We start from the raw sequence: 72089 nt of genomic DNA on the forward strand, positions 1-72089 counted from the left end.
GCCCTCGTCCAGACTAACCCGCGGCATCGGCGGGTTAAAATCGATTGCTCGGGGATCGATATATCGCGTCTAGTCTGGACGCGGTGTATCGATCCCCGAGCGCACTTACATCGATTCCGGAACTCCATCAATCCGAACGGAGTTCCGGAATCGACACGGAGAGCCGCAGACATCGATGCAGCGCCGTCCAGACTGGTGAGTACCTCGATTTTAGAAATTCGACTTCAGCTACGTTATTCTCGTAGCTGAAGTTGCGTATCTAAAATCGATTTTAATTCCTAGTCTGGACGTGGCCTAAGGTGCTTGCGGGACTGAATTGGAATTGTTTTTCTAGCTGACAGAATACACAAACTTGATGTGAAAAACATTCTATTGTGCAGCTTGTGAGCAGACCCGTTTACTCAGAAGCAACCCATTAATCCCCTTATCCGTCAGAGAAACAGGGTTGGAACAAGGGGCATAGTCCCAAGAAAAGAGGGAACAACATGAACATGGGGGTGGAGGGAAAAGGGGAGAGCAATAGGAAATCAAAGGGCTGATCCAAAACCTTCTGGGAGGCCGCAGGTAGAGCACTGAGCTAGGATTCAGGAGACTGAGGTCTGATACTGACTATTTTTTTGTTTTTAAATACTTTGAGCAGGAAAAGCCCTAAGCCTCATTGTTATTAACAGTGTGGCTTAATCCTCAGCTGATGTATTTAGGCAAAGCTCCATTGCTTTCAATTTACTGGCTCACCAAAGACTGTTCAAGAATTGTCAGCACTATCATTATTCACCCACCCTTCTTTTTCATTGCTTGGCCTTCTTAATAACTTTCCGACCATTTTCTGAGAAACCATCATTAATGCTATTGCACTGCAGGAACCTGTAGATAAATCAAAGTACTTAGTTTAGGACTCTTCTCCACTGGCAAGGGGACCAGATCTTCAGCTGCTGTGATATGTCATAGCTGGCTTGACTTCAGTGGTGCTATGTCAATTCACACCTTCTGAGGATCTGACCCATATACACTGCCAGGTATATTAAACATGTCTGTTGTTTTCCTGTGGGACCTATGAGATCAGGTTCGCCAGTCCACTATGAGGGACAAGGCAGGGGGGATCTAGTGGAGATATGCAACCAGGTGCTTTGGACTGATTTTTGCGTAGTTTTAGGGTATGTGCAATAAACAGCCATTTTTGCCTTTTTCTCCTTCTACTTTTTGAGCTGAACTGGGAGCATGTGGTGCTCGAAGCAGGTGTCTTTCAGCTGAATGCATGTGGTTAAGCTAATTTTTATGGCTGACCTCCTCTAATACAGGAGGAATAGATCTGGTTTGAGTGTGAAATGTTCTTTGTGGTGTTTCAGCGCTTACAAATGTGAGAAATCCACATTTTGGGGCAAACCTGTTTAAAGATCTGATGTTTATCGACACAGGGGCACTTGTTTGTAGTACTTCAATAAATAAGGGTTGAGTCAAAGCAGGAACATTTAAAACACCCCCTTCACTGGCCACTTCTAGCTACTGATTTAGGGCTAAATTGTGCCCTATAGGCACAGCCTAAGATATAGGCATAATGCCTCCCAGAGCACACCAGCTGTACTGGGAGGAGAAGGAGTCCCGTTTTCTTCCAAGAATCAGGAGAGAAACAAACAAATAAAAAAACCCTCCATTGTGTTTTCAGAGCATGTTTGAATTAAGCAATTATGGTTCCTTAAGAAGTCTGTAGAATTTAAATGCCACTTTTAGTCCCTTTTCTGGTGCAAGGGACTCATATGTTGACCAGTTACCTACTGGATCTTGCCTAGAGCATTTAGTGAGGGTTAAATATCGACTTTCAGAAGTGCTAACTCACATCCAGCAGTCTGGTTTATAGAGTAGCTATTTAAAATTGCTTTCAAAGGTGCATATGCCTGGGCCAGATTGAAAGGGAGAGTAAAAGCACTATGCTCTCCCCCCTCGCTGCCTTTGGTTGCTGCTCATTAGCAAATGTAAATTACCGGGGTGTGGAAGAAAGAGAGAAGAATGACAAGGTTCAGAAACAGCATCTGCTGAAGAAAAATAAAAGGGGAGGAGGAAAGCAGGAAAAAACAGATGAAACTCTGTAATTGCTTGGCAACAAGTTGCTATTGTAATTTAGAAAATTGGAAGCATCCGTTCTTAAACAGCTATAGCTTTCTTTCTTTCTTGGTTTTTTTTTTTTTTTTAAATTGACTGCAGCCCTTGTTTGCGATCAGCTGTGTCGTCCTATAGGATTACTCTCTTTCCCTCAAACAGGGCAGTAATGGACCCGTGGTGTTTGGTTATGGGCCATCGAAGAAAGTATTTTGCAATTGTTTTGCCGTGCAGTCATTTAACAAGATTAGAGATAATTTGCCCCTTGGAATGCAAAACTGTTTCTACAGGTGCTAAAACTTCCTGGCTTTTGGATTACAGGACGCATTTTGTCTAGTGCCATTGCTTTCAGTGAGATCTCTGAGGACTGTAAATAACAGAACAGCTACCCTCTGCAGCTGTGAAACTCATTTTCAGGGCGGAGCTACAAGACTTGTAGTTTACAAAGCTCAGTGGAGGCAGATAAATATACACATGCTGGTGTATTAAATGTGTTGAATAATAGTTGTGCATAAATGTGGCTGCTCTTGCAGGTTTGGGGGCTTCAGAGACTCAGCTGTGTCCCAGGAGAGAGCTGGCTGCAGGGAGTCAGGCTGAAGCAGTAGCCTCAGATTAACTCTGTGCAACAGAAGGGAAGAAGGCCATTTTGACTCAGCCTGTCAGAAGGCTTCAGACCAGCCGTGATCCTCCTGCTCCACAAAGGAGAGACCAAGCCCCAAGATTCTTCTGCATCCATGAGAACTGAAAACCAGCTGAGCCAACTAGACCCCTCCTGCACTTGGGGATGGCCAGGGGATGGCCAGGGTTCAGGGCCTCCAGGGACTCCACCCAGGGCCGTCCTTAGGATTTATGGGGCCCTACGCAGTATTATTAAACTGGTGCCCCTATGCCGGATGGCAGCCCAAGCTCACAGCCTGGTGGGGGTGGGGGAGGAGGGACTTGACAGCAAAGGATAATGAGATGCCCAACCTGCCTCATGGTGGCGGAGAGTCACAGTTCCCCGCAGAGACTTCCATGCACTCTCCCTCATGCAGAATGGACATGAAGAAAATACCTAATTAAAAGCACTACAATTTGGGAATAAAAAATGTCAGTCACAGGTTTTTTGATATGCCCTGAAGTTTGTCAGAGATTTATTTGCAAAATAGTAAGGGTGAGTCAGCTGTCCTGCTGAATACAACATTACATATAATGGAATACATGATGCAGCTCTTCTCTGTTTTACATTTTCTTCATCAGTATTTCTAAGTTGAATTTATATTTTAAATTTACTCAGATCTTAAACCAGCATTCCAGATTACTAAATATTTAACTCACTGAAACAAATCAGAGAGGTTTAGTGTGTTCATAACAATGTTCATTGTTTTAGAAAAAGGGAACGGTAATTTACTTTGTGTGATCTCCATAACAAGAGACATGGTTATGAAATTTCACCAACTTTAAAAAAATATGTTTCCAAAGATTTTAGGTATAACAAGGATTTTGCCTTACTAAGGTACTGATTTTGCTGGAGGGTTCTTTTAAAACTAGTTTGTCGGATAGTCAGAAGTAAAGAAAGGGAACTCTTTGTCCAGCTATCTGGAAGGGAAGGACTGTTGTCCCTTGAAGGGCTCTCTTCAGTGGGGAGTGGGGGGAGAGGTGGTGAAGGGATGGACAGAAAGGACAGGAAGACTTGGAAGCACTTTTTTTTTTACTATAGTAATTAAAATGTGTATTTTAGATAAGGGAGGTTTTTTGAAGGATTTATTTAAAAAACTATGTGTGAAGATCCACACATTTAAGGCTAAAGATGATTGTGCATCTAAAACTCTATGCAAGCATTTTTTAGAAATGTGATTTTATAATCTTCACCAGCTCACTAATGAAATATTTTTAAAGCAAATTTTAAACTAAGGTCCGGTAGACTGACATGTTCTGTGTAAATATTACATTAATGCACAACTGTTTTTGTCAGTAAAGTCAGAAACTGACAGTATAAAAATTTATTAGGGCATAAGCTTTCATGGACATCTGATGAAATGGGTTCTAGTCCACAAAAGCTTATGCCCAAATAATTTGTTAGTCTTTGAGGTGACACAAGGACTCTTCCTTGTTTTTGTTGATACAGACTAACAGGACTACCACTCTGAAACCTGTCAGTATATACCTTGGGGTTGGCAAATGCCTGTTAAATGGCTTTATTACCCCTTGAATGTCTCTTTAACAGTTTCAATGTTGTGCTAATAGGTCTGGCAGGCTGGAGGTTTTTTCACTTTTAACTACTAGATTCCCTCCCAAGGAAGACTCACCAGGCTAGAGCAGCCAGCTGTGGGAGCCTGCAGGAAGGGTCAGAACAGGGATAGGAAAACAAGAGGCTGGATACTAAGACCCAGTGGTGCCCCAAATTTTCAGGTGCCCTACGCAGCTGCCTATGTTGCCTATGCCTAAGGACGGCCCTGCAGAGACCCCAGCAGCCAATCCCATTCCTCAGACTGTGCTGCATTCGGCTCTCTCTAGGACCCAGCAGCCCTGCTTCTACACTGTCTGGGCTGCCTGCAGAGTGGTGCCCCCAGGCAGAGTGAGGCCCTACGCCGCTGCCTATTCTGCCTATGCCTAAGGACGGCCCTGACTCCACCCAGCTGAACGGGAGAGCTGTCAAGTCTCCCAGCAAGGGAGAGCAGCTCTTCACATCATATTCTAGGCCAGGAGTTCTTAAACTGGGGGTTGGGACCCCTCATGGGGTTGTGAGATTGTTACATGGGGGGGTCATGAGCAGTCAGCCTCCACTCCAAACCCCACTTTGCCTCCAGCATTTATAATGGTGTTAAATATAGAAAAAAGTGGTTTTAATGTATAAGGTGGGGGGATTCGCACTCAGAGGCTTGCTATGTGAAGGGGTCACCAGTACAAAAGTTTGAGAACCACTGCTCTAGGCCCACTACCCAAATATAGGGTTGCCAACTTTCTGATTGCAGAAAACCGAACACCCTTGCTCTGCCCTGCCCCGCCCCTTCTCTGAGGCCCGACCCCCTGCTCACTCCGTCCCCTCTCCCTCCTTCATTCGCGCTCCCTCACCCTTGCTCACTGGCTCACTTTCACTGGGTTAGGACAGGGGTTTGGGGTGCAGGAGAGGCTGAGGTCTCCAGAGTAGAGCTGAGGATGAGGGATTTTGGGTGCAGCACAGAGCCCAGGGGAGGGCAGGGGTTGAGGTACAGGGGAGGGGGAGGGCTCCAGCTGGGAGTGCAGGCTCTGGATGAGAAGTTTAGGGTATAGGAGGGGGCTCAGGGCTGGGGCAAGGCTTGGGGTACAGGAGAGCATTCAGGATATGAGCTCAGGGGGGGAGTTGGGGTGCAGGAGGGGGCTTGGGTGAGAGAGGGTGTTCAGGGTGTGAGGTGGGCTCCAGGTGGCACTTACCTGAGGCGGCTCCTGAAACTGGCGACATCTCTCTCAGGCTCCTAGGTGCAGGCGCAGTCAGGGGGGCTCCACACACTGGTACCCAGCCAATGGGAGCTGCAGAGTCGGCACTCAGAGTGGGGGCAGCACGCAGAGCCTCCTAGCCGCACCTGAGCCTAGGGGCGACAGGGAAATGTCAACCGCTTCTGGGAGCTGTGCAGAGCCAGGGCAGGCAGGGAGCCTGACTTAGCCTTGTTGCATTGCCAACCAGACTTTTAACAGCTCTGTCAGAGGTGCTGATTGGAGCCATCAGGGTCCCTTTTCGACGGGGCATTCCAATTGAAAACTGGATGCCTGACAACCCCTACCCAAATAAGAGCTATTAGGGACTTTGGGAGGGGGGCTTCCTCTTTGTGTTTAATGTGTGGGCTTTTAGTTCTTGTTGCAGGACTGGTTGGAGCCTCATTTATTTAACTAGCTTGAATCTTTTGTCTATTTTCATCCCCCTCTTGCATCTTACCCCCATCCCTTCTGGGAATAAAATGCTGTTTATTACAGCTGGGTTTGAGATAGGGTTACCAACTTTCTAATTTCTGAAAACTGGTCCTGTCCCTGCCCCCAAGTCCCCATCCTTACCCCACCTTTTCCCCAGGCTCAGTCCCTGCTCTGCCTCTTCCCTTGAGGCCCCACTCCTGCTCACTCCTCCCCCCCATTGCTCGTTGCTCTCCCCTTTCCCACCTCCTCGTTGCTCGATCCACTCCACCTCCCTCCCCCTACCCAGCTGGACTCCCTCTGTTCCAGGGCTGGGCTGGGAGCTGCTGCCTGAAATGGAGCCTGCTGCCTGCCAAGAGATGCAGGTAGGAGATGACCCTGGCTGAGCAGGGGCTGGGTGGGTTGATGACTTGGTGCCTTTCTGCTCCCTACCGGTAACTGTACTTTCGGTGTCCAGTCAGTACATCTGACTGGATACTGCCAGGTCCCCTTTTCAACCTGACCTTTTTTTTTGAGAAGGTAATTCCATTTCATGGAAGATTCTGAGGTGTCCAGATCTGGTTTATTTCCAATTCAGAATGAAAACCATACGTTTTGAAATTCTCAGTGAAACAGAATTATTGTTCTCTACCCAGTTCTACCGGGAACTTGGAACCTTAAGAGCCAGGCTGCTGAGGAGCCATGAGCTGGCAGGAAACCTGCTTGATTTCTGGTGGAATTTAGTCAAAACCAAACTGTTTATATCAGTGGTTCCCAAACTTTGTACTGGTGAACCCTTTCACATAGCAAGCATCTGAGTGGCCCCTCCCCCCATAAATTAAAGCACTTTTAAATATCTTTAACACCATTATAAATGCTGGAGGCAAAGCAGGGTTTGGGGTGGAGGCTGTCAGCTCATGACCCCTTATGTAATAACCTCGTGACCCCCCTGAGAGGTCCCGACCACCAGTTTGAGAACCCCTGGTTTATATGAGATGATTCAGTTTTGACACATAGGCAATTCCGATGAAAAAATGTTTTGTCCACAGTTTTTCTTCCAGCTCTATAGTTTAGCTTTACATTGGTCCTTAGAACTGTAATACCCTAAAAGTCATAGGGTTTGTTCCTGGTTTATGCACCCCACCACTAGGTGGAGGAATTGAGCACTAAGAACCCAACCCATTGGTTGGAAGGGGGTCACCGAGTCCTTGTGGGGGCTCCCCACCTGTGGGGATCAGGGGTGCCCCAGAAGGGGTGATGAATAAGAAAGATGCTTTTATTTTATTTAATAGAAAAGCTGTATTGGGTCAATCCATGGCAAGAAGTTCTGCTTTCCATCTGTTTAAATTAAGCTTGAAAACAATCTCCACCAAAGCGTCTGATCTAAAGCCAGCCGAAGTCAATGGGAAGGTAGGTAGTCTTTTCATTGACATCAGTGGACTTTAGATCAAGCCCAAGCAGAATATTTTCACTAGTCCAGTTAATTCAGTTCCAGTTCCCTCGATCTTTGATGTCCACCTTCTTGTAGTGAGGGATTCCGTGAATAAAACCACTAGCAATTGAGGTTGGGTCATATGGAAACTCAACAGATATTATTACCAGAACTCGGCTTATTTTTAAAGTGCCCATCGCCGCAGATCCTGGGCATACATGACAGGGCTTAATTCAATTATTTATTAACATGAGAGAAGTCTGCGACATTTGCATTCAACATTCTTTTTTTCATGGGGAAATTCACATTATGTGGAGAGTTGTACTAGATATCGCAGTGGGAACCGAGGCCATTCAGTACCTCCCGTGTCATGTTCAGCAGAATACAGAATCAAGCCACAAACACCCAGCATCAGGTTCAGATCCAGCCTGCTTGCTGCTTTTATATCGCTCACATGCCATACTCAGACCCTGAAGAATCTCAGCTTTCACTTTACAAAGAACTTTGAAGCCCAGTTGGAAAATCTTCCAGTTGTGAAGAGAGGGTAACCATTACAGTGTCTTCCTGCAACAAAGACGAAGGGGTGTGAATACCCCAGTCTCTCTCTCTCCCCATTCCCGTCACACAGCAGTCAATATGATTTGTTGATAGGTTAAGTGTGGGTTTGTTTTTTGTTTTTAACTCTGTCCTGTTGAAACTGAAAACCAGTTCATTTGTTAAAAACAACCATGTTCCAGGTATCATAGGCTGGAGTCATTTACAGGTTTCTTTTTTTAGGCTGCTGAATAACAAGCAGCTATTAAAATTACATAACAGATAAAGGTAATAGCTCATTCCTTGGTCTATTCAGAATATACTCCTCTAAATCAAGATACTCATTTGGAGAATATGCTTAAGTGGGCATTTCCAAAGGAAATGATTTAGCCTAACAGTGAGTGGCAATGAAAGATGTCATTAGCAAAAATTCTATTTAATAAGGACATACATAGCAAGAGCTAAGTGGTGTTTAACCTGGTGCTAAATAGATCTGAAATTCTACGTTCTAACCTTTCACTGCAGTTCTTTGTCAAATAAAGATTAGAAAGAGAAACAAAGATGAGACTCAGCAGAAGTTCTTTCATTCCTCTTCTACCATTCTTTGCCGTGTTTTATTTCATTTTATGTCTGTTCAGAAGTGTCTGCTTGAGAGGAAGTATGGTCAATGGCTTGGGAACTAGACTAAGATTTAGGCCATGTCTACACTAGAGATCTTACAGCAGCACAGCCAGGGGCGGCACTTCCATTTAGGCGACCCAGGCGGTCGCCTAGGGTGCCAGGATTTGGGAAGGTGGCATTTTGCCGCCCTCGGCAGCAATTCGGCGGCGGGGGGTCCTTCCGCGCTCTGGGTCGTCGTCGGCAATTCTGCAGCGGGTCCTTCACTCGCTCTGGGACCCTCCGCCGAAGTGCCCCGAAGACTGGGAGCGCAGAAGGACCCCCGCCTAGGGCACCAAAAACCCTGGCGCTGCTCCTGAGCACAGCCGTACCAATGCAGCTGTGCCTGGGTAAGATCTCCTGTGTAGCCGCTCTGTGCTGGTGGGAGAGAACTCTCCCCTCAACATAATTAAACCACCCCCAACGAGCAGGGGTAGCTAAGTCCGCGCCAGCACTTCTATTGGTGTTACTTATGTCACTCGGGGGAGAGTGTTTTTTCACACCCCTGAGTGACATAAGTTATACCCACAAAAGTGCTAGTGTAAACATAGCCTTAGGAAATCTGGATTGGACTCCCTGCTCAACCACATGCGCAAGACACGGAAGTAGGGTTATCATATCTCAGATTCCCAAAAAGAGAACACTAGGGGAGGCTGCAGGGGTCGGGGGGGGGGAGAGGAGGAAAGAGGAGAAGGAGGGCTGTTGGGGGGATACAGTTTGGGGTATTGGGTGGGTATTTGGAGGGTGCTGGAGAGCAGTGTGTGCATATTGGGAGGGGTACCTGGGTGGTGAGGGAGGGATGTGTGTACTGGGAGGGGTATTTGAGGGCTGCTGGAGAGGAGACTTGAGGGTGCAAGAGGGGTGTGTGTACTGGGAGGAGTACTTGGGGGTGCTGGAGGGGAAACTTGGAGATGGTGAGAGGGGTGTTTACTGGGAGGGATATTTGGAGGTATCCATTGGAGTAGGGAGGCAATGTCACTCCCTGTGACAGTAGCATGGCAGCTAGTGCAAGCCCAGAATCCAGCGCCAGCCTGTCAACAGTACCTCCCTGCGGGACCCTCTCCCAGGGCTGGGAGCTGGGGCTGCAGGGGAATGGACCAATCAGCTGCAGAAACCAACTGGGAAGTGGACTGATCAGGGCTCTTTCTGAGCTGAAACCTCTGTTCTGCAAAAATCCCAGACTTTGACTCTAATTTAAAAAATCCAGCCAGATGGAGAGCAAACTACCAAAAAAGAGGTTAAATCTGGGAAAACCCATATGTCAGGTAACCCTAAAAAATAGGCTATTGAAATGGGAATTAGGCACCTAATTCCTCTGTGTATCATGGCCTTAGCCTCTCTGGGTAAAATTTTCAAGTGTGCCTAAGTTACTCATGTCTGGTCTACACTGGCGGGCGGAGGGTAGGGGGTGTCGATCTAAGTTACACAACTTCAGCTATGTGAATATCGTAGCTGAAGTCGATGTACTTAGATCTACTCACCGCAGTGTCTTCACTGTGGTGAATCGACTGCTGATGCTCACCTGTCGACTCCACCTGCGCCTCTCTCCCTGGTGGAGTATTGGAGTCGACGGGAGACTAGACGCGATAAATTGACCCCCGCTGGATTGATTACTGCCTGCCAATCCAGCAGGTAATGTAGACAAGCACTTAGCAGCATAATGAGACTTAAGCTTTGTGACAATCTGCATCCAGACACCCCAGGAGGAGAACAGAAGACTTAAATCCTAAAAATGATCTGTGGAGCCAACTGATTGCACGCTGTTACTGTACTATAAAAGTATATTGAGTAAGGTCTTTTATGAAAGCTTATAATGTTCTGAATGTAAGAACGTAAGAATGGCCCTACTGAGTCAGACCAAGGGTCCATCTAGCCTGGTATGCTGTCTTCTGACAGTGGCCAGTGCCAGGTGCCCCAGAGGATAGATCCATCCCCTGTCGCCTATTCCCAGCTTCTGGCAAACAGAGACCAGAGACACCATCCCTGCGCATCCTGGCTAATAGCCATTGAGGGACTTATCCTCCATGAATTTATCTAATTCTTTTTTGAACCCTGTTATAGTCTTGGCCTTCACAACATCCTCTGGCAAGGAGTTCCACAGATTCACTGTGCATTGTGATGGTTGTTATGAGATATATATGCAGATTGATTATGAATATATATAAAAAACTGTGTTCATAACCTGTAATACAACTTCAACTACACCTCCCAAGCTAGGAGTTCACATGAAACCAGTTCCAAGAAACCTTCCATCATCAACCCAGGAAAAGACAATGATCACAGAATCATGGAATCATAGGACTGGAGGGGAGCTGGAGAGATAATCTAGTCCAGTCCCCTGCACTCATGGCAGGACTGAAATATTATTTAGACCATCCCTGGCCACTGTTTGTCTAGCCTGCTCTTAAAAATGTCCAGTGATGGAGATTCCACAACTTCCCTAGCCAATTTGTTCCAGTGCTTAACCACTCTGACAGTTAGGAAGTTTTTCCTAATGTCCATGCTAAACCACCCTTGCTGCAATTTAAGCCCCCTGCTTCTTGCCCTGTCCTCAAAGATTAAGGAGAACAATTTTCATCCATCCTTCCTGTAACAATATTTTATGTACTTGAAAATTGTTATCATGTCCTCCTCCTTATAACAACCTTTTATGTACTTGAAAACTGTAATCATATTCCCTCTCAGTCTTCTCTTCTCCAGACTAAACAAACTCAGTTTTTTCAATTTTCCGTCATAGGTCATGTTTTCTAGACCTTTAATAATTTGTATTGCTCTTCTTTGTACTTTCTCCAATTTGTCCACATCTTCCCTGAAATGTGACACCCAGAACTGGACACAATACTCCAGCTGAGGTCTAATCAATGCCCAGCAGAGCAGAAGATTTACTTCTCATATCTTTCTTACAACACTCCTGCTAATACATCCCAGAATATTTGCTTTTTTTGCAACAGTGTTACACTCTTGACTCATATTTAGCTTGTGATCCGCTATGACCGCCAGATCCCTTTTCGCAGTACTCCTTCCTAGGCAGTCATTTCCCATTTTGTACGTGTGCAACTGATTGTACCTTCCTAAGTGGAATACTTTGCATTTGTCCATATTGAATTTCATTCTATTTACTTCAGATCATTTCTCCAGTTTATTCAGATCATTTTGAATTTTAATCCTATCCTCCAAAGCACTTGCAACCTTTCCCAGATTGGTATTGTCTGCAAACTTTATAAGTGTACTCTCTATGTCATTATCTAAATCACTGATTAAGGGAACAGAACTGAATCCAGAACTGATCCCTGTGGGACCCCTACTTGATATGCCCTTCCAGCTTGACTGTGAGCCACTGATAAGTACTCTCCAGGAATGATTTTCCAACCAGTTATGCAACTAACCTTTAGTAGCTCCACCTAGGCTGTATTTCCCTAGTTTGTTCATGAGACGGTCATGCGAGACAGTATCAAAAGTCTTACTAAAGTCAAGATATAACACATCTACTGCTTCCCCCACATCCACAAAGCTTCTTACCTAATTGTGAACCATTAGAGTTAATGGGAAGACATTGAGACATCCCAGCTATCAAGTCAAAAGTGATTTTTCTCTCTCTCCGAATAACCCTAGGAGAGAGAGAGAGAGCGAGAGGGAGAGAGAAAAGAAGAGGTGGCTTGAAACTCAGGTTTTCATCCAGAAACTGAGGGACAGTTTCTAGGTAGGAATTGTCACAGGCTCCTATATCACTTCTAAAAATGGGACTAAGGCCTGGTCAACATTTAAGACTTAGGTAGCCATAGCTAGGGTGCTCAGGGGCATGAAAAATCCATACCTGAGAACTGTAGTTGAGTCAACCTAATTCCTGTTGTAGAAGTAGCTGAGTCAATAGAAGAATACTTCCATTGACTTAGCTACTGTCGCTCATGTAGGTGGAGTTCTTACAGTGGTGGAAAACCCCCTTCAATCACTGTAGTTTGCATCTACACTGGAGGGCTATAGTAACATACTTATTTCACCATAGCTATGTTGCTGTTGTGCCTGCAGTGTAGACATGGCCCTAGGCTTCTAAGACACTTACAAGCTTTTGAAAAGTTTGCCATCTGTGCCTTGGTTCCCTCCTTGCCTGTAAAATGAAGATTTCACTTCCCTACCACACAAGAGTGTTGTGAGGATAAATACATTGAAGTGTGCGACATGCAAATACCACAGTGTCATAGACATAGAAGTACTGAAGATAGATAGAGGCTGTAAATGCGTATCACTCTTCTCATGAGGGAGGATTGGCATTCTCAGTGACTGAATGTAAGAATGTAAGAATGGCCCTACTGTATCTGAAGAGATACAGCCTGCACACAGCAGCACCTACCCCACCCAGCTGTCTCAATCCTGACCTTCAGGTCCACCATAATGGGGAAGTTCACACTTCCTGCCAATTCAATAGCTGCCTCTTTGCTGAGGGTGCCAACTAGCATCAGTTGTGCTGGCTGGTTTTCTGAAGTACCCATTTCTTCACTAGGCACAGTACGGAGCTCACCAAACCAAGCACATTTCACACAAGCCACCAAACAGTCATCTGGTAGAAATGACTTCCAGTCGCTACCAAGCCAGACAGAAGGAGGGAAGTTGGAGATTTCAAAATAGGTATGTGGACAGCTGTAGCCCAAAACTTTCATGAGAACATCTAGTTGAGACTTTCATTTTTCTGTGTAAAAAAAAAAAAGAAAAGATCACTCCTACAAATGCTCATGGAAAACAAATAGAAAGGGTTCTGGATGCTGCAAATTTACAAACTGTACTTGAACAAATGTTTGTGAATATATTATTACAATATTTATTCAACACTAGTTCACCCAGAGCAGAAAGAACTTTCCAGGAAGAGAACCTATAGTCCCAAGGAAAAAAAATATATATATATAAGGGGGCTGTTGGCCCCTTACTAATACTCAGTGGGAGTGTTTTGGTTGGCTAGCTCCCAGTACCAAAAAGAAGGAGAAGGGTCGATGAGAAATCAGGACCCTGAGACTGACAGTCCCCAGGAACAATGGGGAGAGGCCAATGCTCCAGGTCAGCCTGACTAACAGGGCGGGCAGGCTAATGAGGAAGTCAGGAAGCCAGGGAGTCCCATCCTCCATGTGAGCTGGAATTGCCGAGCTAAGGAGAGAGCAGGGGGGCGAGCTGAGCTGGGGAGCAGAGCCCTGCCAGCCAGAAAGAACCAGAAAAGCAGCCCAGGGAGCAGGACCCTACAGGCTGGGAGCCACTCACACAGGGAGGGCCGGGCGCTGGACTGCCCCGGGTGAGGGGTCAGACCCAGCCATGTGGATGGGTTAGATGGGTTGGTAACAGGCGCCTTCCTGGTGCGGGCCTGGCTCCATGGCACCATTGTAAACATGGTACTAATCCAAACTTCAGTATTAATACTATAATAATGTTAAAAAAAGAAAAAAACAAACACGGAACCAATAAGGTGCATTCATAGATAAACAATGAAATGAGTAATCACCCTTGTTCTTCCTTTCCTTTATCTTTCCTTTGTTTGCTGTTAAAAGGGTAATAGTGTTATCTTAGCCATGTTGGTCCCAGGATATTAGATCTGGGGTGGAGGCAATATCTTTTATTGAACCAGCTTCTGTTGGTGAAAGAGAAAAGCTTTCAAGCTATATTGCGCTCTGTGTAAGCTCAAAAGCTTGTCTCTCTCATCAACAATAATTGGTCCAATGAAAGATATGATCACACTATTTGTATAGTGCCTAGCACAATGGGGTCCTGGTCCAGGACTAGGACTCCTAAATGACACAGTAATACCAATAATAACAAAAAATATTTATAGTGTAACTGTGCAATCTAAATAAGGGCAGATGATCTAGCCGGTGATGGACTGTATAAACCCCACACTAGGACTGAAGAGGTTAAAGAGCAATTCTGAGCCCAGATGACCATGTCCAGTCACACCTGAAGAGCATGCTCCAGATGGAGGTGGAGCTTAAAAGGAAGCCAGGCAGCTCAGAAGGGGGCTAATGAGGCAGAGAGAAGGGTCTACCCTGGGAGCTCCTGAGAAGTGACACTGCAGCAGCACTTCTAGGGCAAGGGGAACCTACTTGCTAGGCCCAGACAGACTAAAGATACAGTTAGTACCTTTTCTTCAGTACCTTTTGCTACAGACTGCAACGCTTGCATAGAGGGTGGGGTAGGAAGTGGCTGAGGGAGGGAAACCGTAAGGCATGCTTGAGTGCCTGGCCTTTGGAATCCTCACGGGGCCCTGGGTTGGAACCAGTGGAGCAGGAGGTCTCAGGATCCCATACAAATCCCCCTCTGTCCTAAGGAGAAACTGACCCCCTAATCATGAGATGACACTTTCATCAAGTGCCCACCATCACATAGCTCTCAATCCCCTTGTGCCTCAATTCCCCATCTGTAAAATGTGGATAATAATAGCTCCTTTCACCAACTGTTTTTCCACCTTGTCTACTGCAAGCTGTTAGAGGTCAGGACTGTCATTATCTATGTGGATGGCATTGCCAGCCTGAAGGGCTTAAAAAAAAGAATTAGTGGCAAAAAAAAAAAAAAAAAAAGACTGACAAAATTCACATTTTTAAAAAAAAAATGTCAACAACTTTGCGGTTCTAGTTAGTTGCCTTCTGGTTTCTGAGCCTTTAGAGATCACATTTTCAAGCTTTCCTCTACAACTATGTGGTCTTGAAACTTACTTATTTTTTACATGAAAGCTGAGCTTTCAATGTATCCACATGACTCCAGAAGCTGGGGCTTTAAGACAAACACTAAATATTGCAAGACTTGTTGAAAAACTCATGAGACTGGCTATACTTTGTGTATGTACAGCATACCTCAGCTATGTGGTACTCCATTAACTTTGCCTGAAGAGGCCCTGGAGATTAGTGTGCACCAATTATTTTTAAAAAGAGTGAATTTCTGATTGTATTAAATGAGCAACACTTCTCTTAAGAGCTGACTCTTCTGGAGGGTGAAAAGAAGGTAGTTGCAAGCCTGTTTCATTCTTCTCATTTGTTCATGAGGAAGCCCCAGGGTGCATCTTGGGTCAGTGGCCGCCTTGCATAGCCGGACTGTGAGTTTTCCTACAACTCTCAGCTTTAAAGGCACGTACAAGCGGATTTCATGGCTCAAACTCTGTCAGTAATGACTAACTGGCTGGTTTTCTCTTCTCTGGAGCAACGCGACTTCTTTCAGTGCCATGGAGAGGTTTTTAGGCAGGTTCTTTTCATGGGGATGGTGTGTAGCACCCATTGATCAGGAGGCACGAAGAGCATAAGTGCACATTGTTTGCTCTTTATTGTTCACTCTCTCTCCACTTTTCCCAACTCATTCTTACCTCATCCTTCCCTGGCTGGGCGAGAAGCAGCCCCAAGAGCTGTAAGCTGCTGATTAGCACTTCATTTGACAAACAGGAAATGAGGAAGAAAAGCATCACTTTCAGAATTAGAGCCTCAGAATGAATTGAAGAAAGAAAGAGAAAAAAACTGCACACTTTCCTAATTGCTCGTTAGAACCAATGGCCTTTGTGGTTTATTCTCCTTGTGTCTTCTTTTTAAAAGCATTTGCACAAGACGTTGCCATTGTCTGCCAGACAGCTCCAGGGTAGGACAAAATGAACTAATTGATTTGCAGCTATGTCACAGTGAATAGTGTTAACACACATCTGCGGATTCCTTGTGAGAAGTGATTAATAACTTGTATTCCTGGACCTAGAAAATTGAATACCCTTTTTCATGTAAAACCGGAGCATTTCATTCTTTCAACGTCACAAATATCTCCTCTACATTGTGAGTTACAAGGACAAGGTCAGGGATAGCCTGTTAGAGCAGCAGCATATGCGGTTGTGTTCATACGGGTAAAACTTGGCACATTTGTTTGGAGGCTTTCAGGAAAGATTAGTGGGAATTTGTAAAGTTGACACAACTTACTGTATAATGTGCCCATTACAAATGATTCCAGTGCAGATGGTCCAGTTCCTATGACTGTTGTTGGGAAATTTTGTATTTATTTTAAAAGGGGAGTTCAGACTAAATTTTAAACACAGAACCAAAGTCCTAGAGCCAAAGAATTTAAGGGAGGGTTCTGGATTCAAATGACAGTTTATTTGTGAACTCTGTCTAAAAGAGACCTGACTAAAACCTCTCATCTAATCATCCTTGCATGTTGAGGTGTTTGTAAACTCAATCCACAGGGCACGATTCAGGTCTGACACAAGATGTGGAATAAGACCATATATGTATGGAAAATACCTTAGACTGGCCCATAACAAAATTCTCTGCAAGATCTTCTGCCACCAGTAGTTCCCGATCAATGGTCTCTATTGCTACTCCCATGCGTAAAGCTAAGCATATTTTTTAAATGCTTGGCTGGATTGGGGACTTAGTCGTGCTGTTGTGGATTATGGCCATAGTAGAAATCCACATTGCCTCTTGTAGGGATCCTCAGCCTCTAGATGGTATGGAGTTCTCATTTCTGCACACATCTCATGGTCTCTTCCCCACCTCTGAAGCTCACTCTTGACACATACTGCCATTTGGAAAGCAGTACTCTTTAGTGTCCGCTTGCGGTCCGACCCATTCCCTGCCTTCTAATGAAAGCTCTCAATGCTCTGGAAGATTCATTGATCCCGCCAACTCCTAGTGAAGTGGGATGCTGCCATGGTGCTACTGCAAACCTCAGGCTTCTCAGATCATTAACAACTCTTGGATGAATCGCAAGAGTTGGATATGGGATCTGTTCAGTGGAACCAACAGGACATTTTGACTTGTGATGGTTGGACAGGTTTTGATTTTCCTCTTGAGCCATTATCATCTTGCAGTTGGCTACGTCCCCTACAGCTTATTCCCTTGTTCTATCCATCCTTCAAAAATCCAAGGGGAATAGCTGCATTACACGTGCCAGACGTGTTTGGTGGAGGTGAGTTGGAACCTTCATTATGTTCCTGGTCAGGGGACATCATCCTAGTATTTCTGTCATAAAATGCACATTGTTGTGTTGCATTATGTGATACAATTTAATCCACAACACACAGCAAACAGAGGTGGGTATTCACTGTTCTTAGCTATGTTCATTTAGGGCCTGATTCTGCCATCTCTATGTTGCATAGCACCTTGCTCCACAAGGGGTCCCATTAGCTTCAGCAGTGCTCCTTGTGGGGAAAAGGTAGTGTGAGAGAGGGTGGCAGGATGACCATAGGGACTGACCATTAGGTTTAGAGGAGTATTGAGTGGGGATGTGCCTAACTTGGCTGAAGATTGGGGTGGGTGAGTGAATTCCGCTGGCATGGAAAGAAAAGATGGGTTTGTCCCCTCCCCCCTATCCTAGGAAATAGGAGAGCTATATATTTCTCCCTGGACACAGGAACTGTTGGGATGGAGCTAAACTGGGTTTGAGGCTCATGGTCATTAGACTTCAGGCAGATAAACAATCTGCAGATAAACCTGCTAGCATGGATCTAGGATCTTTACATCTAGGGGTGGCTCCAGGCCCCAGCACGCCAAGAGCGTGCTTGGGGCAGCATGCTGTGAGGGTTGCTCTGCAGGTCACCGGGAGGGCAGCAGACAGGCAGCCTTCCGCCACATGCCTGCGGAGGGTCCGCTGGTCCTGCGGCTCTGGTGGACCTCTCGCAGGCATGCCTGTGGAGGGTCCGCTGGTCCCATGGCTTCGGTGGAGCCGCGGGACCAGCGGACCCTCTGCAGGCATGCCTGCAGGAGGTCCACCGGAGCCATGGGACCGGCAACCTGCAGAGCGCCCCCCGTGGCATGACACCGTGCTTGGGGCAGCGAAATGTCTAGAGCCGCCCCTGTTTACATCTTCAAGGTGCTTTACCAGCATTAGCTCATCCCCCCATGATCCCTAGAAATTAGCTATTCTCTTCATTTCACAGAGGGAGGGATTGAGATGGAGGGATCGAGGGACATGCCAATGGTCCCACAGCATGTGGGTGGTAGAGCAGAGGTTGGAGCTCTCTCAGTACACCAGCTTGCCTTCCTGAGCAACGTATGATAGATGCTGTGAAAATACCCAAGATAGAACATTAGGGCTGTGGTCACAGCCTTGAAAAAAGAGCGATGTATAAGCTGACATACTCCAGGAAAAGCCTCAGGAGGCAGCATGACTCCGCCCCCTTCTGAGGCACAGTTTTCTCCTTAAAAGGATGAGTGGTTTTCTACTGGCCTCAGCAGCAAATTAGAAGAGTTCTCTTTACCAGATCAGCTACACTGGCCAGCAAGTAAGAAGCAAAACCATGTTCCCTTTTCCCCACCTTCTCTCCCAAACAGCAGTACCTATTGACTCCTTTTTGTCCAGACCCAAGGTCTAGGAAGCCCTAGCAGTAATACATACTCCATTGGTAGTCCAGGTCACAATCTATCCATTAGAGCCACAGCCAGTTTACAAACACATAGTTCCCTATATATAGTAGCAATCAGTGTTAAATAATACAGCATTTTAGAAACACATTCACGTAAAATATATATACATAGAAACAAACAGCAAGGTTCTCCCTACCCCCTCCAAAAGCATGGCATTTCCTCATATGTATCAGATTTCCATAGTCATGTTTCCAAAGCCTGGACATTTTCTCAGAGGATGGGGCAAAGCCCCTAGAGAGATAAGAGATGTTGCATGACAACTCATTAGGTAAAAGTAATTACAGAGCAGTAAGTGCTTTGTAAGAATGTCTTTCTGGAATATATTTGATATTGATCTGAATATTATCATGTGAAGAAATGATGATGTAGGGGAATGGGAAATCCTTATTTCAAAGGACTTTATCTCTAGCCTTTTGGGGTCATGTGTCTCACTGCTCATTAAATAGAGTTGGAAATGTATGGCTGCGGGTAGGTATGGAGATTAATGTGGATGAGACTTTAAATGAAAAATTGTCAGCTTTAAAAGAGTGACACCACTTCGAGACTGATGGGCCCAGCATATTTGCAGGCAAAGGGAAAGAGCAATTTGTAGGTTAAGTCTGTATCATTTTTTGGTTTTGTTTTTTATTCAGATGTTGTGGGGCTAGTTGAGTGCTCCCGAAAACTGGGGACAAAAGAACTATCAACAGGTGCAATGCAGACTGGTGTTTAAACTTAGCCATAGCATAATATTTGTATCCCACAGTCCTGTCCAACTGCACAAAATCCCTGCCATTCCACCTCTGAATCACTCTTCACTGTAATATTTAATTCATAAACAACAATACGTCAGTACTGCACTATTGGCTTATAGAATTCATGACCATCGTAAATCATTCATGAAAAGAGCTGAGCTGCGTTCAAAAAAAGAATGAAAATGTATATGACAATAGCTAACTCTCACATAGTGCTTTTCATCAGCAGATCTCAAAGCCCTTTACAAAGGAGGTATGTGTCATTAGACATGGGGAGGCAAAGTGATTTCCCCAAGGTCACTCAGCAGGCCAGTGTCAGGGCTGGGAGTAGAAGGTTTCTTGAGTCCCCGTCCAATTCCTTATTCATTGCTGTGGATAACAAGAATGTTCAGAGTTAGCAAGCTCCCCGCAGACCAAGAAGCACCAACTTGAATTAGCTTCAGACCCTGCCAGAACATCAGATGCAAAACCTGCACATATTTCCACTGCTACGATGATCAATCCCCACCCCCATAACACACCTTTCAAGATCCATGGATCCTTTACCTATATCTATACCATGCCTGTCACAACATGTGGTGTACCTCATCCAGTGCACAAAATGCCCCAACAACAATTATGTGGATGAAACCAGACAACCACTATGCACTTGAATGAACTTACACAGAAAAATGATAAAAGACCAAAACACCCCATATCGGGTGAGTGAACACTTCACACAAAGTGCTCACTTTATGTCTGACCCACTCAGTCCTCATCCTCTAAGGAAACCTGTGCAACACCTTCAAAAGGCAAGTCTGGACATTTAAATTCATTACTCTGATAGACACTAGAAAGCATGGACTTAACAGAGACAGCAGTTTTATGGCTCATTACAACGATTTGTAACACACTCTGCTGCCTGCTAACACTTAATTGCCCACTTCATTTTAAGTGATCTCCTACGACACGTGTGAACCCCTTGTGCTTAAAAATCTGTCCAACCTTGTATTAAGCTTGGACACTCTAGTTACCTTCTCCAGACCTGAGAAAGAGCTCTGTGAAGCTCAAAAGCTTTTCCTTCCCACCACCAGAAGTTGAATGGTAAGAATTCAAAAAATAAGATAAATGAGTTTTAGAAGGGATCTAAACACTCATGCTTCAGGGCATACGCCAACCTTGAACCAATGGGGGTTAAGGAGAAAACTTCTCTGGTGGTAGGTTATCCCATAACTTCCTATTGGAGGGTTCTTGCATCTTCTTAGAAGCAGCAGGTATTGGCCACTGTCAGAGATGAAATACTAGACTAGATGGACCAACGATGAGACCCAACACCACAATTCCTATGTCCTATTTAGGTCGGTGTGCATCCATTGGTCTCTATAGGTAACAACACTGTACTTTTACAGTATGTCACTTTCCATCTTCAAAGTGTGGTACCAATATTTGTCCCTTTAAACCTTATAGCACCCATGTGAACTAAATAACTACAGTTGCTAATCAGAGCCTGACAGTTGTTATGAATTGTGCCAAATGTGTATAAATAAGGCCCCCAAGGAGGTGAGGGTGAAGCTCACCTTTGTAAATGGAGAAGAATTTGTTGAGTGTATAATGGGTAAATGTATTCTGTTGGACTAACTAGCAGCATTTTATCATGAAAATTTCTCAGCAATTTATTTTCAAAGGCAGCCCAGGGAAAGAAATTTAAGATATCTAAGATACTTGTAAAGAATTTTTTTTAAACAAAGTTATAGGTATAATAGGTATCATATTATGCAAACCTTGTGAGATACTGCATATCAGGTTCCCATCAGGTTCCCTCTGTTTGACCCTTTGACCTCCCTCCCATCCCTGTTATCTCATTAGTTGTCCCCCGGAATTATTTGGTTTCTGGGCCCTGTGGATCCTCCCCTTAGGCTGGGGGGAGGTCCTTTAGCAGAGGACAGGCCCGCCCACTTCCCGGTTTAAAAAAAAAGAGATATTGCATGGCAGACAACTCAGTGTAGGTTGCTTCTCAGTTCATAAGCTGGGACTCAGGGGCTGGCACTGGCTTTTGCAGCAGTTCAGTGTAAGGAACATTTAGAGGGGAGAGACAGGTGTCCCATTATCCCACTGTGGCTTCTAATTTTGAAAAGATATTCGAGGCTTTTATTTTCTGCCAGATGGCTTTTCAGAATGAAGCCAGGATGCTCTGAGATACCAGGGAGGGGACTGGAGATGGATAAATTAGTTTGCAGATAAAACAAGAATACATTCTAAGCATCATCACGCACCCCTTCACTGAACCCAAACTGAATATTTCCAAAGGGACAAATCTCACCAATTGAGAATATGATTCCTCCATCTCCTGGGAGAAAGATAGGGGGGACGGAGGAGTCCCAACATGACCTTAAAACCCTCCCACTATTGCCCACCCAGCCTGCACTTCTTAGATGTGATGTTTTTCTCATGGGATGGAAAAGCCTATACTTGCTCCCTCTAGCATTGGAGGGTCTCAGCTTCAGGGAACAAGTGAGCGGTTTGCTTCCTCTCTTCTGCATGTTCAAGGGGTGGCCTAGCATGCCTACTTCCTTTCTTTGAGGACTCTGGGGGGATGAGCTGATTCAGCTATTTTCCATCTCCACACCCAGGTCAGTCAGGCCTTCCTCTCCATTTTAGAATAGTGACACTTGGGAATTCTTTTAATGTTAAAGGTCAGGTCTACACTAGAGACCTATATGGTTATAATTATGTCACTTAGGGTGTGAAAAATCCACTCTGCAGAGTGACATAATTATACCAACCTAATCCCCAACGTAGACAGCACGATGTCAACAGGAGAGCTTCTCCCGTCGGCACAGTCATCACTTCTCAGGGAGGTGGATTAGCTATGCCAATGGGAGAACCTCTCACATTGGTGTAGGAGCGTCTTCACTTAAGCACCACAGTGGCGCAGCTGCACTGATGCAGTGTTTTAAGAGTAGATCATCTAGCCAAAGTGTGACCTAGCAGACAAATCCACCAAAGTGGCGTGAAGAAAGCACAGAAGTGACAGCACGAGACAACAACCAAATAGCAGAGTCAAGTCAGAAAGAGCATATAAGTGAAATGTAATGAACTCAAATATTCACTTTGAAAGAGTCCCAGTCTCCTGAGGGTGGTGTTTGGATACAGATTAGGTTTGGGCTAAGGTTCAGGGTTCATGCTGAATACTGAAGCCTAGCTAGAGTTTAGGGTGGGATTTGATGGCACTGAAATCTCCCAAACTGGCTGTTTGTTAGACAGTTCCACTCAAAATGGCAGAAATCCTACAAAATCAGCTCACGTTGTGAAATTTCTGCCATCGGACCTCGTCACACCCAGTCTTGCTCCACAGCTACTCAAACATGCAGCCTCCCAATGTACCAGGTTAGATTGCGTGGTACAACATGCCTGCAACAGGGCGTAGGCCTTCAGCATTGTAGCACAGAGGGGCAGTCCTGAATCAATAGCTTAGACTTACTATTCACCTTGTTATGGACACTCTGAAAAGCTACAGTGGGTAGGTAAGATACAGCTAATGATCATTGTTCTATCCCAGACAGGTTGCTATGCCTTTATTTCTCTCAGGCTGTGCTGCCTCCATGAATGGTTTGGAATGCAAGTCTTTGTGACAGAAATAACATAGGAAAGAAATAAGGAACCTGGCCTTCTTCCCCCAAAAGGAAGCCATGGCATCACCGGGCACTTGAGACAGACCCTTTAGCAGCATAGTCGAGCTGAACATTGTCCGGGCCTTCCACAGAGGCTGCCTCCTCTGCATTTGTTTACCACACATCCTGTCTTCCTTTCTGTTTGCTTCACACATCACTGCCCTCATTATATTGTCTTCCCCCCTCCTCCTCCCATTCGTGCCTTTGGTTTTTAGGCTCGCACTAGCTAATTCTAATTACCTCAGGCATTAAAATAATAATAATAATAAAAGCTTAAGGAGGTGCACTTCATTCTTCAACTGCCTTTTACAAGCAATTCAGCACTGGCTACCGCGGGAATCTGATTAAACTAATTACCCTGATTGGCTTGTTTAATCAACTGCTTGGTTTAATTGGGCCTTGATAATGTGGCATGGTGAAGTTCATGGTGCGTAATGTGAGAACCAGGAGACCCATAGCACTGCCGGTGACACCACTACAGAAATCTGCCTGGATTCCCAGCCGAACGGCTGAATTTTAATAAATGCCTGCCTCAGCTGAGAGCTAACAGTATTCTCAGGAGCTTGAATGGGCTTGAGGTTTTAGTGATAATTAAAATTGCTAGCGAAAAAAAACAACAACCCTTCTCATTAAAGGAGTTTTCCTCTCTCCCCCAGACCAGGCCCCCAAACTTCAAGCAATATCATGAATCCTGTCTGACTCTTTCAAACAATGCTCCACTGCTTGATTCAGCTGGGCAGAGAATCCATTTTTCCTGTTTTCCTTAGTCTCATATACAGCCTACATCACCCGAAGTAAATACAAAAGTCAACAGGTTACAAATTACCTTGCACTAGGTAAATCCAATCTGAAGGTTTGTGGAATACAAACAGCTTTGGAGTAAGTATCCTGGGAATAATGGGTTATTATTTTTATGGCTCTACTTGCTATAACAATAATAACCTGGAGCAGTTTGCCCTAGCCCTTCCTTATTGTAGCCCAGCAATATGTTTTATCTTTCTCTCCTTCTGCTCTCTCCACTTGTTTTGCAGCGGCGTGCATGAGGGTAACCAGTGCAACATATTTTCCAATTTACATACTCTCCTGGAACAGATCCAAATTTCAACTCACCCAAAATTCCAAAAAATTACAGATTCAGTTTGACTTGAACCTCCCCCCCCCCTTTTTTTTTTTTTGGAATTGCCACCAAACTGAAAAATAAGTTATTCACCCAGCTCTATTGATCAGGCACTCTCTTACAGAGAGTTAGCTAAAGGAGAGGAAGGATCATCCTATGAGTATTGCATTTTGTCTATGAGTCTTGATTCAATTCTTTGCTCTGACCTTGAACAAATCACTTAGTCCCAAATGCAGAAGGGTCTTAATGGCACCTAAGTCTCATTGATTTCAATAGGAACATAACTCCTCATATGCACCTACTTACTTTTAAGGATCTGGGCCCCGGTTCCTCATCTGTAAAATGGGGATAATAGCAGTGCCTTACTTTGCTGGGGTGCTGTAAGGATAAAAACATTAAAGACTGTGAGCATCTCAGATCCCACAATAACAAGGCAATATGAGTACCAAAGAGAGGTATGTGCTTCTAATAACTGCATCTCCTTGCTAGTGATAATAGAGTGCTCTAGTATCTCCTTCTACGAGGAGCCCCATTGAAAGGAACAATCCACTGAAAAGTGTCCTGAAGGTCAGGGCAGTTGCTGCTATCCACAGTTCAGCTCATAGAGTTTACTCTGAATCATCAACAAGGTTTTCCCTTCCCTCATGCAAAGTGGGTAATGAGTGAAGCCACAATACAGCTCCCAAAGTGCAGGGGGAAACCTGCAGAACTTTGGCTATCCAAAAATACCCAAGTCTTCCACAGGGCATTCTAAGTCCTCTTCGCTCCCAGAGCAGCCTGGTTCCCTAGGAAGCAGTGCTCTATGCAATCCTCACTGGCAGCTGCACCCAACCCTCTACACGTGGGGCTTTAAAGTGTGGAAAATGTCACTGTGGTCCTGTATGGGTTTGCAAAGAGGGAGGGTCAATCCCATGAAGAGTGGCCATCCCCAAGTCATTGATCTTTTCTGACCTACAGAGCAGACACAGAGGCACTTCTGAGAAGAAGAGATCATAACAGAGAGCTGCTGTTCCCTCATCAACCCCTCCTCCCCAAATGTAGCCAATTCAGCACCTAAAGGTTCAGGTTAAAAGCTCCCAAGGCACCCAAGTTCCTGCTTCTGGGCATGCAAACTGCAGCCTCACTCTAGATGGCTGCATGCCCATCTCTCGTCTAAGCAGCAGATCAATCCATGAACTAGGGAAAAGGGACATTTGCCTGCTTATCTCTTACATAGGGTTTTTCATTCACAGAGCTCAAAACGCTTTGCAAAGGAGGCATCTACTGGTTCGTTGGGAGTTCTATGAATCACAGTGGAGCCTAAAACTGGATTTAGGTGCTTAAACCCCAGACTTAGAGGCTTAGGTACCTTTGTGCATCTGGGCTCTGTCCCTCAGAATAAACTCCATTTACATTGTCTCCATTGTCAGTCCATGACTTAGAAACAGTGTAGTTTGGGGCTGGCGGTGGATGGACATTGTGCAGGGACAGTGGGGAAAGAAAGGGGGAAGGGATGGGGAAAAGAAGGGGATATGGGAATGGGTGGGGGGAAGCAGGAGCCTGGCATGTGGTGTCAACTCAGCAGCAGTCCCAGCAGGGAGGCAGCCACAGCAGCACCAGAGCTGCAACACTGCTGCTGCAGCCATTGCCAGAATGGCTGCCCGCACAATTTGGGGCTCCCCTGTTAAGCCAATCCATCCCCTCTCCTGCCAGCACTAGCAGCCCAGGTACCATTCCAGGTGGAGGGAGAGAGGCAGTGAGCCAAGGGAACTGGCTTCAGGGTGCACGTGTGTGTGCATGGGGCACATCCTGTCACCTGCTTTGCCCTCTGAAATATAGAGTCAAACTACACCTACAGGTGGACACTGCCTCCTCTGGCCATTTTGTGTGGAGTAAGGCAGGTGCCAAAATCGTTCTCTCAAGGAATTAGTTAGGTGCCTAAGCCACGTGACTCCAGAAGAGCAATACCCTGCCCTGCAGATCGCTAGCAGAGATAGGCATCTCCTGGTAGCTCCACATAGGCACCTATCTCTGTGAGAGGGGCGGGGCTTAAGACACATCCCTGCCATGGAGGTGTGTCTGTCTACTTTGCTGGCTTTTGTGGATCACATTCTAAGGCGCCTATCTCTCCCCATTCATTGTATTGGGAGCCTAGGCACCTAAATCAGGCTTTGAGGATCACAGTGTTCATCCTGTGATTTTCTAGGTACCTAAAAGTTAGGCATTGCAATGACCAGTGTCATAACAACTAAGTCCTTTTCTGGATCCAGGCCAGAGTATTTAGGAAAAGTATTTACCAACTATACATTCCCTGCAAAAAGGTACATATTTACAGAAAAAAATGGTTTAGTGCATAGAGCACTGAACTGCAACTCAGAAGCCAAGTTTTATTTCTGGCCTACTTTGTGACCTTGGGTAAATTACTTTACCGTCCTGTGTCCCTGTTTCTACATCTGTAAAATAGGGATAATGATACTGACTTCCTTTGCAAAGCGCTTTAAGCTCTGTAGATGAAAAACGCTATGTAAGAGCTAGGTATTATTAGTTAGTTAGTTAGTAATGCCAAAATACTGCAGGATAGACTTTTTATATACATGGTTGTGATGTTGCAGTCTATATGGTTTTATAAAAAATATGCTAATGAGTGAATATAATGTAACTGGAATATGCTTCATACAAAAGGTCTCTTATAAGGTATCATTACAAAGCTTATAATCTACTGAATATGATCATCCTATTTGTATAAATGTACCCCTCTTGTATCTGAAACTAGAAATATGAAATATAACTCTGAGGGCCTATTGTAATTATGCAAAGCGTAGACCATTAATGGTGGTTTGGAATCTTGATGACATCCATTAACCAGGACAATTGTCTGCAGATGACTGTGTTTACTTATAAGTCTTCCTGTATACGTGTGTGCTGGCAAGTGGGCAATGAAGTCTTTCAATGACATGTGATCGTGTCACCTGAACTGGAATCCATCTTCAACCTGGTGTCTTTCCATTGAGAAGGAGTGAGTGGGAACTCAGAGAGGGACTAAGGATTCATGCCTTATGAAAAAGCTATATAAAGAGGTGGAACAAAACAAAGAAGAGGAGCCATCATGAAGAATCCCCTAGCGACCACCTGAGCTGGAACAAGAGCTGTACCAGGGGAAAGAATTGTGCCCAGGCCTGGAAGGTGTCCAGTCTGAGGAAAAAACTTACTGAAGCATCTCTGAGGATGAGATTATCTGTATTCAGTTTGATTAGACATAGATTTGTGCATTTTATTTTATTTGGCTTGGTGACTTACTTTGTTCTGTCTGTTACTACTTGGAACCACTTAAATCCTACTTTCTGTATTTAATAAAATCACTTTTACTTATTAATTAACTCAGAGTATGTATTAATACCTGGGGGGAACAAACAACTGTGCATATCTCTCTAGCAGTGTTACAGAGGGTGAAAAAATTATGAGTTTGCCCTGTATAAGCTTTATACAGGGTAAAACAGATTTATTTGGGTTTAGACCCCATTGGGAGTTGGGCATCTGAGTGTTAAAGACAAGAACACTTCTGTGAGCGGCTTTCAGTTAAACCTGAAGCTTTGGGGCAAGTAATTCAGACCCTGCGTGTGTTGGAGCAGACGGGAGTGTCTGGCTCAGCAAGACAGGGTGCTGGGGTCCTGAGCTGGCAGGGGTAGAAGTAGTCTTGGCACGTCAGGTGGCAGCTCCCAAGGGGGGTTCTGTAATCCAACTCATCACAATGGTATAAAAGGCATATGGAACAAACAATACAGAAAAGCACTTTGTTATGACAAGATGGAGGTTTAGGGCCAGATACAAAACCCACTGAAGTTAAGGAAAAGAGCCACACTGTTGCTCCTCAGTGTTGGCCATATTATTCATATAGAGCATTTTCAGCTACAGTCTCAGTGCCCATTGAGATCAATGGAAAGGCTTTAATTGACTTCTGTGAGCTTTGGATCAGACCCCAAGTGCATGAGGCAGGTTTATTTCAAGGTGTAGAGAGATACATATCAGCCTTAAATGCCGTCCGGTACAAAGAGTTTTCCTTCAGATTCACAGCTACCAACATTGTCCATTAATTGAGGCAACCATCTTTGGCTGGCTAGGAGACCCATGAACTGGCCTCTGTTATACATGCCTCTATCATCTCTTGTCAGGACTACACCAATGCAATATACTGGTGCAACTTTTGTGTGTAGACTGGGCCATAAAGCCTAAAATAAGTTGTTTCAGATAATTATGTATTATTAAGAATATAAGAATGGCCATACTGGGTCAAACCTATGGTCCATCTAGCCCAGTATCCTGTCTTCCAGCAGTGGCCAATGCCAGATGCTTCAGAGGGAATGAACAAAATAGGGTGATTCATCCTGCTGTCCACTCAGAGCATGAGGTTGGGTTCCCGACCATCTTGGCTGATAGCTATTGATGGATTTATCCCCCAGGAACTTATCTAATTCTTGTTTTGAACCCCTTTATGATTTTGGCCTTCACAATATCCTCTGGCACTGATTCCCACAGGTTGACTGTGCCTTGTGTGAAGAAGTACTTCCTTTTGTTTGTTTTAAACCTGCTGCCTATCCATTTCATTGAGTGAACCCTGGATCTTGTGTTATGTGAAGGAGTAAATAACACTTATTGATGGAATGAATTACTTGCAAAGAGAAATGCAATCTAATACAATCTTCCAATGCGCGCTTTCATACAGATATCTTAGGAATCAATACACCACAGAAAGAGTGCTCATTTTTCATTCTTCAGCAACCTATGGTTCACCAGTATCCTTTGAGAAAGTAGCTGACTTTAATTCTCCTGCCACGGTCACCTAAATATTCAAATACACAAGTAATGGATTAAACACGTTTTAACGGTTTTTAGATAAAATAAGTTATTCATTCATTTTTCATCATTTGTTTTCAAGTCCAAAGGGCTGTCTATAGCTAAGTACTGTTAGTATTCCAAAGCGGTCATTAAGTTCTCATTCTGTTTTAATGTTGAATGCTTCACACTGGCAGAACTTTTCACTTATACATGTCTAAACATTTCAGAAGCAGTCATCAGTTAAACGTCGTAAGAGTCCTCTGAAGTGGGCGTTTTCATACAGGTTTCACAAATGGTGTGGAAGAAAAAGGAGGTTAAATGACTCGACCAAGTCACATAGCAATGGAAACCAGAAGTTCTGCCTCTGAATCTCTTGCGTTGTCACTAGAAATAAAGCCCCCTCTGTCTTTACCACTTCATTCAGTCCAGATGGTTTCTTTTTCCTGAGATGGCAGTCATTGTTCCATGGTGACACAAAACTCTGGATGATATTCATCTAGCATGTTGCTTCAATGAAGTCTCTCCTGACTAGTTGTACTAGTGGTTTTAAAGTTGCCTCTGGGTCTGTCTTGTGGTTAGGATTACAAATGTCCTCTGGGGTCTTGCTTTCTCTATCAGTCATCATTTCATTTTAATTTGTCTTCCAGATCTGCAGCTATGTACTGCTGGCATCTGCTTGATGCAATCTCTCTGCAATCCCCTCTAGTCCTTTACAAAAAGATCTGCTTCTTCTATAGAAAGAAACAACTTCAGATACAAGACAGTAGATTTTCTGTGAAAATCTAGGAACTGACTGGAGGAAATTATTGATCACACTTGAGGGCCATTGTTCCTCTATGATTAATACTGAATTCTATGGCAATTGTTTTTACATTTGTGAGTGAATTTAAGGCTGATAAAAATAAGGGGTCAATAGTGCAGACTGGAGTCAGGCACAGTATTGACAGGCATTATGCAAACTTCTAGCCAGCCTCAATCCCACTTTGCAATACTCCTGATTAGGGCTGTCGATTAATCACAGTTAATCCACGCGGTTAACTCAAAAAACAATTGAATATCAATTGAAATGTATTAAATATTTTGGCTGCTTTTCTACATTTTCAAACATATTGATTTCAGTTATAACACAGAACACAAAGTGTACATTGCTCACTTTATATTATGAATTTAATTACAAATATTTGCACTGTAAAAATGATAAACAAAAGCAATAGTATTTTTCAATTAATCTCATACAAGTACTGTAGTCAGTAAATCCAATCTCTATATCATAAAAGTGCAACTTACAAATGTAGATTTTTGTTGTTACATAACTTCATTCAAAAACAAAACAATGCAAAACTTTAGAGCCTACAAGTCATAGAATCATAGAAAATTAGGGTTGGAAGGGACCTCAGGAGGTCATCTAGTCCAATCCCCTGCTCAAAGCAGAACCAATTCCTAACTAAATCATCCCAGCCAGGGCTTTGTCAAGCCTGACCTTAAAAACCTCTAAAAGTCCACTCAGTCCTACTTCTCTTATAGCCAATCGCTAGGACAAACAAGTTTGTTTACCTTTATGGGAGATAATGCTGCCCACTTTTTATTTACAATGTCACCAGGAAGTGAAAACAGGTGTTTGCATGGGACTTTTATAGCTGGCATTGCAAGGTAGTTACATGCCAGATATGTTAAACATTCATATGCCCCTTCATGCTTCAGCCACCATTCCAGAGGACATGCTTCTATGCTGATGACACTCATTAAAAAAAAAGTATTAATTAAATTTGTGACTGAACTCCCTGGGGGAGAATTGTATGTCTCTGGCTCTATTTTATCCACATTTTACCATGTATTTAATGCTGTAATAATCTGAGTTGCTGACTTGGCACATGTTGTTCATTTTAAGAACACTTTTGCTGCAGATTTGACACAACACAAAGAAGGTACCAATGTGAGATTTCAAAAGATAGCTACAGCATTCGACCCAAGATTTAAGAATCTGAATTTTGCCTTCTGAAATCTGAGAGGGACGAATTGTAAAGCATGCTTTCAGAAGTCTTAAAAGAGCAACACTCAGATGCAGAAAGTACAGAACCCAAACCACCAAAAAAAGAAAATCAGCCGTCTGCTGGTGGTATCTGACTCAGATGATGAAAATGAACATGTGTTGATCTGCACTACTTTGGATTGTTATCGAGCAGAAATCATCATCAGCATGGATGCATATCCTCTGGAATGGTGGTTGAAGCATGAAGGGACATATGAATCTTTAGCACATCTGGCATATAAGTATCTTGTGATGCTGGCTACAACAGTGCCATGAGAACACTTGTTCTCACTTTCAGGTGACATTGTGAACAAGAAGTGGGCAGCAGTATCTCCTTCAAATGTAAACAAACTTGTTTGAGTGATTGGCTGAACAAGAAACAGGACCGAGTGGACTTATAGGCTCTAAAGTTTACATTGTTTTATTTTTGAATGCAGCTATTTTTTGTACATAATTCTACATTTGTAAGTTCAACTTTCATGATAAAGAGATTGAACTACAGCACTTATATGAGGTGAATTGAAAAATATTTTTTCTTTTGTTTTTTACAGAGCAAATATTTGTAATAAAAAAATATATAAAGTGAGCACTGTAAACTTCGTAGTCTGTGTTATAACTGAAATCAATATATTTGAAAATGTAGAAAACATCCAAAAATATTTAAATAAATTGTATTCTGTCATTAACAGTCCAATTAATCGCACAATGAATCACGACTAATTTTTTTAATCGCCTGACTGCCCTACTCCTGATATCTTGGTCTTTCTTAAGAGAGACCCTCATCTGAGGGATCATTTCAGTGCTCTGCTCTCTAGGCCACATTCAGGTCGGTTACATCAGTGTAAATCCACTGTAGCTCCGGCATGCACAAATTTTGCATGTGGAAAGCTGGAGGTTGTGGCCGAAATCTTAAATTTATGACATTTGTCACTTATTGTTTTGCTTATATTCATTATGACCTGTGTTGTGAAGATATACACCCAGTGCAGCAAATGGAGACAAGGGATGGTACCGGTGGGTAGGGTGCTACCCTGGGATTCAATAGACCTTACTTCAATTCTCTGTTCTTCCACCGATTTCACTTTGTCTGTGCCTCAGTTCCCCACCCGTTAAGTGGAGATACAAGCACTTCCTACCTCACAGGGATATTGTGAGGATAACTACACTGAAGATTGTAAAGTGCACAGATACGGTTATGTAAGTACCATAAACCAGGGTTCTCAGCCAGGGATATGCATACCCTGGAGGTTCTCAGAGGTCTTCCAGGGGGTACATCAACTCATCTAGATATTTGCCTAATTTTACAATAGGCTACATAAAAAGCACTAGCGAAGTTAGTAGAAACTAAAATTTCATACAGACAATTACTTGTTTATATTGCTGCATATACTATACACTGCAATGTGCATACATTATTTATATGTCAATGGATTTATTTTATAATTCTATGGTAACAATGAGAAAGTCAGCAATTGGTCAGTAATAGGGGGCTATGACTCTTGTATTTTTATGTCTGATTTTGTAAACAAGTAGGCTGAGAACCGCTGCTTAAATGCACCACATTGGCCTATGGGAGCATTTACAACATGTTTTTGGAAGCAAACATTATTAACAGCCTTGTCCAAAAATTGGCAGAAAGCAAAGTCACCGGCCGAAACAGAGAAAACCACAATAACTTAAGGGAACTTCATAATATTTCCTCCACAAGTCATGGAGACACAAGGGGCTGAACTGATCAATGGAGTTTATATCATTCTCTTGGTCCAAGGCACTTCCTGTCTGAAATCCTGCTCAGACAGAGGCCTGGCTAACCTGATGGGCCTTGCAATGTCTCTGAAGGGGGCAGACTCTGCAATTGGTTACACCTGTGCAACCCCTCCTGAGGCAAGTGAAGGTTGTATGGCTATAACTGAGGACAGAACATGGCCTTCGCTCAGCAAAGTTGGACTCCAGGGGATCCACAGACAAAACCACAGAGGCTGTGTGAAAATGACTGCAGTTAAACTCATCAAATGTTGTACTTTGCATCTGAGGAGGGATACATTAAACCAATCATCATGCAGCTATTTTTTTTTTAAATCATGTTTCCTGGAGTTAAACAACATCAGAGGCCCCAGAGAATCTGCCCTTTGTATTTCTAAACTGAATTTAGCAGCGTTAAACTGATTTAACCCTGCACCCATCCACACAACGAGGCTCTTTATATCGATATAAAGGGCTCTTTAAACCAATTTCTGTACTCCTCCCCGACGAGAGGAGTAGCGCTGAAATCAGTATTGCCATGTCAGATTAGGGTTAGTGAGGCCGCAAATCGATGGTATTGGCCTCCCAGGCGGTATCCCACGGTGCACCATTGTGACCGCTCTGGAAAGCAATCTGAACTCGGATGCACTGGCCAGGTAGACAGAAAAAGCCCCGCGAACTTTTGAATTTCATTTCCTGTTTGCCCAGCGTGGAGCTGTGATCAGCATGGGTGGCCATGCAGTCACAAATCGAAAAAGAGCTCCAGCATGGACCGTACGGGAGATAATGGATCTGATCGCTGTATAGGGAGACAAATCTGTTCTATCAGAGCTCAGTTACAGAAGACGAAATGACAAAGCATTTGAAAAAAATCTCCAGGCTATGATACAGAGTCCACAGCACAGTGCTGTGTGACAAGCGTAACGGAAAGCCAAAGAATCAAATGGACACTCGTGGAGGGAGGGAGGGGGGACTGAGGACTCCAGCTATCCCACAGTCCCCGCAGTCTCCAAAAAGCATTTGCGTTCTTGGCTGAGCTCCCAATGCCTGTAGGGTCAAAAACATTGTCTGGGGTGGTTCAGGGTATATCTCGTCTATTTACCCCACCCCATCCCCCCGTGAAAGAAAAGGGGAAAAAATAGTTTCTTGCCATTTTTCAATGTCACCGTATGTCTACTGCATGCTGCTGGTAGACGCGGTGCTGCAGCGCTGAACAGCAGCATCCCCTCTGCTTTCTTTCCTGATGGCGGATGGTACAAAATGGTGGAAAACCATCATCATCCCTCCCTCCGTGGCCTCAGTGAGATCAGCCGGGGGCGCCTGGGTAAAAATGGGAATGACTCCCTGTCATTCCCGGCAGATGGTACAGAACGGCTGGTAACCGTCCTCATCATAGCAGCTGGAGCCTGAGCTCCATCAGTCCCCCCCCCCCTTTTGTGTCTAAAGAAAACGTTCTGTACTGCCTGGACTATCATAGCAGCGGGAGGCTGCGCTCCTCTCCCCCTCACCCTTTAATGTCCTGCCTGGACTATCATAGCAGCTGGAGGCTGCCTCCCCCTCATTTTATCTCGCTAAAAAGTCAATGTTCCTTATTCCTGCATTCTTTATTACTTCATCACACAAATGGGGGGACATTGCAACGGTAGCCCAGGAGGGTTGGGGGAGGAGGGAAGCAATGGATGGGATTGTTGCAGGGGCACCCCCTAGAATGGCATGCAGCTCAGCATTTCTGCGGGATCTCTGGGGCTCTGACCCGGAGTGGCCTGTGCTCTCTAGCAGACTTGCCCTATACCCTAGGCAGGACTGACTATTTTTAGACAAAACATAAAGAAGGAAATGACCCGGAGAGTCATTCCCACTTTTGTCCATGCGCCCCCAGCCAACCTTAGCAAGGTCAGCATGACAGCAGTAGACCGTACAAAACGATTAATAACCATCATCGCCAATTTCCAATGGTACAAAATGATTGATAACCATCATCTCATCGCCAATTTACAATGGCAGATGGTGCAATAGGGATGGTAACCACCTCTGCTACCTTGCAAAGGCAAATGAATGCTTCTGTGTAGCACTGCAGTACCGCCTCTGTCAGCGGCATCCAGTACACATACGGTGACAGTGACAAAAGGCAAAACAGGCTCCATGGTTGCCATGCTATGGCGTCTGCCAGGGCAATCCAGGGGAAAAGGGCATGAAATGATTGTCTGCCATTGCTTTCACGGAGGAAGGATTGAGTGATGACATTTACCCAGAATCGCCCACAACACTGTTTTTGCACCATCATGCATTGAGATCTCAACCCAGAATTACAATGGGCGGGAGAGACTGCGGGAATTATGGGATAGCTACGGGATAGCTACCCACAGTGCAACACACCAGAAATCGACGCTAGCCTCGGTACATGGACGCACACCACCAAATTAATGTGCTTAGCTTGGCCACGTGCACTCGACTTTATACAATCTGTTTTACAAAACTGGTTTATGTAAAATCGGAATAATCCCGTAGTGTAGACATACCCTCAGAAGAAAATAAAAGGGGAAGACCTGGTTCAAAGCTTCCTTTCATGTGGGTGTCCAGGAATGTAGAATACGGCAGACTTGCTGGAACACAGAACAGGTAAATTTAAAAATTGATCATCTGGTGAAACTGAAGAGAAACAAGCCGTCTGATTTCTGCAAGCTTCTCTGCTCTAACAGTGGATCAAACAGCATGTTTTCAGAAAGGAAAGTTGTTTCTACCTCAGTCTGAAAAGTGGCTAGGCACTGAAATCAGTGTAAAGCTGCTTACTGGGGGTCAAGCCAGTTTTGGAGGGAATTTTGCCTACAGTGGGTCAAAAGAAAATTTGAAAAGTTTTTTTTGAAAGAAAAATGGCTTTTCAACAGTATAGAAAATTTTCATGGAAAATTTGGTGAAAAAATTTCAGTTTATTAACAAAATATTTAGGAATGAAATGAAATAAAATTATTGTTTTGTAACATTAGAACCGAAAATTTAAATTTTCGTTTCTGGGAGTTCTCCCCTCCCCCCCATACACACGTTCCTTTTAGGTTTTTTCCCTCTTTTTTCCTCAGGAAATAAACAGGAAAAAAAAATCCCCTTTGTTTTTTTCTCTCTCTACTTTTTTCCTCTGTTCCCAGCAGAAAAGGGAGAAAAGAAGTGTGGGGAGAGAAGAAGAATTAAAAAATAAAAATGAAAACTCAAATTTCCAACTTTCAAAAAATGAAAAAAAACAAAAAATGGTCCATCAGAGATACCACAAACATTTTATTTTGTTTAGGAATGTTTCACTGATTTTTTTTTTTCCTCAAAAATTGGGAATCAAATGAAACTTTTTTTGGCTCTTTTGAAATTTTTGCTGAAATTACGTGAGGTTTTACAACCATCCCTTAGTTTTGCCTGAATAAGGATCTGAAGATAAGTTCTTAAGCCTTGAATATGTAGAGAAAGGGTAAAAGTTTCAGAAGTGCCTATTGTGATTTAGGAATCTGTGTTCCACTTTCCAAAGCAATTTAGGCCCTGATGACTCTGAATCTCATTTACCCTACATCACTTGTCCCCTTACCCCCTAAGAACCATTTTCCTAATTTAAAAAAACAAAGCAGCATCAGCAGAGCATAATAGCAATATAAATGACATACTTTAAAAGACTCCTATACTCAGTAACTTGGACCTACAAAAAGCCATATGCTCTGAATGGAGAAGTTCTCCAGGGCTGAGAATATGATCATAAGGAATGTGAACATTTGGGACCAATGATAAATGGCTTATTTGTCCTGATCTCTAAAAAGGTCTCTACACTACATAGCATGAGGCATTTATGGGGGCAGAAGTTATGTAGTGAGTAGAATGGGTCTAACAGTAAAAAAAAAAACCTGACCAGCAACTATTTTAATAACTAAAATAATTTGAAGGCCAGATTTTCAAGAGCTCAGCTCATCTTTTAAAATCTAAATCAGAGTCAGATTTTCAACATTGTTCAACATCAGCAACCCCCCATATGAGTATGATTCTTATGACCAAAGTTCTGAAGGCTGGTCCGCACACACAAGCTGGGACAGTTGAGCAGATTTAATTAAACTACTCTAACTTAGTGTGCGGACACTTATATATTGGTTTAAATCTGTCTTGTGTCAGTTTGGCTTGCACCAGCAAATCATCCTTCCCCAATGCCAAATGTCTTCTGGTTCTCTGACTGGGATGGTGTAACTCCATCCTGTACATTTCTCTAGGCTATGCCGTAAGGCCTGGATCCACCAAGAACTTCAAAACATGCTCTAAGTACTTTGCTGACTGGGCGCTTAAAGGCACAATTTAGCTGTAAATTAGAAATGGGAAAAACTTCATGGAGTATGATTACTTTTCAACTTCTTTTTTTTTTCACATTAGTTTGAGTTTTTGAAACATTTTCCCCCTTTAATTTAAATCTTTTTCTACAATACTAAATATGTTGGATAATTCTTAGCAAAGGGGATTTCCTCTCACTCACCAGCTGAATGAAAGATTATGCTTTGTACAAGAGCTATCAGAGATCCCGGAGAACTAGGGGAAGCAGAAGTGGATGCTTTATCTGTATATAAAGTATATTTTATCAATAAAGTATTTCCCTCTGTTTAGTTTTTCCTCCGCCTTATTTCTCATCCTATTTTTTTATGGGCTATCACTCTTATCCGTGTTTTCCTCGCCAGTGCTGTCTTACAGCTGAGACCAAGCTAGAGAGAATTCTCACCGCAAGTGTAGAATTGAACACAAAAGGTGTGCAAGTGTACAACTGAATCACCCGTGAAGAACAGAGCTGGTGAATGTATTTGCATTATTAATCTCTGTGTGTACATTTTTAGAAAATATATCTTTTCTGAGAAATTTGTTGCATGTTTTACTAAAAAATTTCACTGCACACCACTGTAACCAATTGCAAACTGAATTCCACCCAGACTGAGATCCTGGTACTCATATATGGCAGGACAGCTCGGCACTGCTCCAGTGGCACAAAGTTGACCCAAAATCACTGGAGAATTCTCCCAGTGCTGGAAAATCTTCAGTGGCTCCTGTACCACTCCCAAGCCTCCCTCTGGAGTTAGTGCCAGGGATTCTCTCCACCCTAGGGGTCTCTGACTGCTCTACTGACTTCTTGGGGCATTGGCAACCACTGTATATTGGAGCATCCCTCAGGCTGCTCTAATTCACACCAGAACTGGACCAAAGCCAGATGGTCTCGGGATCAGGGGAAGCACAAAGTTGGCTTATAGTCCCCTGTGACACACACACACACACACACACACACACACACACACACACACACACACACCCTCCATTCTGAATTTTGCTGAATACACCTCAGCTACATCTGAGAATCTGGCCCAGAATCTTCAAGGTTCTGAAATGTTCAGGCATTTATTTTCACTTCTGTTTCCAGAGACAGGAAGCAAGAGTGCCAGCAATCGCATGAAAAAGCCATTTCTCTGGAGGTTTTCAGACTCATTTTGCAAACTTGGGTTCAGATAAGCATCTAGACTTCGGGTGCTTATCCAAACCCACACATAGAGCCTTTTGAGACTCATTCATCTCTAGAGAGGGAGAAAAGGCAGGAGTCTTAAAGTATCATAACTTTCAGGAAGACGAAACTAAAAATTGTTATAAGCCTAGTGTGGCTGTCCGCAACCTCAGACCACCGTCGAGGGGAAAGGTGGATGTTACTAATAGCTGGATCTAATTCATGAGGAGCCACGAGGAGCCAGTGATGAGGAAATGAGATAAACAGTCTTCAGATGGAACAATTAAAGATCAGCTGTGACATAATCGTACAACAACATTCCAGAGTAACATTCCATCTCTTCCTCTGCATTAATCTGAAAAGAGTGAGAATTACAGCTATTATGCACAGAGATTCTCTACATTGTCTATTCCACACTACCATGTACAGTGGGCAAAGCTGTGTTTGCCACCTCTTTATGCTCAAAATATTGACAATATTCACTCATAGCTATAAACATGCATGTTTGGACGTGGTGCTTTTCTGAACTAGAGCAAACAATGGTGGCACGAAACACACCCACAGCTATCTGTGCTGAAATGTAAACAGAACTATAAATAATGAGCCTGCATATGGAATATATAACAGGCATATATGAATTATGGGTCTTTAATTCCAACATGAGGCCCTAGTGACTTCATAAACCACAAAAGCGGTGACATTATTGCCTCATAATGAGAAAAGTTTGTGGCCCAAATGCCTGATCATACCTCTCTTCTTCTACGGAGGCTCCCTGAAATTTCTGTTCTCGCCCTTTTGATGCACATGCTCTGTAGCAATTTCTGGTCCCTACCCTCCCCACACCAAAATTCCCAAGATCTCCTGCTGCTTTCATACAGGTATGACACTACAGAGGGGCTCAGATACCATACCATGGAAGTACCTACAAAGATATGTCTACATGAAAGGTCTCAGTGGAATCTGTCAGCGTTCAGCTCCTTGCTGTCACTGGTAGATTTTCATCATTCTTGCCCACAGAAACAACACTCTACATTATTTACACAGCTTTAATAGACTAGGTATTAATAGATTTTAAGGTACCATTGTGTTCATTTAGTCTGACCTCCTGTATAACACAGGCCCTAGAATTTCATCCAATGATTTCTGTATTGAGGCCAACAACTTGTGGTTGAACTACAACCTATCTTTTAGAAAGGCATCCAATCTTTATTTAAAGACTCGAAGTTATGGAGAAAATTTACCACATGCCTTAGAAAGCTGTTCCAATTCTCAATTATACTCACTGCTAAAAATTTACCTCTTATTTCTAGTTTGATTTTTTTCCTAACTTCAATTTCTTGCCATTGGATCTTGTTATGCCTTTGGGAGATTAAAGAGCCCTCCAGGTATCCACAGCCTTTGTAGGTAATTATAGAGTGCAATAAAGTCACCTCTTAATGTGTCTCTGATAAGCTTATTTTTTTAAATGTGGTAAACTTGGGAAATACCTGAACAAAAGGCAAAATCCAAAACATGGGAAATTAAAATAGGCAGTTCATGTTCTGAACTTTGAAATTCCAGGTTTCCAACATATATGTTTTAAGATACAAGATTCTATTAAAGGATTACAAAAACAGACTAGTGTTATATCTGCTCAAACTTAACTTCACCTTAACATTGTGTTTTGCCTGGGAATTTCCTTAGTTTTAAAAAACATATCCGAGAATTTTTCAGAGAGAATTCCCTGTAGTGTTTGTGTAACCCACTGGTTAATGTGTGCTACAGGTTGCCCTTTGTGCCAGGTCCACCGTGGATATATGTCTGCTTCAGCCCACCTAGAAAATCTTGGTTCTTTATCCCAAGTTTTAGCAGCTCCTGCTTTTAGTTCTAGAGGTCCCAGGCTCAGTCCCTGGGGTGTTGGCCAAGATGGAAGCTATCACACTTGCAAGGCATGCAGAGACAGGCGCATCCCCACCCCATCATTGTGTGTGTCTCCCACTTTCAGACTTCAACAGGTGGTTCCCTATCTGCCACTCCTTGAATAATGGTCATTGTTGCAGCTGGACCTAGCCCAGAGGTTCTCAAACTGTTGGTTGGGACCCCAAAGGGGGTCCTGACCCCATTTTAATGGGGTTGCCCAGGCCAGCACTCTACTTGCTGGGGCATGGGGCTGAAGCCAAAGCCTGAGGGCTTCAGCATAGGGCAGCAGGGCTGGAGCTTGGGCTCCACCTCCCCCATCACTGCATGGGGTCGTGTAGTAATTTTTGTTGTCAGAAAGGGTCATGGTGCAATGAAATTTGAGAACCACTGCCCCTTAGCCCTTTAAGCTGAGAGTGGTCCAGTCCACCTGTGACTAATTAACTACCACCCTATCAGGCCTAATAAGGGGCAGCTGTCTCCTATAAAGGTCAGTGAGGACATGCAAAGGAGAGGAAGTGAGTGAAAGCTGCTAGAGGCTGTAACAGGAGCCCAGGTGGGTTGGGGAGAAGGAAATTCAGGGACAGTGAAGGATCCTGGAGGAGGGGTAGTACAAGGGTAAAAGGCTGATTGAGAATCCTGGAGAACACTGCAGTGAATCCAGGTAGACTTTGTTTATGATGAGAACACAGTATAAAGCTGGACAAAGCCCATGCAGTGCATAGAGCTTTCTGTATCTAATTATTTTGATAGAGAAAATGAAGAAGCAAAGTCTGGAAGAGAGGTGCCTGGATCTTCCTAGGCCGGGAAGGAGTGGGCCAGGGGCAGGTACTCAGGAGGCTGTGACCCCATGACAATCATTCATGTAGAATCATGTAGTCCATAAATTATGTGTAAACGGCTATTAATAAGTAACTCATGTTTCACTTAGCTCTCCCCAAAACTAGTCAACGGCACCACTTTCTTGCCAAAACCAACAGATTAAAACAAATTAGAAGTTTATAGACCAAATTGTTTTGGAGATACGATGAGCCAAAAATAAAATTGGACAACATTCCGCAGTTGAAACTCATTTGAATGTTGGACCTTCTCATCTCCATTCCCCACTCCTTCTTCCCTTGCCAATTACTTTTAATGCCTTTGGTCAATTTGCCCAACCCTATTTTTCTTAATTTATCTTTGTCTAAAGGTTCTTATTTCAGTGGACTGGCTTGAGTTACGCTAACTAAAGTGGAAATATTCAAATCTCATCTATAATATGAAGCTTTGTTCATCCTCAGCTATACTGGGGCCAAATTCTCTCTTGGCATAAATTGGCACCAGCCCATTGATTTCAATGGAGATGCATCAATTTAAAGCAAAGACAATTTAACCCATAGCGTTTAGCATGCATAAAAAATGCTACTAATGCTGACTAGTGATAGAGCTGCTGCTTTTGGAACTGAAGGCTCCTATAAGAGGACAGGTTCCCTAGATGTGGCTCTTAAGAGTTAACTGGAGGGTTGAGGGCAGGGGTATATGAATTGCCATGTATTTTACACTGCAGTTAGGTAGTTATATTTCTTCACTGGTTATTCCACAAACCACAGTTGAAAATCCTAATACTAGGAGAGAGATGGTCATTTTTTGAGCAAGTTCTAGGAAGCACAAGTCAGAAACTGGAACCCATTGACAAAAAATATTAATAGTCCAATACTGACCAGTCATAGTTTCAAGCATCACAACATCCACTAGAGTTTCTGCTATTTTAGACCAATATTATATAGAACATGGTAGTATTTCTTACAAGTGCAGTCATTCCAGTTTGCAACATCATAGTGAAAAGGCAAATCAAAGAAAAGAAAACCTGGTCCAAGTAATACAAGCAGGCACTAAAAATGTATATGTTGCAGCAGAAAATCCTTGAGGGGCAAGCCTGGGATGCCCTCAGTGAACCCAGTTGTAACTATTTTTGTTTGTAAATACCTCAGCTCATTAACCATCAGAACTTCCTTGAACTGTTGACAGCTACATTGCTCAGCTAGACTGCTTCACTTTGAAGGAAGCTGCAAAACCATTTGCTACAGTTTCAGCCCACATGCATCTTTGCTGCGAGTTTCACATTAAGTCTTCAAGCAAATTCTTCTGCAGCCACGAAATTTCACCTGGTTTCTTGTCAAAGTCGTCTTCAAGTTTTGCATAGATTTGATGCAGAGCCATAAATCATCCAGGCTCACTCAAGATTTGGCTCAACCATAAGCATTTGAAAAGGGTGGGAATCTTAGTATGACCTTCAGGGAAAATGAGATGAGTTTCAAAATCGTCATAAAATTCGACACTGGGCAAATTTTGCATAGGTTCATGCATTGTTGCCAGCATTTAGGAACATAACATAAGAACAGTCATACTGGGTCAGACCAAGGCATGAGAGGGAATGAACTGAGCAGGGCAACTTTGTGTGAACCATCCCATCATCCAGTCCCAGCTTCTGGCAGTTGGAGGTTTAGAGACACTCAGAGCATGGGTTTGCATCCCTGACCATCTTGGCTAATCATCATTAATAGACAAGTGCATGGAGGATAGGTCCAATTCTTTTTTGAACCCTGTTATAGTTTTGGCCTTTACAACATCCCCTGGTAATGACCTCCGTAGGTTGACCGTATGTTGTGTGAAGAAGTACTTCCTTTTGTTTGTTTTAAACTTGCTGCCTATTCATTTCATTGTGTGACCCCTGGTTCTCATGCAATGTGAAGGAGTAAATAACACTTCCTTATTCACTTTCTCCATATGATTCATGATTTTATAGACCTCTATCATATCCTCCCTTGGTAGTCTCATTTCTAAGGTGAATATTCCTAGTCTTTTTAATTTCTCCTCATGTGGAACTGAGCTGTTCCCTCCCCTAATCATTTTTGTTGTCCTTTTCTGCATCTTTTCTACATTTAATACATCTTTTTGAGATGAGGTGATCAGAACTGCATGAAGCGTTCAAGGTGTGGGTGTACCATGGATTTATATAGTGGCAACATGATATCTTCCGTTTGATTACCTATCCCTTTCCTAATGTTTCCTAATGGTAGCTTTTTTGACTGCCATTGCACATTGAGTGGATGTTTTTGGAAACCTATCCACAAGGACCTCAATATCTCTTTCTTGAATGGTAATAGCTAATATGGACTCCATCGTTTTGTATGAATAGTTAGGATTATTCTTTCCAATGTGTACTACGTTGCACTTATTAACACTGAATTTCATCTGTCATTTTGTTGCCCCATGAACCAGTTTTGTGAAATACCTTTGTAACTCTTGTCAGTCAGCTTTGGACTTAACTTATCTTCAGTAATTTTGTATTGTCTGCAAACTTTGCCACTGTTCACCCCTTTTCCCCCTTCATTATGAATATGTTGAACTGTACAAGTCCCAGTACAGATCCTTGGGGACTGCACTATTTATTTCTCTTCATTGTGAAAATTGACCATTTATTCCTACCCTTTGTTTCCTGTCTTTTAACCAGTCACCAGTCCATGAAAGGACCTAGCCTCTTATCCCACGACTGCTTACTTTGCTTAAGAGCTTATAGTGTGAGACCTTGTCAAAGGCTTTCTGAATGTCCAAGTACACTATATCAACTAGACCACTCTTGTCCACATGCTTGTTGACTCCCTCAAAGAATTCTAATTGATTGGTGAGGCACAATTTCCCTTTACAAAAGCCATGTTGACTCTTCCTGAAACATCATGTCTATCTATGCTGCTGAAAATTTTGTTCTTTACTGTAGCTTCAGCCAGTTTACTTGCTACTGAAGTTAGGTTTACCAGTCTGTAATTTCCAGGATCACCTCCAGAGTCTTTAAAAAAAAAAAAAAAAAGGTGTTACCTTTGTACAGTTCAGTTCCCTTCCTCTGTAACCAGAGAATGGAAAGTTTAATGTATATGGATCACCAGAAAGGGAGAGCAGTAGGCCAAGAGTTGCAGGGAAAGCTGTCAAATCTCCATCCTAACTGCAGGAAGCTTTTAAATGTTTTAATGAATTTGCTTCAGCCATGCTCACTCCCCTTTTGTGTTCAGTTTCCCAAACATCTGTGCAGCCTGAGTTCTCCTGGCACAAATGCTCACAGAAAGAAAACTGCAAAGTCACCTACACAAATACTCTCAGGAACTGAATTTTAAATTCATATGTGAAATACTCATGCTGGAAGTATTTACACTCTGATCCAATCAGAGAACAAAACAGTATCATGTGATATATATGACCAATCACACCTGACCAGTGCAGATTGAAAGCTGAACCTCAAATACTTCAGAGAAAGCACTCTAATCAACAAAGATAAAAAAAAATCAAAAAAATTGCTGCACATTTATGAATAATTAATACACTTGAGGAAATTGCAATCTGATTCTAGTAGCTAAAACTGCATTGCCAAGAACTCACTCGTCAAATGAGGGTGCAAATGGGGCATTTGGGTGCTAGTGTAATGTACATATTAAATAATTAAAAAATCAAGTTTTAAAGCTTCTCCAGAGAGTTTAGTTATGTTCTGGGCTTTTAATTCTTTCCCAGCAGTCTTATTGCAACACAGCTACTAAGCTTTTCTAGATAAAATAGTTAGATTCTGTGGCTACCCTGTAATCTCCCTGAGCTTTCTGTATGCATGAGTTATCATGCCACCTATTCAGCTAATCTTTAAACAATTCAGTTAACCTGCTGGAAACAGGTAGGAAATAAGCATTGCTAATATACCCATGTTGCTACCTGCCACCAAAAATGATAGACCATGTTCCCTGTAACTTAGACTCTAAGGGCCTGATTCAAAGCTCATTGGAGTGAATGCAAAAGTCTGCTGAGATAAGAAGCAAAAAGGTTGGTTACTTGTCCACATTTATCCACACTCTTTTTTCTCTGGAAATAGGACTAGAAATTTCATAAGAATAAAATTTTCAGTCCTTTCCGCATTTGAAGCCAACAGCCTTCACATCCATGTATCTCTCCCTCTACTCCTTCAGTAAATTACCATAATAGGGCAGGATTTCTGACAGGCCCAAGTTTCTTCAAATCCTCACAATGTCTCTGTCATTTAGCAAGTTCTTACTTCTAGGAGAAATAAATCCAGCACCTCTTCTCTTAGCTTGTGCCCCCATTTCCAGACAGGCTGGTCATATCACTGCTGATCATCCTCAAAATTCTTCAGGAGCTAATCTGTGTCTCTAGGAGACTTGTTTTTCAAGTCTCAAGTGGTATCTTGTGCTTCTCCTGAGTTCACAAGTCCTGAGTTTGGATTGGGGAGTTTTGAGTTCAAACCTAAGAATCAAATCAAAACTGCTCAACTTTTGCTGGATTTTGTGTTGAAATCACACAAAGCCAATGAGTTTTCCTTGATTTCCATACAGATAAATAAGTACATGTTCACTTGAAACTCATTTTGGGTTTGCTTAAAACTTGACCTGAATTGGCTGAACCTTAGCAAATCTACTCCAAGATTCGGCTTTAGAAAAAACTCAAAGCTTTGCCTGGTTGGCTTTTATTACAGTTGTTACAGATCTACTGTCTACACACCTGGGTCTTTCTGCAGCATCAGAGACTGTATATGGAATATTAAACTAGTCTTGGCACTTCATGGTATTTGCTAATTATGATCACATCTGCTGAGGTGCAGTTAAGTCTGGCTTGAAGGAAGATGAAAATCAGGATGTCAACATGTTAGATGCATATGTTTGTTTCCCCTTACAGCAAGGGTGGGATAAACACTATTTTTAAAACCAGTAATCTGTGTTTCTCTTCCAAACAAATGTAAATGTTCTCTCAGTTCCCCTGGGGAACATGTATGGAATGTGAAAGATTCTCAGGAAACAAGAACATGCCTGGGGTGAATTTCTTGTGAATCTCTTCACACCCATTAAAACTGATTTTATTTTTTTTTAATCAGTCTAAGGAAACCAAATTGAGGTCCATCCAAAAGGTCTGCACCTGGGATCAAATGGGAAATAATAATAATAATAATAACCACAGCAGAGTCAGAATCTGGATGGATGTGGTTTCCCAATAGAAGTAAATAAGTTGAGACTTCTTGCAGCTAAGTGGTTGAGTCTTCTTTTACCCTTAGAACTCTGACTTGAGTCCAACTTTAAGGTCCCAGTGCAATGAGAGAAATAGCTTTTTTAGAACATTTTTATGAGGCTGAAATCTCTTATTGCTTATTTCTATTAACAAGAAACAAAACCAAAATATTTACACAATTTTTCTTTTTCCACACCAGAGGTTTTAAAGAATAAAATTTTCACTAACTGACAGGGCTGTCTCTAGGTTATTTGCTGCCCCAAGCAAAACAAATTTTGGCTGCCCCCTCCTTTTTTTTTTTACACATTTGCCATGTTTTGTTTTGTTTTTGACTGTTTAAAATAAAAAAAATGAACACAGAATTTGTAGTTAGTGAAATAAAACAATTTCCTACTAGTGTACTCATTTACTCACTGGGCCAGCCAAGGAGTGAGCTGGGCTGTGTCTGCTTGGTTAGAGTTAGGTTGCCCCTGTGCTGGAGGCCTTGGCATAGGCAGGATGTCAGCACCAACCCCAGGACTCATGTGGTCCATGTGAGTCAGACCAAGTTACGCTGCTGGTGGGCTACCCAGCCTGGCTGTCGCTGCCAAATAGCCAGAGGGGCCTGGAGCTGCCTGGGAGACACCGAACAGCTCTACCTCCTGTCTTTCCTTCCCCGCGAAGCACACCAGGGGTTTGGCACTGCAGTCCAGAGCTGGGCGTCGTAGCCCTGTGCCAGCAGGAGCAAGCAGCGGGCGTGGGGAGGAGGGGGCTGCCCAGTCCCTCCAGCCAGGACACAATCATCTCCACTCCCCTGGCGCCATTCCCAGTCTGAAATGGCTGTAGCAACCCTGCCCATGGTCCCACTTCTTGCTATGCAGCAGGGGGAGGGGAGGAGGCTCTGAGAGCAGGGCTGCGGACCAGCTCCCACACTGGCCTAAGGCCCCTGTGGCTGGAGGGGCAGTGGACCCCAGGAAGCCTGGCTTGGGGCAGCCTCAGCAACACCCCAGAGCCAGCCGGGCAGGGGGCACTGCGTGTAGCACTCACTTGGAGAGAGCTGGGGTGGCTGCGGGGTTAGGCTGCCGGGGCCCGGGGCAGAGCAGTCAGTGGCTGGTGATCGCTGGGCAGCATGCCCAAGTCTCCTGCTCCCGGGGACCCCCGCGAGCTGGCTGCAGGACCAGCCTGTGCAGCAGCATGACTTTGGCTCAGCCCAGGCTGCCGCTCCCCTCCCCTAGCAGGAGGCGGCGCAGGGAGGAGGAAGCGGAGGCAGGGACAAGGTGAGGCAGAGCCTGCAGCCAGCACTGAAGGAGCGACCCGTCTGGCCACCATGTTCCGCCACCACCCCCTGCACTCCGCGACCGGGGCAGGGCCACGCTACCAGCTCCTGCCTGAGCGGGGCTGCCTGCTGCCCATGAGAGAGTGACCGGGACATGCTCCCCACAGAGCTGACTCCCCCTGTCCTGCTGCACACCCCGGTGGCATCTGGTCAGAGAACAAAGGGAGGTCAGGATCCAGCCCAGGACACTGCCTCAGGTCAGTGCTGGGGCCCCAGCATTATGCCACCCCTGGTAATTTGCCGCCCCAAGCACCTGCTTGTTTGGCTGGTGCCTAGAGCTGCCCCTGCTAACTGACCATGTTCCAGGTTCAAACACATGACTGTGTAATTAACTATTTGTTGACCTAGACATTTTGTAGATGATAGACTTGAGTCTCCTCTCATTTACTCTGGTGTAAATCAGGAGTAATTCCACTGATGTCAATGGAATTGTGCTGGTATAAAACTGATGTAAGAGGAGAACGAAACCCAATATCTTTCAATTCACAAATCTCAGCTATGGATGCTCAGAAGTAGTGTGTGTGTGGCTGTGTGTGCGTCTGTGTGTGCATGCATACCCCCAAGGAACTAACTATATCTGCCTGGTTCTCAAGCTGATCTGGCCCTCAGATAAGTTAGAGCAATGCAAGGGCTGCTCTAATTTACATCAGCTGTCTATGGTCTCTGAGATCATATCCACCTATGAATTGGTAGGTGGAACTGTGCTTTGTCCCCACCCTCCTTGACCCAAACCCTGGCATGTCCCCTGCAACAGGGAAGGGCAACGGGCATAGGAGTTCATTCTGCTAGTTTTAATTAGGCCCTGATTCAGCAAAGCCATTTCTATTCAGCACAGCATGTAAGGACATGCTTAAATTTCAGCTTGCATTTAATTTCCATTAAAGTAAATAGGTCATGAGCATGTACTTAAGAGCAGTGCTGAATTTGGAAAGACATCTAATATTGACTTACGCACTGCAAATTATGGAGAATCTACCACATCCCTAGGTAAAGGAAATTACTTTTGCCGTTAAAAATGTCTGCCTTATTTCTAGTCTGACTTTGTCTATCTTCAGCTTCCAACCACAGGATCTCATTACACTAGATTAAAGAGTTTCATACTATCAGAAATCTCTTCCTCATGTAGTTGCTTGCAGACCATGATAAAGTCACATCTTAGCCTTCTTTGCAATAATCAAAGCAGTCAGCTTTATTAACCTCTCATTTAATGCATTTTTGCTAGACGTGGAATCATTCTTTTAGTTCTTTTTTGAACTCTTTCCAACTGGTCAACATCTTTTTGGAAGTATGGACTCCAGAAATGGAAACCGTATTCCAGTAACAGTCTTGCTAATGCTATGTATAGAAATAATACCAACTCCCCACTCTTACTTCATATTCCCCTACTGATACATCCAAGGATTGTATTCCCCTTCTAAGCTACTGCATTGCACTGGGCGCTCATGTTCAATTAGTTATCTACTGTTACCTCTAAATCCTTTTCAGTGTCACTGCTTTCCAGGACACAGTCCCCCATTTTATCAATGTAACCCACATTCTTTGTTCCCAGATGCATGACTTTGATTTTGGCTATGTTAAAAATGCATGTTGGCCAAAAAATAAGACCACTTTACCAAACAATCCAGATCAGTCTGTATAAGTGACCTGTCTACACCATTGTTTACCACTACAGCAATTTTTTGTGTCATCTGCAAACTTTACCAGTAATGATTTTATATTTTCTTCTATATCACTGATAAAGATGTTCAATAGCATTGGTCTGAGAATAGATCCCTGGAGGACCTCACTAGAATCATCTTCCTCCCACTGGATGATAATTCCCCATTGCAGTAGATTGCCCTGTTGCAATAGATTGCAATTAATCCATTTAATATGGGCTACATTGATTTTTAAATAGTGCTAATTTTTTAAATCAGAATGTTGAGTAGGACTAAGTCAAATGCATTAAAAAAGTCCAAGTATATTATGTCAATACAGTTACCTTTATCAAACAAACTTTTAATATAATCAAAAATTATATCCAGTTATAGACTCATAGACATTAAGGCCAGAAGGGACCGTTGTGATCCTCTGGCTGAGTTACTGAAGTCCTTACATCAGGATTTAAAGCACAGATCTCAAACTCAAATCACCACGAAGGCCACATGAAGATTAGTACATTGGCCTGAGGACGCATCACTGATACCTTTTCATATAAAGGCACAAAAGCCACCCCCTGCTGCCCCCGGCCCTGCCCCCACTCTACCCCTTCCATGAGGCCCCACCTCTTCCCAGCCCTTCCCTGCCCACATTCCAACCCTTTCCCCTAAGTCCCCACCCCAACTCCGCCCCCTCCCTGCCCCTATTCCAACCCCTTCCCCCAAACCCTGCCCCACCTCTTCTCTGCCTCCTCTCCTGAGCACGGGCTCCCCACTCCTCCCCACTCCCTCCTGGAAAGCCGTAAGCACCACCAAACAGCTGTTTGGCATCAGGAAGCACCTGGAGGTAGGCAGACGAGCGGCAACACAGCATGCTGGGAGGGAAGGGAGGGCAGCTTGGTGACCGCAAGAAATAACTGCATGTTTGAGACCCCTGATTTAAAGACTCCACCATTTACTCTAGTTTAAACCTGCAAGTGACCTTGCTGCAGAGGAAAGTGAAAAAACTCTTAGGGTCTCTGCCAATCTGACTTGGGGGGAAATTCTTTCCTGACTCCAAACATGGTGATCAGTAGGACCTTGGGCATGTGAGGGAGATCCACCAGTCAGATACCTGGGAAAGAACTCTCTGTAGTAACTCAGAACCCTCCCCATCTAGTGTCCCATCTCTGGCCATTAAGGATATTTGCTACTAGCAGTCACAGATTGGCTACATGCCATTGCATGCAGTCTTATCATGACATGCCCTCCATAAATTTATCAAGCTCAGTCTTGAAACCAGTTTTTTTTGTTGTTTTTTTTTGCTCCCTCTGCTCCCTTTGTAAGGCTGTTCCAGAACTTCATTCCTCTGATGGTTAGAAACATTCTAATTTCAAGCTTAAACTTGTTGATGGCCAGTTTACATCCATATGTTCTTGTGTCAACACTGGTGCTTAACTTAAATAACTCCTCTCCCTCCGGGTATTTAATCCTCTGATGTATTTATAGAGACCAATTCTATCTCCTCTCAACCTTCTTTGGTTAGGCTAAACAAGCCAAGCTCCTTGAGTCTCCTCTCCTAAGGTAGGTTTTCCATTCTTCTGATCATCCGACTAGCCCTTCTCTGCACCTGTTCCAGTTTGAATTCATTTTTCTTAAACATGGGAGACAAGAATTGCACAAAATATTCCAGAGGAGGTTTCACCAGTGCCTTGTATAATGTTAAACACGCTTCCCTGTCTCTACTGGAAATACCTCTCCTGATGCACCCTCGGATTTCATTACCCTGTTTCACAGCTGCATCACATTGGCAGCTAATAGCCATCCTGTGATCAGCAAGTACACCCAGGTCTTTTTCCTCCTGTATCACTTCCAACTAATATATCCCCAATTTATAGCAAAACATTTTGTTGTTAATCCCTAAGCTCATGGCCCCTTGCACTTTGCAGTATTAAATTTCATCCCATTTCTATTACTACACTTTTCAAAGTAGTCCATACCTTTTTGTGTGTTGTTCTGGTCCTCCATGTTGGCAATACCTCACAACTTTGTGTCATCTGCAAATTTTATTAGCAGAGTCCCACTATATTTGCAAAGGTCATTAATAAAAATGTTGAATAAGATTGGTCCCAAGACCAATCTCTGAGGAACTCCACTAGTAACCTCCCTCCACCCTGGCAGTTCACATTTCAGTATAACCTGTTGTAGTCTCCCCTTTAACCAGTTCCTAACCCACCTTTCAGTTCTCATATTAAACCCCATTTTCTCCAATTTAACTAACAATTTCCCATGTGGAACTGTATCAAATGCCAAGTGTCAGAGGGGTAGCCATGTTAGTCTGGATCTGTAAAAGCAGCAAAGAATCCTGTGGCACCTTATAGACTAACAGACGTTTTGGAGCATGAGCTTTCATGGGTGAATACCCACTTCGTCGGATGCATGTAGTTGAAATTTCCAGGGGCAGGTATATATATGCGAGCAAGAAGCAGGCTAGAGAGATATATATACTTGCCCCTGGAAATTTCCACTACATGCATCCGACGAAGTGGGTATTCACCCACGAAAGCTCATGCTCCAAAACGTCTGTTAGTCTATAAGGTGCCACAGGACTCTTTGCTGCTGTATCAAATGCCTTACTGAAATCCAGGTACATTAGATCTGCTGCATTTCCTTTGTCTAAAAAAATCAGTTATCTTTTCAAAGAAAGAAATCAGATTGTTCTGTAAAACATGTTGTATTTTATCTCAGTTATCATTACCTCTATGTCCCTAGCTACTTTCTTTTTCAGAATTTATTCCAAGATCTTCCATACGGTTGTAGTCAAACTAATGGGCCTGAAGTTTCCTGGGTCACTTTTTTTCTCTTTCTGAAAAATAGATACTATATTAGCATGTATCTAGTCATAGTTTGACAAAACCTTTTTTCCATAAAACCATGCTGACTGGCATTAATTATGCTACCATCTTTTAATTCTTTACTGATTTTATCCTATACCAGACTTTCAATATTTTGCCAAGACTGGAATAGAAAGTATTTCATTCTTAGCATAGGATATGTATACATCATTCTTCTTTCAAAATATAGAACAGAAATATTTTGAATATGCCTTTTCTTCATCATTATTGATAATCTTACCATCCTTGTCTAACAGCAGACCTATACCATTAGTAAGATTTTGTTTGAACTTAAAAGCAGCAAAGAATCCTGTGGCACCTTATAGACTAACAGACGTTTTGGAACATGAGCTTTCGTGGGTGAATACCCACTTCCTCAGATGCATGTAATGGAAATATCCAGGGGCAGGTATATATATGTGTGCTAGCAAGCAAGCTAGAGATAACGAGGTCAGTTCAATCAGGGAGGATGAGGCCCTGTTCTAGCAGTTGAGGTGTGAAAACCAAGAGAGGAGAAACTGGTTCTGTAATTGGCAAGCCATTCACAGTCTTTGTTCAATCCTGAGCTGATGGTGTCAAATTTGCAGATGAACTGAAGCTCAGCAGTTTCTCTTTGAAGTCTGGTCCTGAAGTTTTTTTGCTGCAGGATGGCCACCTTAAGGTCTGCTATAGTGTGGCCAGGGAGGTTGAAGTGCTCTCCTACAGGTTTTTGTATATTGCCATTCCTAATGTCTGATTTGTGTCCATTGTGTGTCATACAACCGCATCTGCTCTAACCCCTCAGACAGAGACCAACACCTACAAAATCTCCACCAAGCATTCTCAAAACTACAATACCCGCATGAGGAAATAAGGAAACAGATCAACAGAGCCAGACGTGTACCCAGAAGCCTGCTACTGCAAGACAAACCCAAGAGAGAAACCAACAGGACTCCACTGGCCATCACATACAGCCCCCAGCTAAAACCCCTCCAACTCATCATCAAGGATCTACAACCCATCCTGGACAATGATCCCACACTTTCACAGGCCTTGGGTGGCAGGCCAATCCTTGCCCACAGACAACCTGCCAACCTGAAACATATTCTCACCAGTAACTGCACACCACACCATAATAACTCTTGCTCAGGAACCAATCCATGCAACAAACCTCGATGCCTACTCTGCCCACATATCTACACCAGCGACACCATCACAGGACCTAACCAGATCAGCCACACCATCACTGGTTCATTCACCTGCACATCCACCAATGTAATATACGCCATCATATGCCAGCAATGCCCCTCTGCTATGTACATCGGCCAAACTGGACAGTCTCTACGGAAAAGGATAAATGGACACAAATCAGACATTAGGAATGGCAAGATACAAAAACCTGTAGGAGAGCACTTCAACCTCCCTGGCCACACTGTAGCAGACCTTAAGGTGGCCATCCTGCAGCAAAAAAACTTCAGGACCAGACTTCAAAGAGAAACTGCTGAGCTTCAGTTCATCTGCAAATTTGACACCATCAGCTCAGGATTGAACAAAGACTGTGAATGGCTTGCCAATTACAGAACCACTTTCTCCTCTCTTGGTTTTCACACCTCAACTGCTAGAACAGGGCCTCATCCTCCCTGATTGAACTGACCTCGTTATCTCTAGCTTGCTTGCTAGCACACATATATATACCTGCCCCTGGATATTTCCATTACATGCATCTGAGGAAGTGGGTATTCACCCACGAAAGCTCATGCTCCAAAACGTCTGTTAGTCTATAAGGTCCCACAGGATTCTTTGCTGCTTTTACAGATCCAGACTAACACGGCTACCCTCTGATGTTTGAACTTAATATATCTAAATAAATCTTTCTTATTGTCCTTAACTCTACTAACCATAGATTTTTTTTCACCAATACCTTTGGCTTTCCTTATCACATTTCTTCATTTCCTAACTGCTGATTTGATCTCATTGCTATCATCCTCTCTATTTTCCCTTTTATTATAGACGGGTTTTATAAAAAACAAATGTATTACTGCCTTCACCTTTCCTCTGAGCTAGGATTTTTTTTTTAACATAAGAAGCCTTCTTTCATGATTGCAGTATTATGGGATCTGGGGGCAACTGATAAAGCTGTGATGTTTCACTACATATTCTTTATGATAATATGCTTATAATATGGATCTGACATAACTGAGATATAGTTTATGCAAGATGGCTCCTGTGAGTTATCATTGGAAAGGTTATGATTTACTGAATGTGATTATCCAATTTGTATGCATATATCATTTTTGTATCTAAAGTTAGCAATATGGACTATGTAACTATCACAACTGGGTGTGTACTGAGAAGACACCCACTGGACGACAGGCCTTCAGATTTGATGGGCCATCAGGAAGGAACAACAAGACCATGAAGATACTTATCTTTCTCCCTCTTGGGAGGCATCCAGGAATGTAACTGTGACACTAAGAGGTCAGGTGGTCTTGTCACCTGATATTAAACGTTATCTGGGATGTCTTGTAAATTTCCACTGTGAGGGAAGGGGGCGGGGGGCTCAAGTTTGGAAAACAAAGGATTCCCGTCTTATATAAATCGTAAGGGTGGAGAGGAAGGCAAATGGAACTCCTCCTCTTCATGGCCTGTCTGGCCAAGAAGAAAGACGCTAAAGACACCTGAAGGGAAGGCAAGGGGGTAGTCCAGACTGAGACAGGGGTCCAGTCTGAAAAAATATATAACAGGAACTGTAAACCACAGAAACTTTGCAACCTGCCTAAGATAACATTGAGGGTAAGAACTTATATTTTGTAACCTGCTTCTTAAGTATATTGAGCTTAGCTTGTGTGTTTTGTTTTATTTGTTCAGTAATCAGCTTTGTTCTGTCTGTTATCATTTATATTCACTTAAAATTCACCGTCTGTAGCTAATAAACTTATTTCTTATTTATAATATAACCCCATTTATACAATTCACAATTCGGGGGTTGGGGGGAGGGTAAGAGGCTGTGTATACCTTCCTCCACATTGAGGGAGGAGATGTATTTCATAATATATCTTTGGGTCTGCACTCCAAGGGAGGTGAACACCTGAGTGCTGGAAGCAAGTCCCTTAAACTGAGCCTTCCCAGAGCTAATCTCGGTGTCCGTTCATTCTGCAATTGGGAGTGGCCCTGCCTGTGTGTGTGCTAGAAGAGGCTTAATAGCTTGGCTCAGCGAGACAGGTAAAAAGGAGGCCCAGGGTGGCATAATAGGTGGGCTCAATGGTATCTCAGCACATCAAGTGGCACCTTAAGGGGTCCACTCCATCACAAAAGCATTCTTAAACAATTCCAAATTATAATTCAGAATTTTATGCTTAATTTCATCCCAGTCAATTTTGTTCATGGTTGTTTTCATCTTTGGGAAAGATGGCCTTTTTATAGTCTCAGGTATATATATTACAGTTCAGGACTGTAGTCTATTTTCACATAGCAAATGAAATTAGATTGTGATCATTTGCACCTAGGCAGCCATCAGTTTTTGATTCAGTGGTTAATTTATCTGTGTACTTCGGAATGTGGTCTAATATAGGCCTGAGTGGGTTTCAATACTGATCATGTTAGGAAATCATCTATCACTTTTAGAAACGCCAAAGATATTTTACTAGTGGAAGCCTGATACCTCCAGCACATGTCCCACAGAATGAAATCTACCATAATAAAGCATTTTTTTTCTATTTGTTAGTGAGAGTAGCTGAGCCAGCTCAGAGGGTGGGCTAGTGATGTACGGCTGGCATATGCCAGCAGCAAATTACTGCTTGCCAGTCAGGAGGAAGCAGGGGAGGCACTGTGACTCAAAGAGGTGTCCTAAGGCACAGTACTTCCAGGGCTAATACTGGCTAGGTGCAACTTACACACCAGCTCTTGCTCAGCCTCTGTGTTGAGGCACAATTCAGCCCACTGAGTTCAGGTCCTGCAGTTCAAACAACAATTTAGGTCCATGATCACTGACCCACTAAGAATATTTTGCAGTGTTAAATCCAAGTTAGTTCATAACTGGTGTGGGTGAAAGTGGAGGCCTCAAGACATTTTTAAGAGATTAGAACAATAAACGTCTCTTTGCAATTTGTTAACCAGTCGCAAGCTTCTGTTCCCCTCTCTTTGTGTAAACATGGCTTTAACTCAGCTCCCACTCACATGGTCTTTTATGGTGCAAGGAATTCACAGGGGTTATTAAATCATTTTCTGCTCATAAGTTACTCTCATCATTTATCGTCTTTAAATGTTTCTAGCTGTTTGGAGTGTGATGGCTGATCCCAGGGGATAAAAGCTCCTTCGGAACATCTTACAGTGAAGACCAATAATAAACAGAAACATGAGGTCCAGCAGTTAGACATTTTTCTATCCCTCAAGGTCAGGTCTTAATATGCTTTGGCCTCCTCGGAAGAGTGACTTGCACTTGGTGATTAAGTGATGGAGGCAGGGTTATGTGAGCCTTGGAAACAGGGCTGTCCTGAAAACATAGGGGGTCCTTTTGAATATCAGAATAAGAACCTGAATATACACTGGCGGGGGCTCTAGGTTGCATTGCAGGTTCATGGTAAGACACTGTAGTCCAGACCAAATGGGGTGTTTTTCCTCCATGCTCCCCTTTGACTTTTTTTTTTTTTAAGTTCAAAAGGAAAATAGGTTCAGGTACTTTTAAAAACATAATTCTGTGGCTGCAAATGGAGATAAAGGCCCAGATTCTGCCTTCAGTTAAACTCACGCAGCCCCAGGGACTTCAGTGAAGCTGTGGAGATATGAGAGCAGATTTTTGTCCCAAATTTTCTATGACATCTATGTAAATAAGGTGGAAGTGTGTGTGTCTGTGTGTATATATACACACACATGTGCACACTATATGATATACAGCAGATTAAGATATCGTTAATTACATTGTTTTAATGATGATTTTATTTATATAATATATAATGAATAATATATTGTATTTATTATACAATTGTGTACTATGCAATTTACCACTACAAACAGAAATATCAGGATTGGAAGAGACCTCAGGAGGTCATCTAGTCCAATCCTCTGCTCAAAACAGGACGAACACCAACTAATTCATCCCAGCCAGGGCTTTGTCAAGCCAGGCCTTGTAATTTCTAAAGGGGGAACCACACAGAGCTCTCAGATATGAAGAAAAACAAATGAGTGTTCCATAAAATATTTAGCAAGGGTTAATATAAACCACATAAAAACATAGAGGCTCCAGTTCAGCGTTAAGTCCGTCCCTATTCAGCCCTGATGCAGAGCAAAGAACTTAAGCCCATGCTCAAGTGTGTTATTGAATAGGGATGCTTTCCAGAATTGGGAGCATAGAGTGGAAAAATACACTTTCTGAAGCTGGGGAGTTATTGAATATTTTAAAGCAATAGAGAAAAGAGTTTACATCCCCCTATAAATAAATGAATCCACTAAATAAATAAATCTCTCTGTCTACAGATGTAGATATGTCAAGCAGGGCAAATTATTAATTGTGAACAATACCTAAGGTTGGGCAAATTATTTGGAGTGAACAATTTATTCCACAAATTTAGTCCTTTTTTCTTCTCAAGTTGCCCTCAAACAGCATTCAATATTAATGAATCTGTGCAGTTGCTGGTTATTTTAAATTATTCACCAAATGGTTTGTGCAAGCAAATCTCAGCCTGTAGCTTGCTTAGGAGTGTCTTGCTATTTGGGTGTATGGCTTGAAATATTTCCTAGTCTTATCATGCTATGTGATTGGTCATCTAAGTCCCATTGCACTGTTTCTACTCACTGATTGGAGGACAGTGTTTTATAAATAGGAAGAAGCTTTTAATCAATTCACTTCAATGAGGCTTTATTGGCATGATGAGCTATGCAAGTGTTACCAGAATAAGAAGTATATTCATAGACTCTAGGACTGGAAGGGACCTCAAGAGGTCGAGTCCAGTCCCCTGCCCTCATGCCAGGACCAAATACTGTCTAGACCAGCGGTCCTCAACCTTTTCATGTAGCGGGCACCAGACGAAGGACCATGGCGGTGGTCGCGCATCTGCCGAAATGCAGCCAAATTTCAGTGGCATTTCAGGGGATGCTTGACTGCCAGCCAGGATGCGGACGCATTTAGATGCCCACACGGGCGCCATGCTGCCTGCGGGCACCGCGTTAGGGACCACTGGTCTAGACCATCCCGGATAGACATTTATCTAACCTACTCTTAAATATGTCCAGAGATGGAGATTCCACAACCTCCCAGTGTTTATTGCAATGTTTAACCACCCTGACAGTCAAGAACTTTTTCCTAATGTCCAACCTAAGTAGGACTTGTTTGGTGGGTACGACCCACCCAGAACCCACCCAGGACAGGATTACTCACCAAGATTTCAGTCTGTTCCATGTCCCATTTGCCATTGCTGATCGGGTGGCAGGTTGGTCTATAGTATAATGACATCTCTCTCTTTTCTCCCCTGATCAAGCACAATATTTGCATAGTTCAAACAAAGACACCAGTCCTGCAAACATTTGTGCATGTAAGCAACTTTATTCATGGGAGTAAGTCTGCAAGTGTGCACAAAGTTACTCCCCTGTCAGCATTTGCTTTTCACATGCATCCCCATGCTCATAGCTTGTCCTCTGAGATCAGATAGTCCAATCACTAATGGCTTTAAAAAATTCTTTTTGACCCAGCGTAATGCAAAATTCTCACACGATAAAGCATTTCATATTCCCCAAATTATCCATCTTTGACTGTAATTTTGGCACATTCTGTTGTCTGAATTTGGAAATGATTCTGTGTGGCACCAGGAGACACATGAGCTGATTCAGGACAATTTAATCAACAAATGCAGACAAAAACTTTTTCCAATGAGTTCCACTTATTTTAAAGAACTTTCTCTGACAAGTATTTTTTAATGTGATAAAATCTGTTTTGAATTCCCTGCACCTTTATATTGTCTTAATATTTGGCATAAATTTGCCAAGTGATACTCGTTATTCCATTAAAGTTGGGAGGAATCACAGTGAACTCAGCTAAAAGATGAGCCCATATGGCTGTGCAATAGAACATATGAATTGGAGCCACAGGAGTTAAATCTGATTTCCAAATACTTCCTTAATAGTTTACAGAATTAGCTCTTCTTTGCAGAGGTTGAGGGCAGTTCCAGTATGGCCTGATCCAGAGCCGGTTGAAGTTAATGAAAAGGCTCCCATTTACCTCAAGGCTTTGGATCAGGCCTCATAGTGGATTAGCTATAGAGGGCACCCCATGCTGTGAAGTTTAGATCCCTAATTAGATGTGAATCCAAGGTTCCCCACAGTTTGGAGGTGTTCAGACTGGTGTTCCAGCTCAAGCTATTTTATAGATAGCTATGGTGTTATAGCACATCTGGATGCACACCTGGAATTAACAAAATTGGATGTCAAAGGATGTACTGTTTCCAATCAGACCTTTATCTACTGTTAATAAGTAAAATATGACCATCGGGGACCCTCCCACTGCATGAAACTCTGTCCCGGTTTAAAAATAGCAGACTGTTTTTTTAAAAAAAAAATCAATAAAATAAGACAAGTATTCTGGCTGCATCAACACTAACTACATTTTCAGAGCAGTTTATTCTTTGTGCGGCTGGGTGAGGTCTTCTAATCTGTTTATAGTAGGATTAATATTAGAAGCAAGTTAGTGTTTTCAAGGCATGGTAAAGCACGAGGGGAAAAACACCTTATTTTCAGGAATGTTTACAAATGGGTTCTGGTTGTGACTTGTGTTTTGAAACTTGGGAGGCCAGCTATTGAGCCTCACTGTTAGTGTTTAACTTGAGGATTAGGAATTATTGAGTTAGGTTCATTAAAATAGCTGGACTTTGTCCCTAGAAAATTTAAGAAAACAGGGTGAAAGCCTAGGAACCAAGGCCTCTTTGTGAGTAACAACGGGCTCATTCATCTTTAAGCATATGGTGGTCTTTGTTTTTAAACCCATATTAAAATAAGGATAATTCTACCCACTCCTAGAGAATCCTCAAGTATATTCTCAGGGACTTTCAATAACCCCAGTGTGATGTGATGAGAATTTCACTGAAACCACTGTAGATTGTCACTGAGATCAAAATCAGACTCTCCATTAATTTGCAGTGCTATCTCCTCAACGAAGGGAACAACCATCATTACAAAAGGAAACCTTTGGCAAGGGGAGCAAAATGATTCTTTGAAACTTCCGAGGCTGGTTAATTGATGCAGATAGTGTGAGATGTGCCTAAAAGACTTGAGTAGAGAGTATTTTAAATGTCAGAATTTGCACATCAACAAAAGAAGGCAAAAGCTAGCCAAAAAATGAGTGTTTTGTCACAGCTCACAACCATACACAATGCAGGTTGTATTCTTGTATGCTGGCATGGGCTTAAAATGAAGATTCATACAAATGAAAATCTTATTATTTTAGTTTAGGTGCAACAACTGACATGCAGCAACCTTCCTAGCTTTGCACTAAGTATATAGAAAAGATACACTGGTGCAGCCTCATTGAATTCAGTTGCACTGGTGTGGCTGAGGACAGAATTTGGCCTGCTGAAAATGAAAATGCATGTAACTAAGAACATATTTAGTCTGCCATATGCACATGTACACATCCATTTGCACATTAACGCTCCACAACAGGATGTTGACTTGAAATGAGTCCCTGAAGAATTTTAGTTTCATAAGAAGCTTGGGAAGTTTGGTTTAAGACAAAATCTTGATCCCTTATAATTAGTGTGATTTAAAGGGACATTATGCTCTTTTCTTCTTCAGACCTGACTAGGGCTGGCCAGAGGATGACAATTCTGATTCATGACAACTTGTGAGGTTTCAAAATTATGAAAATAAAATGAAGGAAGAGAAGGAAGGAAAATAAAAATCTTTTGAACATTTCTGCACATCAGAATTTTCTCAAAACGTCAATTTTTCAGATAAAAAATATCAGGTTTTTTATCTGAGTCTCTATTTCATCAGAAGCTATCAGATAGTCCACCCTGGACCTCATATTTTCCCATAGAAAACTGTGTCAAAAGTGATACAGCTCCATGAAATGTTTTGGCTTTGACAAAATGTTCTGATTAGCTCTAATGCTGACATTTAAAAAGACAAGCAGCATCTCTTAGTATGCATAAACTATATATATACATTGCTTAGGCATTATTTTTGATATACAAGATGAGCAAAATGATCCACAGTTCTGTATTAACTCCCCCTGAAAACTGTGTACAAGACCTTTTGTACTGTATGCCACTTTAGAACTAAATTATGTAGTAAGACCCCAGGACAAATACAGTAAATCCCATACAACAAGGAATTCCACTTTGCCACCACCACCGCAAATCTCCCTCCTTGTTACACACCAGCCTGCCATAGCCTAGAACCAACTGCCCAGTCTCTAAGTTCCTGCTTCCAGCTCTTCCACACTCAATGAGAATATGGCCTGGGCTAGGAGGGAGCTGGGGTCTCATGGAAATCAAGGGTGGGTGTGAAGAGGAAGCATGGCTTGTAGCACACCTAAGCCCTGTTTAGTGTGAATCTGATGGTATAATGGGGTAAACTATTATCAGGCTCTCCAACACGCCGGGCATTAGTACATTCTCTGTCTCTTCACAGCATTAATAAATGATAGCTTGTATAAAAATGATTCATATTTGTAGAGGACTCATAACTGTCAATAGAGGCATCTGTATTAATATATGGGTGGAGCTATATTCTAATATAGGACATTGAATGTGTTCCATACTCAACTGAAAGGTGTTCACAGTAATTTTGACCAGCATGAGGTCTATGCACCACTTAAATCCTAGCTTGAGAGTTTAAGGACTTAAGCGGAAAACAGCTTTTGTACTGGTCTTCTGCAAAGGACTGAGGCCTTGTCTACACAGAAAGTTGCATGGGTTTAACTTAAATTACTTATTAAACTGGTTTAGTTAAACCAGCACAACCCCCTGTTTAGACACTCTTATTTCAGTTTCAGAGCAATTTATTTGCATTTAACTTTAAATGATTCCTAATCGGCTCAAGCTAAATCAGCATAAGCTTGGTTTAAACCAAAAGAAGAGTGTCTTCATAGCATTTTGCACCAGCAAATCAGTGTAAACTCACACTTTATGTTAAACTGGGACTATTTTCTAGTGTGGACAAGGCCCGAATTTCACCCTGACAGAAGCATGTGCAGAAACAATCTCCACATCTTCAGCTGCATGTAGATTTTTGTACACGGTAGAGTCATATTCAGCAGATCCAGCAGCTGGGATAATTCTGCCACATACTTTCAAACTCTGTAAAATCTTTGGGGTTCCTTTGGGAAGACAGATGCTCTATGAGCATAAGAAATTTGGTTATTATCCTGAATGCAACAGTTTCTCTTGACAGGAGATTGGGCTTCTCTCTCTCTCACTCTCTCTCTCTCTGCAAATAGACTTTATATCTCCAGGCTCAGACAAAAGACCAGTACAGTTAGTTCCCTCTCTGGATATTTTCTAACGAGCAAAATCTCTGTTGTGATGTTCTCCAGATAGCTAGACTTGCTGCTAAAAACACAAGGATGTTACGACCTTGAAGTTCTGTGTTAACAAACAAGCAGAAGGGTATGATGGTTGTAAATAAGTCCTTGCAGGCTTACCTATAACTTTCTCAGAGAACCCCAGCCTGTTTATGTAGGTGCTGTTCTCACTTTTGCAGACTTTGTGCAGTACATTATATCACATAATAAATCTAATAGTCTTGAGAAGATAAACAAAACTGCCTGCTAGGTCACGAAACCTCATCTCCTTCCCCTCCCTTTCTCCTTTATTCCTCGCCCTCTGTCTCCTCCACTTCATTCGGTGTTCGAGACAACTAAGCCTAAGGACAGAAGAAAAGCCTGTTCCAAGGTAACTGGTTCTAAAATAATGATCCATGACAAAGAGCCTAAATAAATGGACTGGACTCCTTAGTTGTGCTCACTGCTTTACCAAAACACATCAACTCCAACTCTGATTCAGATTCTGTTAGGCAACAGACCTGTGTTGGGCTGTGGCATATCTGAATTCAGAAAAGAAAAAAACAATTCTACACTTTTTGTCTTGCTCTTTCAATCATACCCTTTTCCTTTTTTCAACAGTAGATCCTGGCTACAGTTTGCATTCTACATGTGCTGGCAAAAGATTATAGATGAGAGATGGCAATGCACCACTGGGGGTTTTGGGAGAAATTCTGGCCGAGTCAGTCAGATTTCCTCTGGAGGCTTTGCAGGAGGGCACATGCACCTGGAAATCCCACATGACTCTGAACGGGTGCAGTGTAAACTCTCTCTGCATTGGACCAACTCCACTGACTGGCATTACAACTTTCTGAGTCTTCCCTGCAGGGCTGGCTCGGGGGGTTTTGCCACCCCAAGTAGTGCAAAAATACAAACAAACGCAGTCGCTATCAGCTCTACCACTGTCGCTTCAGAATACAGTGCCTGGTCCTTCACTCTGAGAGGGAGTGAGGGGCCTGCCCCTGAAGAGCCCGACGTGCCGCCCCTCTCCATTGGCTACCCCAAGCACCTGCTTGCTGGGCTGGTGCCTGGAGCCGGCCCTGCTTCCCTGTCCATTTTAATTGGAAATGCATGAAATATTCTCAGTGAGATTAAAGACTTTTCCATGCTTTGTCACAAATTAAAAATTGATCCAATTTTTCCCCAAGTTTTCATTCCAAACTCAGCCCCTTTTCAAGTATTGTTTTTTTAACACAGAGAAACCCCACATTTTTACAGCTACAAATTACCATTTGCTTGAAAAAGCTTTGAAAACACAAGATTTCAGGTGGAAGGACTGAGAAGGGTCAAAATGAAATTGGGAAAAATATTATTATTTCTATTTGAGTAGAGGCCAGAGACCTCCATTGTGTTAGGTGCTGTACAAACACAAAATGAGAGAGTCCCTGGGTGAAGAGTTGACAATCTAAATAGACAAGTGTAGGAAACCTATTATTCCCATTGTCCAGATGGAGAAATAAGGCAGGGGGAAATTAAGTGATTTACCTCTAGTCACATAGGGAGTCTATGGTAGAGTCAGAACTTGACTCTACAGCTCTGAAGTTACAGTCCAGAGCCTTTGCTATAAGACCGTCCTTCTTACCTTTTTTTTTTTTTTTTTTTGGCAAATGATTTCACATAATAGTCTCTGCAGTTTTGCCCAGATCTATGTTAAGTAGGAAAGGAAATTTGCTTGTGATATATGGACTCTGTTACGCTATCTGAAGTGGTGCTTTCAACTATTCTTCATCTGTTTGAATTATTGATAATGTATAGAAATTTGTGCTGTCCACACAGTCCATCATGCTGTATCTCCATATATATATTAGTGCCCTATTTTGAACTCATGTATTCATGGGCATTTCTGTACTGCTCACTGTTGTAGAAGCTAAGTTAAAGCACTCAGATCAATTGTGCTGGGCTTGATGTACCTCCATTGCTCAACAAAGCCACTGTAAAAAAATATCCATTGACTTTGGATCAAGCTCTTAATCCAGAACATGCTTTTCTCATGTAGTGTAATTATTTTTCCATTGTCCATCAATCTTCTTTTCCTCCTTCAAACATATGTGGACATCTATGGTTCACTGACCTCAGAGTGCCTGGTTTAGAAGGGAAGAGAGCCATTTACAAGAAAGATGACTGATTCATGTAAGCTTTCAATAAAGCTACACAGCCTTCATCAACATTTACACTCACATGTTGGGCCAGGCTGTTCATAAGTAGCCACAGCCTTATGAAACAGCCCTACAGAGTGGTTCAACCCCCACAGGTTCAGTATATAAATATTAGTACCTTATGCAGTAATTAGCAAGCCAGTTGTCTGCTGAAATCAGCATTCATTTTTCAGGGTGATTAATACTATTATTACGACTCATGAAAACCGTGATTTCATTGCAAATGTTTTGTCAGACATTAGTTAAGTCTTGTTCTTGCTTTTTATTGGTATTTTGAGGTCTAGAAGGGGGTGATCCATGTGTAATGTGTCTGGTAGCCTTGTAACAAATCAATGGGCTGCAGACAACAGACACAATTGTTAGACAAATCACAGACCCTTTCTGGATTGTGATTCCACAGTTCCAAACACAGAAGCTTCTACTGCTCGAACTAATCCTGCCATTCTTACTCTCATAGTTAGTATCATACAATGAGAGTAAGGTAAGCCTTAAAAATGGGCACAACCGCTCCAGTACGTTTTAGTTCTAATGAAGATATAATGTAATTGATCATCTTTTTGGAGCAGGCTTTTAAGCGTAAAGAGCTAGAGCTGAATAGTAGCAGATGGACCAGAGGGCAAGTAGGGTTATGCCATCACACCCAGAGCATTGAGACGTAACAGTAGGAGATTAGAATAATGGACAAAGAAGGTATTGAATGGTACTATACCTAATGGAATGAGAGACTCAGGCTGAAAAGTCTGCTCCTTTCATTTCAGTAGAGCAAACTTAGCCAAGTAACAGCAGTAGATACCACGGATAGGAGAGAACAGGCCCTTTGAGTGAAATTCTCATCTGTGCAGCGAGCCAGCAAAAGGCCTATCCCTCACTCAAGATGCATTTTTAAGCCTTGTTTTTGGATCCGAAGTGGCACATAGGCCTAGGAGGGATTTTCATCCCTTTGCAAATTTTCTTTAAAAAAACTCTGACATGGGTAAAAAAAAATCAAAACCTTTTCCTAAAAGAAGATGTCTCTTTTTCAGCAACACGTTCCCTTATTTTATGAATACACATACACACACAAAACATATACATTCTCCATTTGATTAAAGAACATTCTGGGAACAATCAGAGGCAGCTCATAAATGTCATATTTTGAAAAGCATAATGCACAATTCCCTCTTTAGATCAGTTTTTATGGTGAACAGTATACCTATGTTTGTGTATCATTTCTAGGACTATAAAATAACTTTTTATAGCTAGTGGACTAATATCTGAAAGGTGCAGTCCGCTTTCGTCTGAAATTCTTCTGCAGTAATTAAAGCGTAATATTTCTTGTAGCTTCCCTAACTCCCTTCTCTTTCTGTGCAAAATCATATGATAAAAGCTAAGTGCTTTTTAGAAACATACCTTTGGCTTAGAGCCATAATGTTTTTTTTGGTCCTGCCAGTTGGGGCTGACAGATATCTATAGCAAACAGTTAACATATATAAACATGTCAACTATAAAACAAATATACTTTGAAAGAAAACAGAGAGCTGGCAAGGTTCATGTAACAAGACAATACTATTGCAATTAGAACGAACGGGGTGTGGGGTCCTAAGGGCCTGCTTAGCAGATCTACCAAACGTACAAGTACCTTTCTTCTCCAACATTGTCAGTACCTAATGAATGGCACGGAACAAAACAAAACAGGCCTGCTGTCAAATCTACTGTCTGATATTGATGGCATGAAAATTTAAGCAGAGAAATCTCGAGGTGTCTGTGAATTTGTGTTCCTGGAGTATATTGTATGGTCATATAAGCTTGAAATTGCTTCTAAAATTCAACCACTTAGAGGCTCGATCCTGCAAGGTTCCTATGAGATGCTGAGCACCCTGAACTCCCACAAGGCATTTCTCTGCTAAAATTTTCATTGTATTTTAACAGATGGTAACTAACAGGTTTATAAATGAACTAGATAAAATTAATTAGACTGAGGTCAGCTCCCTGGGGCAGAGACTGTATCTCTGGACAGCACCTAGCACAATGGGGTCCTGGCCCTTGACAAAGGGCTATGATAATACCAATTGATATTAACAAACACGATCAAGAGGCGATGAGGACAGAGCACAACCTGGATTCTATTCCCATCTCCGCTGTGTAACCTTAGCAAGTCACTTCACCTCTTTGTGTCTCTTTTTCCCCCCTTCACTCTGATCTGTTTAGACTATGGACTCTTCAGAGCAGCGGCCATCTCTTACTCTGTGTGTTTGTGTAGCATGGCTAGTTCAATGGGCACTGGTGTTTGGTTGGCGTTTGTAGGTGCTACCTTAAGAAATGCTAGCTCTGAAAGGAGATTAATGTTTGCCCCTAGTCATGGTGAACTAGGGATAGACTAACAAATGGCTCACTCCTGTCTACACTAGAATGTACAGTCGTGTTCATTAACACATTTTAAACCACAATTAAAAATCCTAATGTAGACATGGCCACTGAGTTCAGTTAGAGTACAAGGCACTCTGCACTGGAACTGGTCAGGAAATTTTTGACGTACCAGTTTTGCATCAGAAAATGCCAATTCACTGAAACACTTCCCAGAACAGTGTGTCTAGATAAAACGTTCTCAGATCTAGAATAGAATTTCTGCTCAAAACCAGAAAGAGAGATCCACCCCAATAGGGCCCACTGGTTAGTGCACACTCCAGGGAAGACGGAGTGTCCCTGGTTCAGAGAAGTGACTAAAACCTGTATGTACCACATACCAAATGACTGTACTAACCACTAGGCTATGGAGCTGTTCTTTTTCTCTGGGACAGTGAGTTATTGAGTTCCAACAGTAGAGCCTGAGTCATAGCAGGAACTCAAATCTGGGTCTCCTACAGGCCAACAAAGCACTTTAATCATTGGGCTGTAATCTATGCTGTTATAGGGCAGTGGTGGTGGGGTCTCTCCTGTCTCTTTGTTTTTTCATGAAACCACATGCCAAAACCTCCAAATTTTTCATGAGGCAGAATTCTTGTCTTCTGGCGAGCCCTATTAAGCATCTTCAAGAAGAGCTCAGAAGCACTTTATGGAATTGATCCCTGAACATCCTGAGCCCTAAATATTCTCACCAAAAAAAAGTGTATGCCCAACTCCTGGCAAAGCTACTGAATAAAGCATTATTCTTTTATGGGCAGAAAAAGAGAAAAATTAACAATCATAATAGGTGACATGTAAACACTTTGAGAATTTGGTTCCAGAAAGATGAGCCTTAAATATGTCTTCAGTAGTATTTAAGCAGTGTGTAGACCTTGTGAAATCCCTCCTTCTCTAAGAGGCCCACAAAAGATATGTGTATCAAATCAGACCCTCTCAAAAAGAAATATTTTTGACAGTTTTTTGTTGAAATGTGAAAAATTTCCCCCAAAAAATCATTTTCAATGACATTTTCCGTTTTCAAAAAAAATCAAAATATTTTTTCAAAGAACATTTTAATATATTTTTGACATTTTTATTTTGCTTTATTTTTTTAGAAATTCTCACTTTCACTCAGGTTTTTACTCACCTACACCCTTTCTTTTTCCATTGTAAAAAAAAATTAGGGAAAAATTAAAAAAACAAACAAAAATGCCTCATCAAACGTGTGTATGTGAGAGGGAGCCCCTCCCGCACTTATTTCCCCTTTTCCCATTAGAGAAAGTTAGAAGAAAGTATTCACAAATAAAAGTATGTGTTGGGAAGAATAATTTCTGTCATTTTAAAAACTTTCCCCCCTTTCTTCTTTCCACCCACTTTTCCCATTGAAAAAGTATGGGAGTAAATGAGTGAGAGAAAGTAGGGGCATTTGCACTCTCTCATGTTTTTTTACTTCTGCTAAAAGTTTTGAAAGCTAGAGAAAGTAGCCGTTTCTGTCCCTTTCCTGCCCTTTCTTCCTGGACAAGGGGAAAAGGAAAGAAGGTACTAGCATGTGCATATTGTTTTTAGGTTTATTTCTCATCTAATCTCCCTTATTTCAAATCAACAGGTCATTTTTAAATCACCAGGTTCAGATAACTTGCGGCCAAGAGTTTTAAAAGAGCTTTCTGTTCCATTAATTTTGATTTTCAATAAGTCTTGGAACACTGGGGAAGTTCCAGTTAGTTATAGGCCTGTCAGCCTGACCTTGATGCTGTGCAAGATAAGGAAGCGATTGATATGGGACTTGATTAATAAAGAACTAAAGGAGGTAATGTAATTAATGAAAATCAGCATAGGTTTATGGAAAATAGATCCTGTCAAACTAACTTAATATCTTTTTTTTGACAAGATTACAAGTTTAGTTATAAAGTATAATATACTTAGACTTATTTAAAGCATTTGAATCAGAACCAATGACATTTTGATAAAATAATCTGATATAAAATTAACATGGCACATATTAAATGGGTTAAAAACTGGCTAACTGATAGGTCTCAAAATGGAATTGTAAATGGAAAATCACCATCAAGCAGGTGTATTTCCAGTGGGGTTTGCAGGGATCAGTTCTTGGCCCTTTGCTATTTAATATTTTTATCAGTGACCTGGAAGAAAACATAAAATCATCACTGATAAGGTTTGCAGATGACACAAAAATTGGAGAAGTGGTAAATAATGAGGAAGTGAAACCACTAACTCAGAGCAATCTAGATCACTTGGTAAACTGGGTGGAAGCAAACATATGCATTTTAATACAGCTAAATGTAAATGCATACATCTAGGAACAAAGAATGTAGGCCATACTTCCAGGATGGGGACTCTATCCTGGTATTTGGGGGCTGTGGTGGATAATTAGCTGACGATGAGCTCCCACTGTGATGCTGTGGCCAAAACAGCTTATATAATCCTGGGATGTATGAACAGGGGAGTCTCACATAGGGGATGAGAAATTATTTTGCCTCTTTGGCACCAGTGCAACTGCTGCTGGAATACAGTGTCTAGGACAAAGCCCTGGCTGGGACAATTTAGAGAGTGTTGGTCCTGCTCTGAGCAGCGGATTGGAGTAGATGACCTCCTGAGATCTCTTCCAACCCTAATATTCTAGTTGTGATGCCCATAATTCAAAAAGGATGTTGATAAATTGGAGAAGGTTCAGAGAAGAGCCATTAGAATGATTAAGGGATTAGAAAACATCCCTAATAGTGATAGACTCAAGGAGCTCAATCTGTTTAGCATAACAAAGAGAAGCTTAGGGGGTAATTGATTAGAGTCTATTAGTATCTACATGGGAAACAAATATTTAAGTAATGGGCTGCTCAATCTAGCAGAAAAAGGTATAACACAACCCAATGGCTGGAAGTTGAAACTAGACATACTCAGTCTGGAAATAAGGAGAAATGTTTTTAACGGTGATAGTAATTAATCACTGGAATAATTTACCTGGGATTGTGGTGGATTCTCCATCAGTGACATTTTTAAAATCAAGATTGGATGTTTTTCTAAGAGATCTGCTCTATGAACTACTGTGAGGACATTTTATGGTATGTGCATACAGGTGGTCACACTAGATGATCACAATGGTCCCTTCTGACCTTAGAATCTATGAATCTGTGAAAACAAATTTCTCCCACCCTTTTGTGTTGAAAAAAGAGAGGAAAAGGGGGATGGGGGAAGAGAGAGAGAGAGAGAAAAACTAGGGTGGGGGAAAATGTTTTATTTTTTCTCTCCCTTTCTTTCTGTCTCCCATTTTTCCCTCTTTTCCCAATCAGTGAAAAAAGAGGAAAAATAAATGAATGCGAAAAAGAGGTGAGGTGTGCAGACCCAGAACTGAAACGTGATTCGGGTACATGTGTGTGTACAATGAAAACTTCAATTCAAAATTAAATTAAAAATGTAATTTCATTTTGAAATTTTCCAGTGGAAAAATCCCAATTTTTTGAGCAGTTTGGGGCCTTAAGAGGGATTAGGTGATGTTCACCTCTGTGCCGAGGGCTAGCACAATGCCCATGCATCACTTAAGTCCTGGTTAAGTCCTCTTAAGTGAGTCATTTCTGAGTCCTTTGCACAGGGGTAAATTTTATGGCTTGGGCGCAATTCTCAGTTGGTGTAAATTGGTGTAACTCCATTAAATTTCAGTGAATTTACACCAAATTACACTGGTTGAAGAGTTGGCTTCCTGTGTTTAACTGTTCACTTTATAGAACCAATTTCAGGGTGGAGCTTTCAAAAGCATCTGTTAAGTTCAACTATAGAATGTTACAACAGGAAACCATTTTTACCACCCTCAACAATATAACAGATACAATTTCAGTAATATACTTAAATTCATGAGAAAATGAGCCCCATATAAAAACATACACATTTTATATTAGTTTGACACAAGAGCCCACACAGGCAACATTTACTGCTATGGAACTGCCTTAAAAAGCACTTTTTGGAAAGGTATTTCAACCTTCAAGGCAAACATCTGCACAACTTTTATTAGAAAGAATTAGACCAAAGGAAAATCAGGCATCTGAAATATATAGATTTCCCTTGGGCCAAGTGACAGGAGACCCCAGCACTTACTGTATGAGAAAGAAATTTGAACGCTATGGGTCTCATTCTCAGCTGGATGTAAACTGACCTTTGATTTTGGTGGAGCTATGCTGATTTGCAGTCACTGAAGCTTTGGTCCTTGCAGGTTCAGAATGTTATTGGTTTCACTGGGCTAAGACTTACAAAGGAACAGAAGAAGTACAGTGTCGTATCAAAATGTTGTTTCCAGATCTGCCGAAGAGCTCTGTGAAAGCTTGTCTCTTTCACCAACAGAAGGTTGGTCCAATAAAATACATTACCTCACCCACCTTGTCTTTATAAAAATTTGACAGCCCATCTCTAGAACATAAGGCCTATGCACTATTTAAAGTGGCTTAACAGACACAAATAAGGCATAAATGTTGTTCTGGCCCTCTGTCTAGAGGTGAATATGACCTAAAGAACTTGAACAGTGGGCATTGGACTGGCCACTTAATTGGCAATGTGAGACCAGCTTTGCATTTCGGAAACTCCCTAGGCATTTGAGATCTCTTACAATAGTCTCTCTCTGCTAGCAATAGAAAGAGAGACTTCTCTTTCTGGGTGCTTTCTGGTGGTTTACATACTGCGTCCTGTCAGCAGGACCCTCCTGCATAGCTTTGTATTCTGAGAAGAGCCAGGGGGCATTACTTAGGAGTCTTGTGCAGTAAGACAGCTGGGAGACAGGAAATGAGCTTGTGTATTCAGCTGGGTTT

The sequence above is a fragment of the Gopherus evgoodei genome, chromosome 5 (genome assembly GCF_007399415.2).
Source record: "Gopherus evgoodei ecotype Sinaloan lineage chromosome 5, rGopEvg1_v1.p, whole genome shotgun sequence".
Taxonomy (NCBI): domain Eukaryota; kingdom Metazoa; phylum Chordata; order Testudines; family Testudinidae; genus Gopherus; species Gopherus evgoodei.